Source organism: Carassius gibelio, chromosome A1 (genome assembly GCF_023724105.1).
Source record: "Carassius gibelio isolate Cgi1373 ecotype wild population from Czech Republic chromosome A1, carGib1.2-hapl.c, whole genome shotgun sequence".
In the NCBI taxonomy this organism is placed as follows: domain Eukaryota; kingdom Metazoa; phylum Chordata; class Actinopteri; order Cypriniformes; family Cyprinidae; genus Carassius; species Carassius gibelio.
In genome coordinates this window covers 25,337,717-25,409,805 of record NC_068371.1, presented here as the reverse complement: position 1 = coordinate 25,409,805, position 72,089 = coordinate 25,337,717, and positions in this window count along the sequence as shown.

Below are 72,089 nucleotides of genomic sequence, written 5' to 3'. Positions count from 1 at the left end.
TCTTATGATACACTGCTTGTTGTATTCCTCAACTGTAAGTCGCTTTGGATAAAAGCATCTGCCAAATGAATAAATGTAAATGTTTTGGGCATGTCCACGGAGACAATGCTTATGCAATGTTTACATTAAACTGACTTGGTGGAGCTGACAAACAGACTCTTTTGCTAAGCGATAGTGAATAGCTCTTTACTCTTCTATTTTGATTGTTTGATAAACATCATAACGAATAAAACAAAAACAAAAAAATTGGAATAGTAATTTGAAATCATGTAAATGCTGTGTAGCTTCAATTAATCTCTGTGACAAGCGGGTGTCAGAAATTAAAAGTTGCACAGCTCTTGTCCCTGTTTGTCTTCACTGGAAACATTTTGAACAATGAAGACATTATTAAAGGTAATGGTAACAAATATAGCAAATCAAATAGTATGAAACATTTTTTTTAATAAAAATGCAGATAGATATATCAGCACATCGACAACAAATGGCATATCAAAGCACTGTCCGCTGTATTTCTGCTTTTACCCTAACCCCTAACCCTAACCCTACCATCAAATAAAGCTGCATTTTCCTGTTTTTTATTTTATTTTATTTTTTTGTACTGAACATTCATGTTGGTTTGAACAGGCCTTAAGATGTAGTGATGATGTTTCACTTGCCTGATTACAGCTCACCACCCAAAAAGCTGTTTTTAATATGTTTTAATACATGAATAAATATATGAATGCCATATGTCCATATATCATGTTTCCAAGACTCTACTCAAACCGGCTGGACATTCAAAGGCCTATGAATGCTACTTAACAACAAAATCTAATATCTGCCAAATAAAATGCTTCAGTTTTATATATTTATCTATTTCCATCCCATCCCATAGATGATTAATACAATTTAGAATACATTGATGTTTTTAATAAATAAATAAATAAATAAATAAATAAATAAATAAATGTACCAGTGCTTACATACAAACACCAATATTTGCCTACATATTACATTAAAATATTTAAATTAATGTATGCTGCCTTGTGGGGATGTCTGTGGGCAATTTTAGATTGCTGGAGTACCCAAGTATGTGAACAGTATGAAGTGGAAGCCAAGCAGGAAGCGTTTTCCTATCACTCTAATACCACTCCTTCATAAGCATGACAATAAAACTAATAAACTAATAAAAAACTAATAAAACTAACTAATATATATATATGAGTAGAAAACCTTTATAGTGGAGCATTTCTAGGCAAATATCCTGCTATGGGGCATTTTGGGCACGAGTAAGGAGCGGTAAATGGAAATCCCAAACTGGAACGGATTGATTACAGATTACTTCAAGTGGGTAGGGGAAACTGTTGTCGCTCCACACCATACTACACTCAGAACTCCCTTAGGACAGTATGAACCTACCTTATCATACCTAGTCTGCTCGTCTATAAACGTACAACTTTTGCTAATGATACTACAGACAATTATTTAAGATATTTAAGACTTTTTATGCCCTTATACTTTGAAAGTTTATACAAGTTATATCTGAATACTTTCACATTGGAACTCTGAAGAAAACAATATCATATATCAGCGAGGAGGATACTTGTACTCAAAAAAGTGCATCGTGCATTCCCAATTAAGTAAGAAGCAAAAACTGCAAAGCTGAGAAGCTACATTCTCCAATTTTACCTGCTAAAATAAAATAAAAAATAATAATAAAAAAAAACTTGTGAGTGGAAAAAGACAAGAATCAAATGCTCCATGAGGAAAAGAAACCACACTGAGAGTAAAGAGAGATGGCACCAAACACGATAATCACAGATTGCCAAAGAGATACAGAGAGCCCTGTCTCCAGCCTGACTGAATTACACATGAACGTAATTAACAACATCAAAAGACAAACCACAATTCAAGCTGTACAGTTCTCATGTCCTCATGCACAGCGGCATTTTAAATACACCCAGTTTAAGACAACAGACACACAATCAGATTTGTCAACTCAAGTAAATGGACAAGTGTATAATTACCACACACCCAGAGCTCTCACTCACTGAAAAAGCATGTTTTGGTTGCACATCTTTTCATGTCATTATCTCTCGACCTCTAATTTGTCAGTTTATTCACAACAGAGACAAACGCAATCATTTAATTACATTTACAAGAGACAGCGATAGCATTAAGAAGCCTGACTCACAGAAGAGCTTGACAAGTGTGATTGTATTCTGAATCAAGAGGATTACAGAAAACCCCAAAGATTAATTAGTCTGTGCTGAGAGCCACACAAACAAGCCTTCCAAAAATGGCACAATAAAACATTCAGAGACATGTGGCCAGATTTTTTTGTCTATTTTTTTTTGTCTATATATATATATATATATATATATATATATATATATATATATATATTTTTTTTTTTTTTCTTCTTCTCAAGAAGTCTTTGACCTATTCAGCATAGGGAAAGTTCTAGCAAAGTCTTATGCAAGCTCAGGCAATATCACCAGCCGGAGTTATGTTGCGTTCTATTCGTTAGAGATCAGGAATTGATGTTTTATCTATAACCTGATCTGTCCTCTGTGCACGTGTATCTCACTGTTCAAGATCCCCTTCAGTTCTAAAATGGGAAAGGGGAGGTTAGAAGTAAAGAACTACAGAAACTGTAATACTGCCTCTGCCTTCAGGTCTAGCCAGCAAAGACTCCCTGCTGAGAGGGCTGACTGGAATACAGGTGCTGTATTGTGTAAAAGCATTGATTTCCTAGCAATGTAATGAACATTAATAATCTGAGAATTTGATTAGCCTAAAGATAATATGTCATTCTTTCTAAAAAAACTAAGCTGTATTGATCCAAATTTATAATTAGAAATAAAATTAATTATAAAAAGGGAAATACCACAAGATGTGCAAACAAAAAATATCATTTTGGAATACACACACACACACACACACATACACACACATAACACACAATTTAAAAGATGCCGCTTTTTAATAAGACAACAGATATGATACATAAGAGAAGTAAAATTCCAAAAATACATTTTGGTCCAAAAATAACAAAAACTACAACTTTATTCAGCATTGTATTCTCTTCCGAGTCTGTCAATCCCAGTTCACGACTCCCCGGTGACGCTGCTGAAGTAAGTCACTGCAGTAGTGATGGAAAGTTTGATTCTTTTCCATGAACCAGTTCTTTCGGACAGTTCGATACAATAAACTGGTTGAAAAAAACGATTCACCGGTTGTGCTCGACGTAATGACGTAATTGGAGATGATTGCCCTTCATCCAAGCCTTCGGTTTACCCGTGCTCATAACATTAGCACAGAATCAGTTCAGAATCAATCACCAAAAGAACCAGTTTGATTCAGGCTCGCTGTGTGTCAGTCTGCTTCATGCTAAATCACGCATTCGCAGTATCGTCAGCTCTCAAATCAGACGCCTCCAAGAGAAACGGTTCTTGGTTCAGTGTACTGTGATCCGAAATTCGATGCAACCGGTTCTTGACTTGAGAACGAGTCAATCTTTTGTTCATTATCTGGCTCTGCTCAGTGTTTATTTTCAGTTCTCTCTTCATAGCAGTTCAGTCAGTGTACTGTTTGAGTAAGGGCTGTAGTATTCGAGTCTGGTCTTGGACATTTTTCTGTCGTCTCTGACTTGTCTCGGACTCGTTGCATTTGCACTCGGACTTGTCTTGGACTTGGCCATTGGTCTCGCCAAGTGTTCTAGTTGATCTCGACCGAGTTCAGCAAAAAAATAAAACAATTTCCAAAGCACTCTGTAGCCTGTGTTTGCGCTCCAGTGGCGTCTGCTGTTGCTAGGCAACCATGACCTGCTCTCCATGAAGACACAGAAGTTTCAGCAAAAAATAAATGGATTTCCAGCACTAAAAATCCCTTGCAGTAGCTCTGCTAATACATTCATTTCAAAAATGGCTATCCTTGTACAGCTTTTATCATCTGTTTCTCCATCTTGGCTTAGCTTTCAGTATTGTTCCAGGAAAGGATGTGCATGAACAGTGGTGCACTTGCTGCGACCTGAAAAGTTTAGATATTTCTTATTTAATTTTCTACCTGTAAGATTGTGTTTTATTTTTATGTTGTACAGTATAGGGGTTGCACGACTACTAATTTCTACTAGTCTATTATTTTCTAAAAAAAATGCTTGAGTTACTCGTGGTTCATGCTATTGTAAATGAAAACATTAAATGTTTTTTCTTTTCTTTTCTTTTCTTTTTTTTTTCAATAAACGCTTATTAATGTATGGCTATATGCAACAATTACATATGTAAATTTTAAACAGTGGTCATAGAGAGTAACAGCTCCACGCAATATTGTAATTCTAAAATTCACGTCGTACTTGCAAACACTTTGTATGCATTATGGTTAATGCATGCTGGATTAGTCGATTGTTTCCATCAGCGCTCGACTAGTCTATGCAAGCACTAGAACAGTATGACAAAACTTTCGCTGTATTTATGTGTGCATGCCCAGTGGAGCCAGACGCATTTGTCATATCCCGAGTTTTGCATGTGTGTGTGCACTGTGCCAAGGCATCAGTCATTTTAATTTTTGACCACAGACATAATGTCAGCAAAAGCAGCATTATTAAGTAAATAAAATGAAAATAAAGTACATAAAAAATAATTTGACCTTACAGCTCCAAACTCTGTTCTAGAGGGCCAGTGTCCTTTATAGTTTAGCTCCCAGGGTCGGACTGGGGGTAAAACCAGTACTCATTACCAGGGCCGCAAAGGAAGAGAGGTCCCTTGAAAAGTATGAATCTGAAAAATATATAATTTCAGGACTGCCTATGCATACAGCCCGGGATCTTGTGTAACGCTCCTGTTAGCGTCAACCCTAACTATACACACTTGAACCAGCTAATCAAGCTCTTACGTGTTAAGGCCAGTTGGAGCTAAACTTTTCAGGTCATTGGCCCTCCAGGATCTAGTTTGGAGACCCCTGTCTTTAGTTTGAGTAAATGAATTACTCCGGGATATTGGTTTATTTTGTCTCGGAGGGAGTGTCAGCGACGTGAGTAATTTGTGGATTAATGCTCATTGGAGACGCAAACAGTTTCAAAAGATTCAGTTCGGTTTGGTAAACCGGTTCAACCCGCCAAATTAAATCAAATGCCAAATTAAAAACATGTTTCAGGATAAATAACGAGCCAGCCAATATTGTGACGATTATTTTTAATTAATCGAGAAAAGTGGATATCATTATTGAGATTAAAATACGATTAATCGTGCAGCCAAATACTGATTTGATAGGAAACATTATAATTGCTACTATTATTGGCATCATTGTACAGATTGAGAATTCATTGCACCGATTTTAAATTCAGTTGAGGTACCTGACAGAAAATAACACAACATGTATCTTTTATACGCATTATAGGCTATATATGATATGTTGTTTTTAGTAGGGGTGTGCCGGTTTCAGAATTGGTGATGATGGTTATGACGTGAGTCAAATGTGACGGTTCATAACATAACCGTCGGTGGGTGGGGATAGTGGATCTGCCGTAGAGTCAATTGGTTGTTCTTAGAGATAGCGGGTTAACTCCGTGTCAGCGTGCGCTCTGATCGGTAAAGGGGCAGAGATTTCAGACATATGTTTATTAAGGAGATCTGTCACAAAACTCATGATCCGCGCCAACATTTTTTGAGCAAATTTCAAAGCCGCACCCGCCCTCCATCCGCTGATTGTTTTGCGGTCTATGGCAATGCAATGCTTTGCTGATGCGAGCCACAAAAAAGCCATTGTCTGTTCTAGAAAGGATGCAGCAAAGATATTTAATGCTAATGTATGAGGCATAGGCCTACGCTGAGTTTCATTTATGATGAGATGCGCTCTAGTTCACAGTGCAGTGCAAGTGAACACGGAGCGCTGGTGCTTCCATTTCACGGTTATCATTGTCTGCTATATTTGCTTTTTATTTAATAAAATACATGCAATTGGTTGATGAAACATTTATTAAAATTAAAATAAAATTTGTACAAAACGAAATTCGTTTCTAAGAAAGGTTTTCTACAAAGCAAAATTTTATGAAGTGGTAAATATCATGTCTGACGATTTACAAAACTTCATTAAGTGGTAAAAACCATGTCTACTGATATATTGCGCATCTTATGATCCTATCTAAAAAATGAAAATAATTTTTGATAAAAAATGTTTGTAAAAAATATTTTAATGACACGGTTTTGGCGGTTATAGAGTTCTAATGACGGTGTTCAACTATAACGGCCAGTCTCACGGTTATATGCTAACCGTCACACCCCTAGTTTTTAGATTGGATAATCACTTGGATGGGTTTGATCAATCAGATAGACAGGCAGACTACTAGGTTATTTAGTTATACCAATTATCCAAGCAACTAAATACCAGCCATTTCTGATATGCATTTGATTAATATTGCTAAATATTATTAAATATCAACAAAATTAAAGATCCATCTTTGATTGTGAAACGAATTCAAGGTGCAGTTCCCTGCAGCCAATTATAATTTATACAGTCAGTCCTCGAAGTCTGATTGGTTTATCATTTTTTGACAACGTTTAGTCCAGGTTCTCCTTGCCCTGCCAGCTCCACCCAAGCTCCTTGCCCTGCAGGCGCCGCCCAAGTTTCTTGCACTACCAGAGCTGCTCAAGCTTCTGTCCCTGCCAGCCCCATCCTTGATGTCAGCTCTGTCCTTGATGCAGGCACCACCCTTGCTGCCTGTCCTGTCAGCTCCGCCCTGGTCTTCAGCCAGGACTCCAAGACTCCCGGAGCCTCCCTGGTCCCTAGCCAGGACTCCAGAACTGGTTTATTTCTCCTGTCCCACCCTGGCCGTCTGTTTGGCTGGAGCCTTACTAGTTCATCCCTCCCTGGTCCTATCGTGTTCCAGCTCCTCATTCTGGGGTGTCACTTCTCCGCAGAGTCTAGAGTCAGAGTGGCACTCCCAGGCCGAAGGCTTCGAGCGGTTCTCAATATGCATACTGCCAAGTGTGCTTCATTGGGTCATTTACCGAGCAGACTCTGGTCAATCAAGTCTTCCTAGCAGATGACATGGGTCTGAGGGCCATAATTTTTATTAGGAGACTTCAGTTTTGAGAGTCCTGATTCTGTGGCTCAGGACCTCGGAGGACAGGCCCCTCTGGGGAAGAGCGGTGTACACTGCATTAAACGGTGCCCGTCTCTCCTCAGTGTCTTCAGGAGATCGATCTGGGTCCTGCACACTGTAGTGAGAGGCCACAGAATCCAGTTTGGTTCCCCTCTGCCTCAATTGAACAGGACTTTTTTCACCCTGGTGGGCCCTGAGCAGGCTCTGGAACAGAAGTAGACACCCTATGAGGATAGAGGCCATCGAGGTGGTCCCTCCTCACGTAGCGATGTCCAGGTCATACAACCAGTATTTCACCGTTCTGAGCAAGGATAAAGGGTTGTGTCCTATTTTAGATCTGCGTCTTTTGAACCACTCAGTCAGGGGACTGAAGTTCAGCATGCTCGCACCAAAATCAGACAGTCAAGTCTGAGGACTGGTAACACAATCAATCTAGAAAGATGCATATTCCAGCCTTCCCCATCATAGGAAGTTCCTGAAGTTGGCTTTTGGGGGCAAAAGTCTACTAATACCAATTCTTCCTTTTGGCCTTGCATTCTCATCCCACACTTTTTAGATATAAGCACATGGTGCGATGATTGGTTGATATTAGATCAATCAGATCGGATCGTGGTTCGGCGTCGAGATGTCATTCTCCGCACACAAAAGACCTGGGCTTAAGACTTAATGCCAAGAAAGGTGTGCTTTCTCCAGTACAGAGAACCACTTATCTGGGCATGGTGTGGGATTTAACCACAATGCAGGCACAGATGTCTCCTGTTCGGATCAAGTCAATCCTAAACGCAGTCAAGAGTAAGGGAAGGCCAGTCACTCACTGTCAAACAGTTCTATACTGCTCAGTCTGATGGCAGCTGCATCCAATGTGATACCTCTTAGCCTGCTGTACATGAGACCCTTACAGTGGTGGCTCAAGACCAAGGGGTTCTCCCTGAGGGAAAATGCTCAAGGTCACGTGGAGGTCCTACGTGCCTTAGACATGTGGAGGAGATATTGGTTCTTGTCTCAGGGCCTGGAGCTTGGAGCTCCTTGTCGCTGTATAATGCTACCAATGGATGCATCCCTCACTGGCTGGGGTGCAGTCATGAGTAGCCATCCTACTCTCGAGCTGTGGAGTGGCCACCATCTGACATAGCATATCAACTGCCTGAAGATGCTGGCCATGCTTTGAGCACAACTTTACTTTCTCCCAGACCTAAGATGTCACAATGTGTTGGTGCGCACCTACAACACAGCGGTGGTCTCTTTTATCAACCACCAAGGAGTCTGTGCTCACGCAGTTTGTACAAACTAGCTTACCAGATCTTTGGATCTGTTTGCAACTCAAATGACATCGCACTGTCCCATTTGGTTTTCTCTAACTCATCTGGCTCCACTGGGACTGGATGCCATGGTGCAGACTTGGACGGGGCTTCGTCTGTACACTTCCCCCTGATAGCTCTGCTCCCAGGAGTTCTGCTGAGAGTACGCCGGGAGGGGGTCCATCTTCTAGTAGTTGCCCTGTTCTGGGCGGGCCTAGTATGTTTTTTGGATCTGATTTCTCCTCTCAATGGTGCTCAATGGGAGATTACCATCAGGAGGGGTCTCCTCTCACAGGTCGGAGGACACGATATTCCATCCCCGCCTGGAGCTAGGGAAGTTATGGGAGTGGCCCCTGAGGTGGCATATCCCGTAGCTTCTGGTCTCTCAACCGAGATTGCTGAGATCATCCTCCAATCCAGAACTCCCTCCATGAGGAAACTGTAAACCTTGAGGTGGAAAACTTTCACCCCCTGGAGCGAAGTCTGCCAGCTCGACCCAAATATTTGCCCAGTTGGGACGGTTCTGGAGTTCCTGCAGGCCCTTCTCTCTGCAGGGTTTACCCACTCCACCCTGAGGGTCTATGTGGTGGCCATTACAGCCTACCGCACCCCTCTTGGTGGCCATTCAGTGGGCAGAAACCCTCTGGTTACATGTTTCCTCTGCGGTGCACTGACCAGAAGAAGCTTATGCTAAGTGGTTGATCAGGATTGCTATCCTAAAACCTTGAGTCCTCTGATCTCCCCTCACCATTGGGAGTCAAGGCTCTCTTGAATCGAAGTATGGCAGCCTCCAAGGCCTTCTTGGCAGGTGTGTCAATACAGGACATCTGCAACGCAGCTGGATGGTCCATGCCCCTAATATTCATCAGGTTTTATGGTTTGGATCTGCAAGCCACTCACAGCTCTTCTTTATCTTCCCTTAGCTGTGCTCCTTGTATACACACTAGGCAGGGACTTGCAAGTCTGGCGGAATGGGTATTCGCGTTCCCACAGCGTTTTCAGATGCAGCTCTAGTTCCTGAAGGGGAACATCCCAGGTTACGTATATAACCATGGTTCCCCAAAGGGAACGATATGCTGCGTTTCAAGGCCATACTAGCAGCATACCTGCCAGAGTTCACTTCATTCCTAGTAGATGCTCGTTCCACCTCACATGCTTTTATAGCTTCCTGGTCGGGACGTTACCCGCCTATGACGTCACGACCATTCATAAGAGTTGGTCATGCTGAAGGGCGTTCCTATACCGTTTTTGGACACAGCATCTCGTTCCCTTCGGGGAACCATGGTTACATTCATAACCTGGGACGGTCAACATTAATTAGTGTAGTAATTTAATGTGCATATATTTTGAAAGCATTAAATCGCTATAAAAAATTGATTAATTAAATTATTAACATTTTAAATCCATTTCTATCTGAGATGAGTGATTCACGATTCAAAAATCATATTTAAAGATCGATGCATATTTATATAGGTTATATAATTTCATATTTAAATATTTTAAAATATAGTTTAAATAGATTTTACACACTTCAAGCTAAATATTGTATTGCATATCGAATATTGCATTATTTAACAAGTTATCATCTTTTTCTTTAATATCGCAGAGCACTAGTGGGTACAGAAGAGAATCACACCCCTTTGAAATAGTCACATTGTGTTGATCTGCAGTCTGAAATTAAGATGGACACAGTTTGTGCTTTGTCCAGCTCCATTTACTCAGTGCAACTTATAACATTCAAGTGAAAGATAAAACACCAGAATACAAATCCCCTTGTGTCAGTATTTTGTTGAACAACCATTTGCTTTAATTACAGCCTTTAGTCTGTTGGGATATGTCTCTACTAACTTTGCATATTCAGACTTTGCAATATTTGCCTACCCTTCTTTGCAGAACTGCTAAAGTTCAGTTAAATTTGATGGTGAAAAACTTTTTTTTTTTTTTTTATGCTGAGCTAATCAAAATGACCACAACTGAAAACTGAAACTTGAAAGTCAGTTTTTTTGTTTGCATGCCACTGAGAAGATGATTAGCTACACCTAATTAAGTTTACAAGTCATTTTTAGGAGGGGTGTGATCCTTTTTCCAACTCAGTGATTCCGGTTTTTTTTTTTTTTTTTTTTTTTTTTTTGGCATTGGTTGGCATGTTGGCATTAAACATTTCACTTAGATGTTATTAGTTGAAAAGCCTTTTCTATACCCACTGTGTGTTATACTACTATTTAGGGGGTTTCACAATTTATTGGCCACTATTTTGGTGTCATCCAAAAAAAGGAAATTGTAAAATGTAAATGTAAAAATTTTAAAATGTGCATTTGCATCTTTTTGTGCATATATAAGTTATAATATTATGTTTATGTTGTATAAAGATCTGATTCTCATTTAACATAGTTAACCTGCAAACAAAGCGCTTCTGCTCCTCCGCTATACAGTGCACACAGCTCAATCAGAAATGCTGCTATTTGAAACAGTGGTATTAAGTAAAGTTGCTTCTTTTTCAATATATTATTAATAACCACCACCACCACCACTTTAATTTGTATCTTATTATTTTCATCAACAATATGGTTTAATTCAAATTCAAATCCAATTTTTTTTTCTTTGTTTGCATTATTTAAGCATTATTTTATTTCATTGTAAGGCTGATTTACGTTTGATTTATCTTGAAGAGTTTAATGACTTTCAATGGTGAGACTTTTTTGGGTTCTCAAAAATTATATATAAATTTGGATTTAGATTTATCAGCCAACATATCGGTTATCATCTTTCATGTATAAGTAATTATCGTTTATGAATACACAGATGCACAAAAGCACTTATGCACATCCCAGGGGAACACTAATGCGCTTTAAAGCAACATCACTTTTCGGAGGCACAGGCAAGCCTCAGTCTGCAAAGAGAAGTTCATAATAGTTAGAACAAAAAGAGATGAAATATAGTTTGTGCAACACCTAGTGTATTAAATCTGTCGAACAGTTAGTCAATTTTTCTCATACAAGTTTTAAATTCCAGTTAATAATTCTTTGGAATTCCAGTCCTATTCAGCAGGGCTCTAATCTAACATACACCCAGGTATTAAGATCCCCGCCATTCAGAATCAGCAATAAACTTCAGAATAATACAGTCCTTTTTTAATAAAAGCACACACCTTTATCTACAGACTATTCATTATAATGGGAAAATAGATGCATCATTGAAAGTGTTTTACCATGCCGACTGTCATAACCAAAAGTGACACGTTGTTTGAAAACGGCAAGCAAAAAATTACATTTGACAGCTGCAGTGGAGAGAAGAGTTTCCTGTACTTAAATCCGATGACTTTAATAAAATAAAAATAAAAAATACTTGAAATGCATGATTTTTTTTCTTTCTAAAGCTTGACAGCTTCAAATTGTAACAACGATGGGTAACAAACAAGTTGTGTGTGCTTTGTAAAGCTTTAATTGGCAGCATTCATGGCCACAATGTTGGCAGCCAAAGCTATGGGCTGCTCACTATCAAAAAATAATAATAATAATGTTCCATTAATTTAACTTTTTGCTGAACCACCACAGAACAATAACAGAGTTGCTTTCTTGTCAAATTATTGTCACTTTCCTACAACAAATGCACTGTCAGCTGTCCAGTTTAGCAGCATTTGTAGTTTTGCTACTGTTCAGCAGCTACAATTAAACCAGACATGAAACCGTGTAGCTATAATGTATTTATTTACAAGCATTAGGGTTAGGATTGTTCTGTTTTTCAACTTCAACATACATTTCCTGCAAATAATTCAACTCATTAGCCAATAACAAGAGAGCAAAAACCACAAAGAAGTGTTAAATTATCAAGTACAGGGAGTGCCCACAAAGTATTAATTTTATACAATCTTCCTGTTCACTTAAGTATAAAAATGGATAAATATAAATAAATGTAAAACCTAAAGGCATATATAGCAGAGGCCGACCGATTGATCGGTTTTGCCAATTAATCGGTACTGATAGTTGAATGCTAGAACTATCGGCAAAAATCCATGCCGATAGTCCATTTCTGGAGCTGCTGAGAAGGCTCCGCTGTCATTATACAATACGAGAGCGACCTCTAGAGGCAGAAATCACTGATACCTTGTGCTGTTTATTTTGACACGTGAAACTTTTTCAAATTCATTCAAATTAATTTACATATCCAAAATATAATTAACACTTAGCAAATATAACATACTAGCAGTCACTATACCAACAAACCAGAATTTAGCTTAAAATTAATATAAGTTAGTTAGTTAGTTAGTTAGTTAGTTAGTTAGTTAGTTAAAAATAATATAAGTTAGTAAAATAATATTTTATGGCCATCAGACCCCCTTCTTGAGTCAGGCATGTATTTTTATTTTTACTGTACAATTAAAAGCAGCTTTGCTAAGAAGATACTTCTTTTAATACATTAGAAAACAAGATCCTAATTTGAACAATGTGAATATAACTTAATAAATGTATTAATAGCGATGCTAATACCATTGTCTTATTTTTTATTTTATTTTACAGAACAACAGTAAAATAAAAATACTAATCTTTTATGAATGTTGAAAGAGTTCTTGCTTTTTTGGTGGCAGGAAGACCTCAATGCTTTGTTTTGTTGACAACAGCAGATTTATAAATGAGTCTCATTAGGAATACGTTGTATGTATCGTATTGTCGCATGTCGTAAAAATTTATAAAAATGTGACTGAGCAACTGACGAGCGCAGATTTTCCTTGCACTTTGGACTTTGAATCCTAACAAGCAGATAGCGCGACAAATTCATGCAACGCTGTCAGAATACAAGCAATGCATGTATTAGAAAACATAACGTTCTGCAGTTTATTTAGTAATCATTTAAGGCTATTTCACAATTTCAATCATCATACAGTAAACAGCAACAATCACTCCTTCCTCCTCTCATTCGATGCAATCCTAAACAGTCTCTCGCTGTCTGTGCTTGTAATGATTTTTGTGTCTTTCTCTCACAGTTTTAAATTCTTCCACACTGCTGAAATGTGTGCTGCATTAAAGAATGTGTGCCTCTCACTCTACGCTGGTTGCTATTTTATCGCGTCATATCATTTTTTGGTAAAATTTATTCTGTTTTTTGGTTATTCAGCTGAACAAAGGAAGAGTTTTTTTTTCTATTGTCGGCCGAATAATTTTGGTTGCAGAACATTCGTTACATCTCTAGTATCCATTTTATAATCTGATGATTAATCCGCATCAGCCAGTGTGGTCCAACCTTATTATTGGTAAACAAAAACATTTTTAAAAGTATGTTTAGCAGCACACTCAAACACACACACACACATAAATAATGTAGAAATAATGTGTACAGAAAAAATAAATAAAACAATTAATATGAATTAAAAATATTGTATAAACATTTAATTATTATATAGAAAGAAATACAGATATGTGACAACTGTTACTTTACTACATTTGAATCCAGAGTGCAATGCTCTATCTAAAGGGAAATCAAACTAGTGTTAGAGGTCTATGTAAAGCATCTCTGTCTTCACTAGTAATGATTCTAATGTCCTCACAGACTAAGAACATCAACCAGGTACCTCAATTCAGACGCACACAAGCATTGATCAAGCTGTCTGTCAGTGACCCACATGAATGCCATGACCTCTGATCAATTCGCTGATGATGAGATAAAGGCACAGGTTACAGAAAAAGCCCAGACTCTGCTCTAGGCCTCATGACAAATCAATCTAGTTTCCCAAAGGCTGTTGTATTACACTGCATGAGCAGCAGTGTCTTGTGTGTTTTCCCCCTGACACGGATTGCAACGAGCACTTACTGCCTTTTGTGTTCACTGAACTGACCTGACATCTGTACGGTTGACAATATCCAAAGGGAATAAGGCATTGCTTTTGCAAACAGCTTAAGGTCTTGAATACTACTGATAAGCATCACACATTTGTGAAGGCAAATAAAGACTGTAAATGAGATTAGATTTGTTCTCTTCAATAGATGCTGACGTGATACAGTACGGCTATGAATGCTTTGCCGGTGAACCCTTTTACTGGTTCTGTCACTTCAGTTACACTTCTAAATTGCCTAGACAAGACACAATGTCACAAAACAGAGCATTGTACCATCTGTAAATCTCTGTATTAGTGTAGCACACAGACAACTAGGATGTTGTTTCCATGACAAGGGCAACCAATTAAACAGCAGTTTGAATAAACCACATGTGCATCGTCAATGTGTTTGCACTGTGTGTTTCTCACATAGTTAAAAATGGGTGTTGTGCAAAATGTCTTTTACATATGCTTTTCTGAAAACTGTCACACATAAATACAGTGAAACTATTGGCTAAACTCTTTTTACACAATTTTACACAAAACATAATTCGGGGTAAGTGACCACCACTTTAGGCTCAGCCAAATCTAAGTTTTACATGTTTTCTTATCCGAACAGTATTCCAGTAAAGTGAGTATTGAATCAAAGATTCATCTTTCATTTTAAAACTGATTAAATATTTTGTCATGTTTTTGTAATCTGTCTACATTAGTTTACCGTAAAAAAAAATAATGCAAATCTGAAAAGACCAAATAAATGTATGCGAAACATAAAACAGGTATTTTAGAGCCGATGTCACTACACAGAGCCATTGTTAACTGAGAAGATGCGCAAATAAACGCTGAAAATGAACGTGGATTTGCGCATCTTCTCAGTTAACAATGGCTCTGTGTAGTAACAATGGCTCTGTGTAGTAACAGCGGCTCTATGTGAAATCACGCACCTGAGGGAATTTACCGCTGATTAGAAAATTGGCTTTACTGACAAGTTGCACATAACGATCAGTCGATCTCGATCAGTGCAACCCTACCATACAGTAGCTAAAAACATACCCAGTTTAAAGATAAATTTAACTAGACTAAACTAAACTTTGTTATCATATGAAATAAAACTTTTGTGACTGGTGTCTTAGGCTTATCTGTTTGTAAAATATTGTACAAAGGAAATGAACTTCCTCTTGCATAAGCAGATTATCAGACTTTTGATGCTGCAACTAATCGACTGTAAATGAGCCTTTCCTCTTTTTCCCCAGAAATAAAAAAAAAAATGATACACCAACATTTTGTCTGCCTGAACATTTTTGAAACATCATTGTCAGGTTTCAGCTGAAACAGAAAATAAGATCCATGATACATTTTACAATATCAGAAACCAGCGTGCACTTTAACTGATTAAGGCTTAATCATATTTTAATCTTAACACTCTATGATAATTATATTTTGCCAGAAAGAAAGAACTCACATTCATAGTTATATACCTGCTCTCATGTGTGGCGAGATGTACAGGGAGAAATCCAGACAGACGTGCACAACTACTGTATGGGAAGCATATTGCATTAAATACAAATGCAATTACAAGTTCATACTTTTCCTAACTGCATACATTTCAGGAGGCTAAATTCATATAAAAATAGTTCTCAAACAGATTGCACACACCCAATTGTCTGATCTATGAAAAATACAGACAGTGAGAGACTAACATCTCATGTAAAACATTGTTAGACACAGATGTGCTAGGATCTAATTATCTAAATCCTAGATAATTGTTGTTTTTATCACAGATATATTGTGCGGTGTACTAGTGGAGGTGATGATCTAAGTTGTGTATATACATGCAATTTGTCTAGTATTTAAATGGAAATGATTTAATGATTTAGTAACTGAACATCGGTTAATAAATGATGACAGCAATATATTTAGTGATTTGAAAAGTGGATGGAGGGGATGAATTGCTTTGCTCTGAGGAAGGCTTTGAGCTGAAATGTTTAATAAAAATAGTTTTAAATTATGTAACATTTTTTTTTTTTTTATAAAAAGGCAAAAATTACATTAATAAAAATGCATACTACAACTACATACTGCAACTACACTATTATTTGGAGGCTATATGTTCTTGTAAAGTGACACCAATTGTCTTAAATGTGATTCAATCTTCAACAGAATTAATACATAAATAGAGGCCTTTTCACCATCAGTAAACCGAAATTATTGTTATTCAATTTCTTTCATGGTTTACACAAATAATAAATATTTAAAGGGAAAATATAGACTTTACCTCAAGCATCTAAAGATGCATAGTGTGGTTTACAGTATCAATTTCTGGCTCAAACTGTCATCCATAAGCACAGCATTAGTGAATTCATAAGCTATCGAAACCATAAATAACAAACCATTTTTTTGGGGTCAAAGAATGAGGCAGTCTGCTATCTTTAATAATACATGAAAATCATGTAGATCAATATTTTGGACTGCACCCACATGCTTCACTCACACACAAAAACGTTTTATGCTTTTATTAGGTTTGTATCAAAAGATAACAGGAGGATGCCAAGCAAATGATAACAAAGGAAGTAAGGTGCACATATTTTATCTTGGTGTTAGACTGGAATAATTCATGCCTTTTTGAAGTCAGCCATAAATACAGAAGGTTTAATACTCTCCATCTTACAAGTTGGGCATTTTGGGAGTTGAACTCTGTTTGAGCACACCAATCGAAAACAAACCTCGGACAAGCAGTTACGGGGCAAAGGGGGTAGCGGCCTTGAGGCTTTCATTGAAGCTGTGTGGTTTTGAGCAACAGAATCTGTCACAAATTGCAGATAGAGGACGCAAAGAACACCATCGCATTGACATCAATGATGACACTTTTATGAAGCATCATAAAACAAGCGGGTGAACAGGGTTTCAGAGGAGTGTTTCTTCACCACAGCTTCCAAGCCCAGTCTTCTCTTTAACACTCAACTGACATAGCTGACAGCAATGAAGACTTGTGTGCCCACAACAGGAGTAATAAACTAGCAAACAGGCTCTTAAAATTGGAGACAAGGGACATAAGTTGGATCCAAATTCATGGAGAAAGAAGCAATACTGGCCAGCTTCGGGTCAATACTTGGAAACACAGAAATACAGCATTCATGACTCAGAAACTGACAACAAAACTACAGTCACAAAGCCCTATCAATGTTTTCTAAAGCTAATATTTGTATCATAACTGAAGTCAAAACAAAGGTTTTCATGCCTTATATGGGGAGCATTCATCAATTAAGCGATTGTGGTAATGAGGCAGACATGGCAATGTGGAACAACAGAATTGTCAGATCAACAATGTTAATAAAAAGCTAACTTAAGATACTATAAAGAGACCAATTTTTATCACTGTAAAGGCCTGTCACGACATAATAAAAAGCATATTGTGTCACAGTTGCAACATGACCATGATACCGAATATCAAGTCAGGCAAGGGCAAGTGCAGGATATGACGCTTCAGGATGAGAATGTCTGCTTTTAGCAGAGACTTCTGAGAGGTCAGAGAAAAAGGAGTCGAGGTAATTATGCATATTTCTGCAACTTCTCTCCTGACTAAAGAGGAGCCCTGACAGATATCTTAAAAAGCACAGTCTTGGGTTTCTTCCGAGACAAAACAAACCACCCTGACTCAACAGAAGAGCATGCTAAAGTTTGTTACTGCATTAACCTCAGATAGATAATCACAAGTCTCAGGAAAGAGTATCTAAAATCAATCGTCAAAGTCATGATGCTGTGTTTGGCAAACTCTTTTCTTTTAAACCTACAGCAGTCCATGAGAGGATCCGGCTCTAATGTTGATCAATGAAACTAACACACAAGTTTGTTAAGAAGACAAAACGTCTCGAGAGGAAGATGGTAAGGCCTCTTCATGACCAAAGTTAATTTTAAATCACACTGTAAACTGACTTTAAACCAATTGACAATTTTTTTAAATATTATTTACACATACCAATTATAGTACTGTTGGCAATATGGTAGGAACAGTAGACAAATTTTAACCGGTAGAGATACCTCTTAAGACTGGTATATCTGCAACATGAAATCTGACACTGAGCTGCAAACTATAATGCAATCCAATGTATTCCACTTCCAGTATAGACTGCTTTGTTAATTATAATGGAAATGGGTTAGATCTGACACATCACAGCATGTCGCTCATGTCAGGTTTAAGCACACCATAACTGTAAATTCTTTACAGTTACCGTCAGGCATATCAATAAGGCATTTGCTGTGAAGTCACTGTGCATGTATCAGCTATTTTACAATGGCATTCAGGGAACTCATCGATTTTTGAAAATATATACTTCTGTATATGGAAGACAGCATCAACACTGCATAAAGCCCTTTATTACTCCCATGTGTGTGATTCTGCAAGCTATCAGCGCCCCACACTCAGGTCTGAAGTTCAGTCTGGAATGGAATTCCTGTCACTGGCTCAAAGTGGACACTAATGATGCTCTGATGTGCCGGGTCCAGCGGTGGGCCCTCCTCCTCCTACTCCTCCTCATGTCAAAGAGCAGCCCTCTTTACCGCAGAGATTTGACCTAACCGGGTTTCAGCAGCGGATCACTTTCACATCTATCACCAGGCCCGTGTGACCGCTCCGCAGACCTCATCGTATAATGCCTCCTTAATGAGCCTCAAAATGCTTTATGTTTTGATGCATTGCCATTCAGCTGAAAAGTAATCCAGAAATGGACGAAGGGATCATTATTAAGCATTAGCATTTTACCAACATTACTTGCCGAGCCGTAGAGGAAAAAAAAGGACCTAATGACCACTTTAGTTTAGGAGCTAACACAGTTAGAAGCCAAATTGGGAGGGGTCATGTAAACTGATATTGAGGAATAGATGACTGCTCTCTGAGTTGTGGAAATTTACTGCCAATGAAATTACAAGCAGATTTAAAAACAATTTATCAAAGACGTTAATGCCGCTCATTTAGTACAATAATCTTCTTGGCTGGTTATGACACATGTAGTGTGTCAAGCCTGAATGCATTTGGAACATGATGAAGCACAGAAAGCTGTTTTCTTTAAAATGTTAAGGTATTTTTAATATCAGAGGTGCACACAAATAATACGAAAAAGGCTTTGAAGTTCAAATCAAACAGTACATTCATGTTTAGTAGTAAATCTTTATTTGTCCCTTCACAGCATCAACCTCACCAACAGACAAACATTTATTAAGACATTGTGACAAAACTGCTAGAATTAATGAACGACCACAACAACAAAAAACAAACAAAAACCTGGCCATTTACTGTGAAAATAATGTTTAAATTCATAGTACACCTTTATTTTTGTTTTAAATAATTGTTTACAATCAAGACTGCAATTGAAATAGAAGATCTTGAAGCTTTAACAGTCCTCCACTTGGGCACTCTATATCGTCTGCCCGAGGGGAGTAGTTCAAATTCTGTTTACAAAATGTGAGATGTATCATCTAAGAAAGTCAAAGACATCCTAAGGACATTTTTCTCACACAAAGCAGATAACCCTAACTGTACAGAGCCTGTAATCTTTGACCCCAGATTAACAATTATCTGCATTTGGGATCTACTTTTAATATTTCTTTTAATATTCCTTTTTTTAACGTTTAGACTATCTCAAAGTTGGCAAGAAAACTTGTTCTGCATGCCAAGTTCTAGCTAAATAAATTAACTCTGGCATTTCTTGTAATCAATGCCACTACTGTTTTTTTTATATATATATATAATTTCTTTAACAGTTTTTATACTTTATTCATACTATTTTACATTTTAGTGTTTCTATGTCAAAGGTGACCATAATTTATCATAAATAATGCTTTAACCATGCAATTATTAACTGATTCAAAACAAAGAACAGGCCATAGAGTCTGTTCAAGAATAGCACTTCATATTGTAGTATTGCGCATTATGAAGAGTATCAATTCCCAAAGGCCCATTTAGTAAACTGCGCTCTAATTTCTCAAGGAGCATACTGTGTTCTTCACAACAACATGAATGCAATTTGATTGATTATGTGATTATTTCCCTGGTTTATAACAAATCAAGAACAATTACTGTGAAAGAAAAATAGAAGAAAACATGACAGATATTTGGGGGTTTGGAAACAAAGCACAGCAAGCCATAAACCTTAGACACACTTGCCACGATCGACATGAAGAGGTAATGAATAGAACACAAGTTGAAAAAAGTGATTGTTTAAAATGTATAGAAGAAATATTTTGAATATTTTAATCTAACCTTCTTTGCACAAAACACAATGACAGTCGAAAACAAATGCAGAAAAGAAACTCACAAGTTATCACTATAACTCAATGTAAACAAGAAATTGTATTTTTTTTAAATAAAAAATTGTACTTTGTCAAAAACAATCTCAAAAAATGTCAACAGCTCTGTGATGATGATTTTGCGTAGCAATGCGCTGCTTCTTTTCAGCATACGAAAAAACAAAAACAAACAAAAAGATCAATGTATTCAAGAGTCTATTTATGGAGCGCATAATTGAGGGCTCAGTTAGATGGCCACTTCATTTATACTGCTCCAATTTCAGCTGTTTGTAGGTCACTATTAGCTAGGCAAGTCCAGCTGTAATTACTCATGTCTGAATTAGAAAAATGACATGCCGTCAAGAGGAACCACAGATATAACAATGGGACAGCCATTGTCTGCCTAAAGTACTGTATATTTTCAGGTTCTCATTTCAGCTATTTCAGCTCCATCGTTCCAAATTTCCTTATGTTTCAATGCCATTAATTTTTACATTTTTCATTTCATCAATGCGTTCTACAAAGGTCAAGATCTGCAAGTAATGTGTTTAATATGTAGAACAGGAAAAAGAGAAAGGAAAAGTTAACTTATTTAGCAAGCTAGCAGCTCTTAAAACATTAGGCTCAATGGCTTATTTGAATGAGACAGCCTCTTACTTAAATGGCAGTCAGAGGGCAATGAGAATTCAACTTGATAATGAATGACACTTTCACAAGAGAGCTGCAGGGCATCATTCTAGCCAACTGGAATTAACACCCCAATGCAAATGCTTGATCATGACTAATGGGGTTTTTCATAATATTTATGATAACGATCACTGCCACTATTAGACCTTCTTTCATCTTCAGTATAACATCTGTTATAGCTGGGGTTGACTCTTATCTGATGTTAGTCTTTACCTGCAAATTTCTATTTAGAAACAGTCAAATCTTAATCTGCCTAACATAACACAATGACAACTCTGAAGTAGTGGGGCCTCTGGTTGAAGTAATATTTTGACCGTCTTTGCTAAACAGTGTGAGAAACGGACTTCAGCTCTTAACCGTGGCAAGATGTGTCCTGCCTTGTCATAAGAACACTTTGCTGATGTGCGGCTGGGGAGAGAAGTGAGAGATGCTGTAATTACAAGTGGCTGTGGGCTGGAGAAAGAGATGGAGGGAAAAGGAAAGCAAATCGGAAAGATGAGAGGACACAATTATAGGGGTCAGAGTGCCAATGGCTGCTTGCTCCTCAGTTCCGTGATTTTGACGCAGTGCCATCTCCACCTTGCCGATGCTTGTGTAAACTCACACCAGGAATGCTTAATGTACTGCTAAAAACTAAAAGCCATGCTTTGCATGTAAGCTAATGCCTTTTCAATGATAAAGCAACAGATAGCATTTCATTAAAATCTGGTCTCTAGAAGCACATGAGACCTTTGTGTCTCTAGGTTAATAAAGGAAAGGTATTTAAATATTTATGGCAGATCAATTTCAAGGTATGTGGGCAATTTGTAAAAAAAAAAAACTTTGTATTTCAAGTATAAATTAGAGCTGGGGGCTTTTTGTATATCCTATGAATAAACACCTATCAGTAAGACTAAACATTTAATTCAATTAAAATATATAAAAAAGCTTTATGCAAATTCTGTCTGTTTCATCATAAAGCTAGGTTCTGTAGGTAAGAGCCAACCTCAAATGTTACTGACAAAGACAATAAATTGCCTTAAAAAAAAAAGATTATCACTCAAAAATGGGCAAACAGATCATAAATGCAGTACACCAAGTACAGTCGGTTCCATCAATGCTATATATATATTTTTTCTTTCAGAATTTAAGACAGTGAAGCTTTCAAACTCAGCATACATTCAAGCGCATGTCCAATCAAATATAAAAGTTCAAGGATTAAATAAAGGGAGTTCTGTTTAAAATTTGTGTCTGCTATTTCACAAATATACTGATGTAAGAGCTCAAACACGTTATACTGTATATAAATCAAGCTGCTATAGATAGATATCTAACTGAAGTCCCAAACTTAATTACAATTATGTAGTTTTTTCTTTCTTTATTTCTTTCTTTCTTTCTTTCTTTCTTTCTTTTTGCCATTTTAGCCACATTTTAACCATCACACTTTTCAAAGGAGGTTAATATACTTCTAGACTTTATGTATATACAACACCCCTATATTGTTTCTGAATTCCGAATTTCAAATACTGTTGACCTCAATACTGTTAAGAGTGGTGAAGCCTGACTGCACAATTTCCTGTCTGACATGTCAAATTAAAACCTATTATATTTCAAATCACTTCATTCCAAAGAATAATATGCAAAACCTCTGCAAGTCTCGAAATTGTTCATTGTTTAAAAGCATGCTTGGCATCCCCTCATCTTAATAAGAAATCTCTCTATTCTCCAGTTCTGATTATTGAAGGCACACAAGTGTCAGCCAATCAAAGCCTCCAGAAGAAGTCTCTCTGAACCCATATGCCTGAAAACGAGCAAGGAATACAGTTCCAATCCATACACATCGTTCCTGTGCTGCTTCCCATTAAAAGGTGCCAAAAACATTTTGAATGTCACATGGCACACAGCTGGGATAGGCTGAGGTTTTATAGAAAGGGAGATGGTGACAGACAGCTGGTTTTCACCTCTCTCAAAAACCATTGTGTCTAGGGGGGAGGAAGCATCCCCCTGCACTGCTGCCACAGGTCAGGAGACAAATATACAAGGCCCAGAGAGCCAGCGCTGACTTCATATCCACCTATATTGTCAAATGGGGAGGCTTTCAGCAAATTATCACCCAGAGAAAGGGCAATTTTCACCCCTACTAACTCCGTAGTCCCCACAGAATGGGCAACAGACTGCTGTTGGGGAAATGTAATGCGGTTGTGAGAGCATGATGAAACTTTCAAAGAGATGCAACACGCTTTGAATGTCATTTAAATTACAACCTAAAGGATGCTTCTACAACATATATGATGCTTTAATAATATTTGTTTGTAGTATCAATGCACTGACATTAAACAATTTGGGCTGAAGCTGAATTCAAAAATTTTGGCCAGAAAACAGAAATAGGAAATAACATTTTAAATTAGCTTTTGCTTAGAAAATAACAATTTAATTTTATAATATGTGTCTAAGTTGTTAAAGCACATTATTAATTTAACAGGCATCACTTAAATAACGATTCTAAACAATCAATATAGCAAAACGGAGGATTTGCTTTTTACTAAACGTTATTATGTTTGACAAAAGAATACTACAAACCTCTATTCATTATACAGCCTCAAACAGATCTGTCATATAAGCTCATCTGTACTTGCTTCTGTGAATGGAACCTTTAACGCACAGCTAAGACACAGACAAAAAAGAATTTCCTTCTTACCTTTCTAACACCACTGCATTTGGGATTGATTTATCTGTCGGGCATTTGAGTAACTTAAAATGATCAAATCGCACAATGCTATTAGTACAATGCATTAGTGTAAAGATAAGAACGCAACGCTACCATGCACAGATATGTTTTTCGACACCAACAAAGATCATTTCAAATCAGTACTGCAGTCTTTCTGAGCATTCTAGTCAATTCCAGTTCACTCTGCCATTCATTTCTCACTTCCCAGTTCCATCACAGACGCCGTTCTTCGGCTATCTGGCTTTTATTCTTTCTGATTTCCTTAATTTTAAGTGAAGGGGACGAGGGGGGAATCATCAGTTTAGACATTAATCAATGTCATCTGTTCTTCGTTCTAAAAAGCTACCAATAAATAAATAAATAAAAGGTAAAAAGCAATCAAAGGAAGTCTCCTGTAGCTGTTAAAAATAAAGGCATGGTCAGAAAATCCACCATTAGAAATTCTGGAAAGAGTAGGGGATGAGCAATACATTGCAGTATTGATTTTAGTTTGCAGGCATGCCAGTCACACAAACAGAAATCAGTTTCTCTTCTGGATTTGTACAACCTGCTAGTAATTACAAAGGAAGTTGAGCAAATACAAATCAACAGAAACCTTTAGAATGCTCAGAGAGAGAGACAGAGAGAGAGAGAGAGAGAGAGAGACAAAGCAATAAATGAATGATAAGAACACTTGTAACAGCTCCATTGTTTCTACTCATCGCTTAGAGGTCAGACGGCAAAACAGAGATGTCTTACCTTTTTATCGTGAAAATCCTGTCAAAGAGACCTTATTAAAATCCCAGTTTACTGCTTATGAACAGATCAAATCAAAGAAAATCACATCAAAATAAAGTACTTTAAAAATCTATTTTGGCTTTGTTCATATTGTAAGATCAGTATTGTGTTTTGAACCAAATCATAACGAGTTAATTGATACAATATTTAAAGACTGCTTACAAGCCATATTTTTTTTCCCCCAAACTGAAACTTCTTGCCGATATTTGTTAGCATTTGCATTATTAATGTTAGTATTGCCATTATTGAGAAACTGTACCAGCTATCGTGTCATTCACAGCATATAAAAGATGAAACTGTTTCCATCTCCGGTAAAACTGCACCTGTCACAAAAAAATTGTAGATACAAAAAAATAAAAAATAAACAATAGTCAAATTTAATTTTCTTTAGCAGATGGTTTGAAACCATTTAATTTCAAGTTAATGACAACCTGACCTTTGTTGATGTAAGTAATATGAATGGCTCAAATTAAACCATGTATTCTGTTGCAGTAAATTTTCTGACCAAGCCAGTTTTCAAAGTTTTGATTTCATACTCCCTATTCTTTATCATTTTATCGAGGTTAGCCACCTACGCTCTGCCATTTCGGACAAGTTTAACACCTTTAAAATTACAATTCTTTTTCTTTTTTGGCTATGCAGATTCCAAGAAATGTAATCCTGAATTTCCAATAACAATTCATTTAAATAAATGGAATGTGTATTAATTTTCATATTTGTCTATTGGCAAGTCTGACCTTGCACATAGTAAAGAACCTTGCAACTATTTTTTTGATTCTTAAAAAGAAAAAAGACAGCTTCAGCCACCTATGAACCACATCCACCATATCTCAGACCCCTCACCTCAGGCACAGAAATGAAACCGCAATGTTTTCTTTTTTTGTCAGTGCTGCAAAATGTCACGCTCTGCTTGGCTCTTCTCCTTGACTTAAATATGTAAACGCATAGGACATAGAAAACATACAAGAATTAAAATTAATAATTAGTCTATAGGTTGATGATGTGTGTGCTATATAGAACATTACAAAAAACATTCACATCGATGCAAACCTTCACAAAAGAAGCCATTCAAACTGGACTTCTGAACTACCATTGACTTAAATGTTAAAGTTATGTTGAACAGTGACTTTAAGGAGTCTTTAATGATTGACTTTAATAATAAAATATTTTAAATGTATTTTTAATTATGGAATAATCAGACCTTGTTCTGATTAGTTTAGGTCTGCTTTAGCTACATTTCTTTAGTTAAGCAATAAATGTGTACATTTATTTTGTTCAGCATTGGTTATGATTATACTAAATATAGCCATACGTACAAAAATTGTGTTACATTTAGAGAACATACCTTAAAAGTCTGAACCAAATCCTAGACTACAGAAACGGATTTCTCATTTTACGATCTCATTTTAATGTAAAAAAAATAATAATAATAACTCTCAACACACACACACACACACACATATACAGGATAGAACAAGAAAGGGCTGTAGAAAACGTGAGGTCACCAAAGTCAAACGCATCTGGAAGATTTGCTTTCTCAAAACCTTCCTTCCAGGTACAGATCAGACAGAAACCTGCCATTTTCATCCAGACAGCTTGAATGTGGAAAACTGACGCTTTGTGTTATCCTCATCCTAAAATGTCTATTGAATCATTATATCAGAAAGAAAAGCAGTTTAATGTCAAGTATAAAAATAAAAAATAAAAACACTCTGGCACCATCCTGAGGTATTGAGTTATATTTTGAATGAAAAGACTCAACAAGAATTAAGTCGAACAACGCAATAACCTCCTTCTGTGCCTTAATTAAAGAAGTGTAATTAAGAAATTACACCCCTAAATCAGCACACTGTTGGAGCGAATACGTGATACACCGTTGCTGCCTTATACTGTAGGTATCTCAAGCTGCAATTAAACATTTCAGAAGTCCTCCTGCGGGCTGGCACACCTCAATCTTCAGCAACACTCAAGAGATTTGTGCAACTTTCTGGAGCTTCAGAGGAAGGGATCAGACCACTATCTCTTGTGAACTTATATGGCTACTGCAAGGGTCATGAAAGGGTCTCTGCTCACACACGCTCAGAATACAAACGCTACTATAGAACAGATTCTGTAGAAACACACAGAATGCTGCATGGCTTCAAATGTTTGACGGGTACAACTCAAAATAGTGTGACCTGACTCCAAATATGCTTGGTGTCTTCATAAGATACAGCAGGTCTTGACCACAATGTTTGAAGAGCAATAAACTATTTTTCCCAACATGCTATAATGTGGTTTGAGCAATCACGCAGACGAGCTGTACTAAAAAAGTAAAGCACAACTGTTTCTAAACAAAACAATGTAATATTAAAACTGAATTTCCACTGGTAATTATTTGTAAGCTGTAATATATCCCAGAACTCATAGTGAGTGACTGATGTTATTAAATACTTGAGTTTCTTTCTAAATGAGGAAAGGTGCAATAAAGAAAACAAATGATGCATATTGATAATCAATTTCAATGAGTGTGGTGCGGCCATGATCCATCAACTACCCCAGCGCTCAGAAAATGCCCTCATGAGCACAACAGCTGCTCGCTGCTATGTTGAATCATCAGATTTATGTATGCGGCCAGCCCGGGCTAAAGTTACTTTCCTGTTTCCAAAATAAAAAAGTCATTTAATGTTGATAAATATATTCAATAAAAAACTAATTACCGGTTGGGTGCATTCTCTGGTGTCTCTTCACCCCCATTTAGCCTTAATTACAACATCTCTTTTGGTTTCTCTGCCCCTCTCTACCACCTGATCCTCTCACCCTATCTTTCTCTCTCACTTTCTCTCCCCAGCTGTCTCATCACCCTATTGATCCCTTAATTGTGTTGTTTGGCACCTGTTCCTGGGCCCATTTCCAGGTATCTCAACCAGTGCAAAGACTATCATCTGCAATAAAACTCCTCTGTAAGGACTTTCAGACGCATCTGAATGCAGGAACCGTGCTCATGATTACCCATTACTAAGAAATAACACATTTACAAGTGTGAAGTGTAGCAATTTCAATAAGGCGTTTCTTGGATCAACTCAATTTAAACACGGTCTCTGAGTAGTGCTATTACGTTAAGGTGCATATGTGGGGAACATTTCAATTCGTGTCTTCCAGGAATGGTTTGGAACAAGATGGAGTCATCCTGCATTTTATTATGAATGCAAAACTATGGTTTGTGACAGACACACAGAATTTTTGATCTTTTTAGCATTGTCTAAAATCTAACTCAATTTACTGAAAATCTCCAACATCACTTAGAATGTATGATTTCAAAATGCCACAACAAAGTGCAGCTGAAATATTATGTGAATATTCACATGAACATTTTCACCGCTACAATCAAACCTATATAAAATATATAGATGGTACAGGATAAATGTTTCTTTATTGTTAAGCACACTGTAAACTTCTATAGGCACTAATTTCTAATAGCATAACATACTAATAATTTTGCCAATTAAGACAATGAAGAATTGAAAGCTACTGTACAGATACAGTATAGTTCATAAAAACATTATCAATATATAGCTCAACATATAAAACTATTTAGAAAGGCCGTAATCAGTTTAACTAATATTCTGAAATTTGTACTAAATCGCATATTAGTTCTCGAAATTGTGTGTTAAAAAGGTTTTTTTTTTTTTTTTTTTTTTTTAGGTAAAACCAGTGTATAGATTGCATACATTATTAAACATTTTGTGTCGCAACTAATTATTTGCGAGTAAGAAATGTGTAGCGTTACTGTTACGGCACAAAACAAAGAAATTAAGATATACAACTATTTAGATAATTAAGCTATTATTGATATATGAATATATGACTGACATATTAATATCCATAATTTAAGTAATTTTTATTGTATTGTCAGTTAATCACTGCCAAAGTAGAAATACAGTAAGAATTTATAATCTGCATTTGTTATCAGACAGTTAAACTATATATATATATATATATATATATATATATATATATATATATATATATATATATATATATAGTTTAAAAACAATTAGTAGATTGTGTGTCAACCAAAACAAGTAATTGTATCTATAAGTCCAGTCTTAAATGCAATATAAAACATCTTAACAATGACCAAGCAAATCTCTAAACTTCCCTCCACAGTTTCCCAGCTTGTGTATTTCAGAAGGATAATGCTAGTCTAAATTGTATGCTAGGTGGTCAATTATAAAAACATTTTCCATTAATTTTGCATTGGATTGGAAATGTTTTGTAGGAATATGCAAAGGTTTTTTTTTGTTGTTTGTTTGTTTGTTATTTCTTTCAAAGGAGGTAATCAGTAGACATAGTTACAGTTACTGTTGTGAGGGGCATCAACAGGTATCAGACAGGATGATTGATACTGCTAAGCAATACGTATGGGACTGATGAATTTGATCTAATTATATAGTCTAATAATGTATCCATATATAAATGTATGTTCTCCACGTAAACACAAATTCCACACTGGTGTTCATAAACAGCCGCTGAAAACATGAATTACAAACAATCCCACTACCCCTGTGTAGTTTGTCACTTTATATAAATGTCTTTACGTAAACAAATGGAAAAAAACGAAAGAAAAAGAAGAAGAAAAACAAACAGGCATAACCTACAAAGACATCATACTGAAGAGGTGTGAGGTAACTTTTACCTTTCTGAGGACGGCAGGCGCTTCCTTGCAGCGGCGGGAAATCGGTCCCACGCAGGTCTGCGCTTTTCACCACACAGCGATTGATACACGCTTGACAGAGAGAGAAAAAAAGAAACTCGGTGCTTTCTATCTCTCTCGCTCGCTCTGTCTTTCTACTTCTTCGTCTCAGAGAGTGTCAGTCAAACAGGTTTGCGTGAGTTTACCGTCGATGAATGTGACCGAATGTGAGTGTGCGCGCGCGGCGTCTCAAGCGCACGTGAAGTTGGTAAAATGTTGTCTCGCAGCGTGCTGAAGAGCAGCCTCCGTGAGGAGAAGATGCAAAGTGTGTATGTAGACTGACCGCTGACTGAGGTCCTACAAGGATGAGCGAGTGCACTGCGTGGAAGAGCGTATCGTGTCTGTGGAGGGAAACAGCGACTCTCTTGTGCGCATCTTTGTTTTAACCCCTGAACATCACACACGGATCTCGTGACAGGTTAACCCTGGATTATCAGATGTCCATGCAACTTTAACTCTCTGAGAGCCCAATAACTCTGTCTTTTTTCATTTAATTTCAACTTTAAAATTGAGACTTAACTTTTACATTTAGCCTAAGTGTGCATGTACATACCTGATTTTATTGACTTTGATTGCTTGCTTCGAGTATCCTTCCCAGCAGGCACGGAAGATGAAATTAGGATACCATGATGTCAGAGCAGCCCTCCGAAGTTTTTTGTTCCTGTCTTGGATATTTTAAACATCACTGGCCCATTGTAAAGGACCTGAAAACGTACATTTGGAGGCCTATTGTTCAGATGCAGATGCAAAATTGTAAAAATATTAGTTTTTTTATATATATATATTTCTTTAATCACATTGTTGGAATTAAGTGCAAACCATTGTTAAAAACAAAATTTATTTTATTTTTCCTCCTGGCAAAATTGCAGCTGTTATACACTTGAGAGAGTTACTGTAATATACAGTGTTTACACATATTTAGTAAAATAATATATATATATATATATATATATATATATATATATATATATATATATATATATATATATATAGTTGCAATATTACCTCAGTGGGTGTAACTGTTCGTTACACAATATGCTTTCGTAATGTAGGTCTTTTGGAAAAGCTTTGTAAAATTAAGAACATTTTAATTTGTTAGTTGTTATTATTATTCATTTCTAATAACAATTTTGTTTGCTTATTTTATTAAACTGGAGACAAGAATCTGAATATATTGGTATCGTAATATGAAATGCACTTTTCTATTGTAGTGCATTTAGTTGCTAATTGCTAAAACAAATAAACGCATACTAAAAAAAATAAATAATAATATCTACAGAATATGCTATAGAGAAAGTTGGTTAAAACTTCTGGTAAATATAAAGGTATCTCTTTTTTGTCTGTTTCTCTAGTACAGCTTTAAACCTGGCCTATAAGCTGAGTCCAACTAAAAGGTAAGCCATTGCTTTTCTAGTCTACTGAAGTAATCATAAAAATCTCACACTCCCATGCATTTTCTGTATTTTAATTTTCTGGCTGTGGAAAAGGACAAAACTGCGGTTGAGTATTTTAATCAGCTTTCATTCATTTTCCTGCTCATCTGAGGGGTAAACTGCAGGGCAGTTAGATTATACTTTGCAAGCATTACGATTGGATATGAGCAAACAATAAACCGAAGGAGACTAACCCACACCAACTCTCCCAGTAATATCCTTTTAACTGTCCCGTATGAAACATAGTCATTACCGTGACAGTACATGTTTAAAAGCATCCCGATGTTCAAGTCATGCTGCGCTTATTAAAAATCAAATTGTTTATTACACCAGGGTGAGTTTTATTTTCCCTTCTGCATAGCATTTTGGGGATATATGGGCACCATCCTCATAAACTTACAGTAACAAGGAAAACAGAAGAAGAAATAATAACTGGAAAGATTGCTTGCATGCCTGTGAAAACACCAACAAGAGACTGGCAAGTCAACACATTTCAAACAGAGAAAATAAAGTACAGCTTAAGCTTTATTGAAATTCCCAATTCTTTCTGTGCTCAAATCAAGGTTATTCATCGCGGAGAAATGAACTTTATGTCTGGCTGGGCTTTAGCCAAAGCATATGTGAGAACTGTACTCCCGCAGACTTAAGAACTTATATGTCTTCAGCCCTTCCTCATTTCTCATGTTCAGGAGTCGGCATTGTCCACTGGCCCTTCATTAGTTCTGCTTGGCAAACCATCTCTCTTCTTAAATTCTCGGCTGGCCACATGACTGGTGTACAGTGAGGAAACTCAATTTTTTTTTTACCATTAAGACGGCATTGTCTTCAGCCAACTAAGTTTGACCTGAGTATATTTGTGGCTATAAAAATTCCACAAAGGAGATTATAAAAAAAAAAAAAAAAAATAGACAAAAAAACTAGTTTAGAAAAAATGTGTATACATACATATATATATATACTTTTTGGTTTTGCCATCCAGGAAATTGCTTGAGTGTGAATTAAGAAGTAAAATATGAACAATTCTATATCACAGAACTACTGCTTTCTAAATAAATAAAGGTAAATAACTTTTTCAAAGCATTTCAAATTTGACTGTTATGCATAATAATTTGCCATTAGATAGTAAGACTATTACAGTTTTCAATATGTATCGTATTTATCTGAATTCACATGTGAACTGTCTCTAAAATTTGCTGAAAGCTTGCTCTCCTTCACGGATTGTATAATTCAACGGCTGTTGACAACTTGGGCTGAGGGTAAACACTTCAGCAGATTTAAATCATTCAAATGAAACCCACTGGACTGCAAATAAATGTCAGATTAAACATTTATATTCAACATGCTGGATGGTTTTTTGATGGCATTAGGTTTTTTTTTTTTTTTTTTTTGCACTGGTGAAATTGAAGAAATGTAGAAAACTAAAAAGTTCTGACTAAAAGTCTTCCAAATAAATGCCATTACCAAATCTATGATCTCATCTCTGTGCCTATCACAAATAATGATATAACTGCTAAATTGTTGGAAGAACTACACTCAAATATTCAAAACATGTAATTTCATATCACATCATCAAAATGTTATATTAGTATTATACATCATCTCATTCAACTAATATCAGATCTCAACGTGTTTATCTCAGACCTGAAGTGTTCAGCAGTCTCTGCCCCAGTGCCTTGTGGGTAAATATGTTACAGCAACAGTATAAGAGGAATACTATAGGAATGGAAAGACAAGTAAGTCTCAACCATAGGCAGTACTCAAACCAACGTTTGCTCTCCCCCGCAGCTGAAAACAGTATCAAATATCCTGGATTTCTCTCTTACCTGTTGAGTCCAACACCACAGCACACACTCTATATCGTTGGATCATGTTGATCCCCCACACAACTTACACATAGTACAACTATCATCTTCTACTCAAATGAGTTCCATCCAAATCACTGGTGACAAAGTTAAGGAAAATATCAATGTGGTAGACATGAGCAACATAAGATAAATCAACACTTTTTTTTTTTCTCCATTAACTAAGAACTGGCTCAAAACAAGAACCATTGGGAAGTAAAAAAATGCATATTTGGTATAAGGATGTACAATTAAATATTCAATTATAAGTTACAAAATCTGAAACTCTTGAAAGTTGTGGGTTCACACTGAAAGTTCCAAAAGAAAAAGTGCACTTAAAATACCAGGATGATGCACTAAATAAGCGGAAAAACATTTCCCATGATGCAACGCAAGTGATGGAAGACCAATAGTACATCTTAGTCAAATCAAATCAAGATTGCCTGGTCTGGACCAGAGTTCGATTGCTCCCTCTTTCACTGCCCCCGCTGGTTTGTGTTCAAATAGTGTTGTTGGTTCTGCAACCGAGTTCAGAAAACAGTGTTCAAATTTTCCAATCGAACCGAACTCCGATGCAAGATGAACCCGAAGTGCTATAGTGTGAAAGCCATTGATTTGAAACAATATCACTCATTGGAACATCCAGAAACGTATAAATAGATTTTGTTATGGTAAAAGCGTATATATATATATATATATATATATATATATATATATATATATATATATATATATATATATATAGAGAGAGAGAGAGAGAGAGAGAGAGAGAGAGAATGCAGATGTGTAGTGAATCTACATCTAGACCCAACAAGCCTGGAATCCTAGAATGTTTATTTGAATAAGGTATGCAAAAAAACAAAAGTTCGAATCATACACATTCGCATTATGTGAAAGTCTTTCCTACATTCTTGAGGATTTAACACTCCCTAGGACATTTCTTGGAACTTTGTTAAAAGTGTTCTTTAAATGAGTTTTGGTATACAGAAGAACCCAGAGAGCGGTTGAGAAAATGTCTGAAGGCTCTGTTGTGGGTTAACTGTGGGATGAAAACACCTGCCATGACACTGCTGGTGTTTTTGTGGGAGGGGGTTTAAGAGCACTGCCTGCTTTCGGATCCTCTGTGGTTGACACAGTGCTGTTAGCTGGTGTCTTAAACCAATAATGCATAGAAAGCCTGTGGTAGCACTCAATAATAAACAACACACGTACATGTAAAGCTTACCACCCCACTTTGACAATCCTTTTGTTATCACCCAGCAAACCTGCATGAAACTTTTAACACTTCAGCATATTCAGTGATGACCAAGCCTAGCCATGTGTCAGCTTGCCTACAAACAGTCATCATATATTTGAAATATCATTAATTTAGCGAGCAGTTTCTGTACAGAGCATTTGGTCATTTTTTAAGAGCTCCCTTTTATGAGCGATGAATGTGAAATGCTGACCTTCTTCCAGGCTCTCCTGTTCCCCAGGTGTATGAGGGTTTTGAGACATTAACGAACCTGTCTAATTCATTATTTTGCCTATACTCAGACTCTGCACTGAGAGAGAGTAGAGAAAAGTCAGGGCAGGCTATGCAAGTGACACAGAGCAGAAGCCTGGAGATATGATATTTAATGCCAAAATACCTAATACAGTTTAACCAATAAACAACAGAAATATTTAGGCAGGGACATGTGGACTTTCACTTTTACTAATTCAGGATGTGAACTGAGTGCAAGAAATTAATTCTAATCAACACTTTTCCGGTCTGCAAAAGTCATTGAATTAATTTGAATTCTTCAGAACTACTTTGATTTAAATTTAAATCATGTCATCTGTATTGCACATCCACTTGTGTGGGCTCCAAAGATAATAATATATTACATATATTAATATAACATTTCGTTTCAAAATTTTCCAACATTTCAAAGTAATTTTTTTCCAGGTTTAAACTAGATTTTAAATCCAAAACATATAATCCAATGTTGTCCCAGGGAGAAAGAACTTGCCCCACCGTGCTAATATCATAGAATCATTCCAGTTGTGTCCCTGCAGAGGCTATTTACATTATAAGCATACAGTCAACGCTGTGGAACTGATATGTGATTACTATGCTAAGTGAAGCTCTCACTGGCAGTTCCCATCCTGTTGTGCCGACTGTTTTATTAGCATGGCCGTGTCCTGTGAGCATTTCTGCAAGCACATCACATCCCCAACTAAACCTAATTGTACGCAGGCACAATGTCAAGCAATGATAGTTGATTTAACAGCCGATTGAATTATCGCCCTTCAGCTGTGAACTGCTTCACCTGGCAATGTTATTTTCCCCAACAAATTAGCTAAACAATGACAAGTTCATTGACTTTTCTTGGCAAGTGTAGCGCATATTAGTGAGAAACTAGATGCTAATGCTGTATTTGAATAATGAGAGTAGATATTTGTAACAGCTTTCCAAAAAATGTGACATTTAAGAAAGGTTTATGATAATGCAGTTGTCATTGCATCATATGTGAATGCAGAGGAAGAGAAGGAATGTGAAAGAAAAGGCACAAAACAAAACAAACAAAAATAAATAAACATAATACCGGAATGATATTCCATTGACTGCAATGTGCTCCAAACTTTTTTACAAATGTATGGACAAAGCTGGCTAATTAGAAACAAATTAAAAATACATTTCCATATAATATCGGTAAATAATATTTAAAAAATATAATTCTATATGATTTACTGACCTATTGTATAATCCGGCCTTGCATCTACACACTGCAGTGGGAGACTGCAAATCCTCAATAATGTGCCTTCATAGTTCAAACACCATCACAATTAATTAAATATTGATCTGTTTGCTGCGATGGCACACTTTGTGATGGTTTTCATATCCCACATACAAAACGTAGCTGCAAGCTTTAATTGTTTTCTAAAGAACTCAGGAAGTGTTCCAAAGTAATGTAAAACACCAGCATCCCTGACATCGTGCTCAGAAGGGAGATTTAAACACATGCCACACTGAATCTGTCTTTTCTCCTGCCTGGTTTTCTTCTTTGATGGCAAAGAAAGCCATTCAACAATATATGTTTGAATGCAATTATATTTCAAGGATACTTTGACTTTTGGAATGTAGCTGTTTATCTGCATCCTTACAATCATGCACTGCTTGAATTACAAATAACTCAGTGCTGTTCCAGTCACTCATAAAATGGGTATTAGAGGTGATGCACTCTAGAGTTCTTTGACAGTGATTAATGGATTGAATTAAAAAATGTCATGGCACCGTTTTGTCAGATCAGGTGAGATTCCTGCTGAGCTCTGTCACAATTCAGATGAAAGAAGACAAACTCTCTGAGCCTTTATGTGGAAAAAAGTGGATTGCTAGGTATGTAAAGCAATACTGTTCAGGAACCCATGAGAGTATCGTGTGATAAATTAAGAAAAAAACTACCACGACTAAATGAAAAGCACTACAATGACTAGGGAATCTGTGGGGAAGTGGGTAGCAGGTGGAAATAATAATAATAATAATAATAATAATAATAATAATAGTCAAAACAAATAATAATAGACCCTAAGTGAAGGGTTTAAAATTACTATTAAAAAATACTGTTTTTTTTTTTCTGTTCATCATCATCACTGCTCATCACAGCACCATCCATTGTTCATTTCTGAAGTTAAATGAGATAGAAATTAGATAATAAAATATATTTTACAACTACTAATACTGATAATAATAACAGATAGATACACAGTATTAATATTTTAGGAGACAATACCAACATTAATTGATATCACTGCATTTTACATTTTCCCCAAGACAATAAACTAGCATAAATTGATATTTGAATCAATGGAAAAATATATCTAAATTTGCATAGTTGGTGATATCAGAAAATCCAATTTTAAAACTGCATTTAAAACAAAGCATTAAAAAAGAATCATAATGCAAATGATAATTTATATTTTATCCTTTTTTTAATTAAAAAAAAAACGTTTTATGTATATATAAAAGAAAAGAAAAAAACCCTTTGTTGTTCTAATTCACAAAACAGTACATTTTCAACAACCTCCTCTCAAGATGATTTAATCATCTAACTCGATCACAATATCCTGTTTATATCCAGACTCACATGAAGCTATTCTAAATTAGATGAGAGTCAACTTTATTGTCATTGTGTGGACTACAAATACAAAGCCAATGAAATGCAGTTAGCATCTAACCAGAACTGCAAATAGCAATTTATTATTTAAATAAAATGACAGTGCAAGTGCAAACATTATGGGTATAAGGCAAGAGAACAGTGCATTTAATAGGGTAAATATATGTAAATATAAATAGACAAGGTGCAGTGATAATGTGTTGTGAAAGGTGGATTTTCATTACAAATAATAATAACAGTGGTAATAAAACGTTATGACTTCAACAATTTACATTTAATTCTATTTGCGTTGGTTTATTACAGGGCTCTTAAGCAATTTTCTTTGAGAGGCCAGATTATCCTGATGAAAACGTATTACAATCAAATTACAACCATGTACAGTAGTTTATCGATTTCTATAATTACATGATTGCATTTATTAAGTTTTTTCACTTTTATATATATAAAAATAAAAATAAAACTCCTGATTTTGTGTGACTATTTACAGTGAATAGTTTGGGGTATTCAATTCAAGGTTTCAAGCTCTGGCCAATTTTCCTTCAAAAAGATCTGAGCTAACAAATAGGTTTTGATCAACTTAAAATGTAATGGCCTTTTTCATTTAAAACATATAAAAGATCTGCAAAAGCCATTAAGCAGACAGAATAAAATCAAACATTTCTGCCCTTTGTTTCTTTAAAGGTTTAAGTCCTTTCTCTTTCTGTATTGAAGAAGACACAGTTTCGTTGTGCCTATGTTCTGACATGTACTGCTGTGCCCCATGTCTTCTTTAAGTCTTATTTACATAAATCCAATTGATCACATAAGACTTAATTGAATATGCATGGATAAACTGCTAGTTTGTGTTTTGGAAATGAGTGAATATGGACCATGGTTTGCTAATTGTACGCTTCTGAACACAAAACGTTATGTGAAGAAAGCACTCAGGCAGTGCAGTGATTTCAATCTAATCAATTGGATGGCTGTGTAAAAATAATTTGACGGCTGGTTTTCTTATTCAGTAGTTCATTGTTTGATGATCACATGTTATAGCTTAGTTCTATGTTTAACTTGTGAGGCCTATGTGTAAAGTGCAACTTCCTTTCTTGGTAATTGCCACCTAGTCCTTTCATGCACTTATATAAAAGGAGCCTGAAAAAGTCACTGAAACGTTTCAAAAGAAGAAAATAAAGAGACAATGTGGCTGGCTACCTGTAGACCTGTTTTAAATTAAAAAAAGAGAGAGAGAGAAATGCACAGAGACTGGCATCCTTGTGGTTGGTGTGTCTGGCTGATATGCAATTGGAGAGGTGTGGGGATTGATTGGCGGAGGCCTGTGGTTATGATAAGACGACATGAATCATAAGAAGCTGTCAGAGCTCTCCTGTTTCTCTGTGAGAGTGTTCTGAAAGAGAGAGAGAGAGAGAGAGAGAGAGAGAAAGAGTGAGCAGAGGCAGTGATGGCAGGTCTCTGGGCCATGGCTGTGTTACATGACAGGAGAGATCACTCTGACACAAGTGAACAAAAGCCCAGGCTGAACATACATACGCATCCCGCTCAAGGGAACAGGACAGACGCTCAAAGCCTTTTCGTTCTCTCTACACTATCTCTCTGTGCATGGTGATCGTGTTACTCAGGTTGCCATTTTATGATAACATCGACTGTACTTGACAGACTGCACAAGCTTTCCACAGATCCTTCTGGAATAGACAATTCCTATGGAACAACTAGGAGTGGATGAAAAGGAGTAAGACAAGACTGTATCTGAGATACTATGAATTCGAGAAGAATGAACTGGGACTTCAATGATTGACGCCAACACAACACACATCTTATTTTACATATACACCTATACTCACACTGTAATACCCATGTCTTTACAAATTAATGCATTTGCTATCAGCACAGCAAAAAGAAGTCCTGCTTTCGCGAAGAAGGTGCTCAGAGAGGTGGTCAAGTGTATTTAAAGGTCCCTTCTGGCTCTGAATCCAAGCAGCCATAGAGCACAAAAACTAGTGAGCGTTTCCTTCTGTGCAGCTGCTTTCTAACAATCCTAGCAACCACGTAGCATAATAAATGAATTACACAAGAAGAAAATATTGCTCTGAACAAGAGACTCAACTTGCAACTGATTTCAGAAGAATTTGATCTCCATCATCTTCTTTTTTATAAGCATTTTGAAGTATTGCAGTAGAAACTATTGATGGAAACACAGAATCTCTCAATTCACAAAAAAAGATGTTAAGCTTACTTATTGTGGTTTTCACTTTTGCGAAAAAAGGGTTCATGCACATAATGGGAGATGGAAACGCATATTGTGAATAAATTCCTCCACACTCATCAAAAAAGTAACGTGACTGCACTATGGGATGGCATTACCTGACTAACCAGTGGACTGATCTCATTGCCCAGCATCTGAAATGTTGTTATGGTCATTCTTAAATGCCCGAGCAAAGTCTGTCATCAAAATATTTCTGTATAATTGCTTTCCAGAATTTACACAATTGCGTTTCCAAGCAGGCATCCACCTCTGAAAGCAATGACGGCATTTATTATGTTTTGTCTGCTCGCTCTGAGGCGCAAGTGTAACGGGTACCGTGGCAACGGCACCGTGGTCAACAGATTGACTCCTGTAAAACAGGAGAGAAATGAGGAGACAGTGTATCAGGTTCAAGCTCTCTGCAGTAATTTATTTTAATAATTTTTTTCAGCAAACACATCGCTATTGTTAAGAGTCATTTTATGTTCCACATTTGACATATTCAGTGCCTTTTTTTAACAGTACAATTAATTTTCAGTGTCCATGTCAATCCAAAATCCATCATGAAATAAACCTCTAAGTACACTAATGCATGTTCACTTACTTTTTGTGCTTGTATTTTACACTATCAAAATGAAATGTAAAGACAATGGTAATATTCACCAGATATTTTTAAGATACTTAGAAATTTCCATTCACAGTATTTTATCAGAATGTCAATACAGTAAAAAATCATGCTCAGAACTAATTAAGTACTTCAAATATAACTTTAAACTTCATTTTAAACTGTAACCATTTTTTCTACACTAATTGAGCAAAAAACATTTCCAACCAATGGTGGGGAACTAACATACAGTGAGCTAAACATAACTGTGAACATTGCAATCTCAAAAAAATATCTTCAAGTGCATCTGTGCATGGGAAAGTGTGTGTGTTGAGCTAACTTGCTCTCAAAACGTAATGTGCACATTATCAGCTGGCATTACTCTGTCGGACTTTGCCTTCTCATCGCAAACTTGTTTCAGACAAAATCAGAAACAGACCCTAACGAAAATTATTTCACTAAATCGGACCACTCATATCTCACGTACATTTCAGCAGGGCTAAATTCTAGCTATGAGTTGTTTTTGTACATTTACCTACCTGTAAAAGAGGAGAGAAATGAGGAGACAGTGTATCAGGTTCGAGCTCTCTGCAGTATGGTAATGAGGAACTCACAACTCACACAGCTACAGTAAACCCGTCACCTGACCCTGCCCCTGCTGGCCCAGAGCAAACACTACACAATTAACTTTGAAGTAGGAAAACCACATGAAAATAAAAATCCTTGAGATACTTGTTTTTTTTTTTTTAATAAAAAAATAATAACTTGTTCAAATAAAAGACAATAATTGTGTATATTCTTAAAACACAAATACGACACTTTTGTGGTTGTCACACACTCCCGGCAAAAAGAAATGGGGCCCACCATTTTCTGCTTATTTTTTTTTTTTTTTTTACCAGAACCCTCTTTTCTCTTTCAACAGGCAAAAGGAAAGGGGGAAATGTATGGTGGTGTTACGGTGTAAGGTATGTATGTAAATAGTGGGTAAATTTTAGAATAGGAGTTAAGTGGATATGTTGGTGTTGAATAGGGGATAAGCGAGTGCAAGGGTTGGGTGGTATGAGGTACAATGTACGCAGGTGATTGTAAGTGTGTGTTTGCCATATTAACTGTGGCTTGTGTTGTCGGTGAAGGCTGACCGCATATGCCTCAATGTCTAAAGGGAGACGTGACAGCGTGTCAGCCTCTATGTTAAACTTTCCTGGTCAGTATTTTATCTCGAATCTGAAATCAGAGAGTTCCCCAATCCACCAATGGCCTACAGCATTTAGCTTTGTTGTGGTCACAACTTAGGTCAGTGGATTGTTGTCAGTATATATTGTGAAGTGAGGTGCATAAAATAAGTAATCTCTAAACTTTTCACACACAGCCTACTTCAGGGCAAGGATGATGGCTTAGAGATATGCAGATGGTAGTTTCGCTCAGCTGCAGTTAAAGTCTTGCCATAGTGGTGTTGATAAAGAATTGCACCCAGCCCCTGGTCTGAAGCATCCGTATGTAATATGAAAGGTGAGTTGAAGTTAGGGTATGCTAACACAGGAGGGCTAACAAGGAGAGACACAAGTCAGTCAAGGGCTTTCTGATGTTCGGTGGCCCACTCTACAGGTGTTCTGGTAGTTGTGGACCTTTGTATTTACCACGCACTACAGCTGCATGTCCTAGCTTGACTTGTAGTAGCTCATAGATGGGCTATGCTATCCATGAAAAGTCCTGAATGTAGGAACGATAATAGCCCAGGAACCCGGTGAGCTTTCTCACATCTCCAACTGTCTGTTGTGTCCTACTGGCTAACGACCGCAATGCATCCAGGTGTTTGGGATCTATCCTATCCGAAATAGCTCTCATTTTTCAGGTCTCAGTTTCACCCCATGTCTCTGAAGAGCTTGGAGTACTTTGCGGACACCTTCCACATGCTCGTCAAAGGTTTTTGCATAGCAAAGTACATCGTCAAGATACGGGAGACACTAATCATCTCTCAAGGAACCCAACATCTCCTCCATACTCTGCTGGAAGGCCACAGGGGCGTTAGAGAGGCCAAATTCATACAGCCCCCAGGGGGTAATGAAAGTAGTGAGGTGCTGGGAGTCTTTGATGATAAAACCCTGATGATAGGCCTTTCCTTGGTCAAGGATACTGAACCAGGAATAGCCACCGAGAGTATCAGTCAGGTCTTGTATCCTAAGTAAGGGATGTCGATCAGGAATGGTCTTCTGATTAAAGAGACCATAATCTATACAGAGGTGGAGTGTACCATCTTTTTTTTGGACGCAGACCACTGGTGCAGCATAAGAGGACTTTGATTTCACAATCCAGCCTTTCATGAGCAGATCTTGAACATACTATTTCACCTCTTTGAACAGTGGTTTGGGGACCGAGGAGTAAGCTCTCTGCACTGGAATCTTGTCTTTGAGGGTGATTGACATCTGTGAACTAGGAATACATCCAATATCATGACTGTCTCATGCAAAAAGAGCTGATTCTTCCCACAGCATTTTCTTGACTTTCTCTTGTTCCTCATCACTAAGGTGGTTAAGGTCTACAGGAGGCTGCCACAAGGCTGAAGCAGTTTGAGCAGCTGGTTTTGTTGCGGTGCTAACTACTACTCCTCTGGGCCTAGAACTCTCTAGTGGATTGGTCTCAATCACCCTAGCCACAGTCTGGATGCTGCCAAGGGCTGTCTTCCTTGGTATAGTGACAGAATGTTTAGTGCTATTTTTCACTTGTATAATGACATAAGGTCTCATTGCAGTCTTTATTTCTAGTAGGCCCTCGTCAATCTCAAGCTCTGTGAGCTGGGCACTGTTTCCATCAGGTTCAAAACAAGAGAAGAGTGTCTGGCTGATCTACAGCGGATGGAATCTGATACTTAACCCAAGCTACTTGTCCAGCTGGAACTGCAGTGTCATAATTTCCAGTTCTTAACAGTGTCTGATACATGGAGGGTTTGTCAGTCTGAATGAACCAGCAGCTCAACTTTATCAGCAGGGACAGATATTGCATCAGAAAGGAGTTTGGTGAGGGCTGGAACAAGTTCTGCTGGATGATTCTGAATCACTTCCTCTAGCACATTAAATCCAAGTAGCGGCTGTGCAAGCCGGATGTTACAGATGAGGAAAGGCACCAAAATAGGCTGGCTAAGAGCACCATTTCCACTGAAGCTGACTGCAATGAGGACCCAGCCATCAAAAGGGAGGATTTCTCCATTCACAGCGTGTACTTCCAGCTGTTCTCTCTCATCAAATATTTCACTGAGTTGCCTAATGAGTGAGTCTGGTAGATACATCTCTTTCCAGCTTTTATCGATCATGCTCACCTGGGCTCCAGTGTCTAGTAAGGCTTTGACTGTTAATCCATTAAGGTCACATCGCGCAAGGGCTTTGGCTCCTATAAACTTGGCTAGACGCCTACTTGTTTGGTTGGGTAGGGAAAGGGGAATTTGGGTATTGACTTGTTCATTATTTTCTTTTGGTCTCTGATTAACTAGACTTGTCTTTGCACGAGCTCCATAAGTTACACTCAGCACTGTGGGACTGAACGTGAAGCCCGGTCACTGCTTGTCCTGTGACAGGGGCCGGTTCCAGTTTTCCAGACGCTTGAGCTTCTTTAAACAGCCTACAGCTTTGTGGCCATCTTCACCACGGTAAAAACAGTGAGTGCAACTTGGGCTACTCTGTTCGAGGCAATTAGCACAGCTATATGATCTGGTTTTCTTTTGATCCCCCTTAACTTGGCAATGATGGCAAGATTCTTGGTAATGAATGACGCAATGACGTGTACTTGCTAGCCTGTTCCATTTACGTGTTCTCCGAATTCTAAAGAGGAGCCTTGCCTAGCCTCTGAAGGTAGTGACTTGGAAGGACCAGTCCTGCCATGAGAAACTCCTAGTGTATCAGGTTCGAGCTCTCTGCAGTAATGAGGAACTCACAACTCACACAGCTACAGTAAGCTCCGGTCACCCGACCATGCCCCTGCTGGCCCGAAGCAAACACTACACAATTAACTTTGAAGTAGGAAAACCACATAAAAATAAAAACCCTTGAGATACAGTTTTTTTTAAAGAAAAAAATACAATAACTTGTTCAAATAAAAGACAATAATTGTGAATATTCTTAAAACACAAATATGACACTTTTGTTGTTGTCACACAAGCAATTTATTTTATATGAAAATGATTATATTCAGTTGCTTCTATTTTTTTTTAATAGTGATATTTAGTGCCAGTTTAACAGGAAGTGGCGATTTTGTTCCCTATGACTCAGCATTGTTGTAAACGGTGCTTATTTGCAAATGTTTTATGCGATATTCCAATTTTAACAAACTGGAGTAGAAACATAGTTATTACATGAATAAAACGTTTATATAAAACTGACTTATGTGCAGTTTAAATACTTATACTGTATTTAGTGGTGATTAAATTTGATTAATCAATTAATCCAACCTTATTTTCTGTTACATTTTTTGCATACTCAGTTTCGATGCTTCAGTAAAAAATCATTTCAAACAAATAGAAAACAAATAAAACATCTTGGCATCACACTACAGTTTGCTCAACAGCAGTAAACCTGTGTGTGAACATACAGGTTGGAAAGAGTAGGGTGCAGAAACTGGAGAGAGAAACAAAAGAGAAAACAAAGTTCATCTCCCACCGTGAGGCACATATGGAGCCTCACAGCCAGTGGCAGACTGGGTATCTGTCTCCAACTAAAATGAGACCCATCAAAAGCATGTTCTACTTGTAAACACAGAGGGTCAAACTCATTGAGCTCCATTGGAAGAATAAACTTAAATATGTTTCCTCACCAAACCCCCAAAGTGCTGTAGTGCTGGAACTCCAAACATCTCATCCAAACATAGCTAAAAACCAAGGTGTTGAAACACATTCTTCATTTATTAACTTAAGCAAAGTTGAAAGGAACCCCCTTCCTGCGCTTTGGCAGAGAGCAATAATTCCACACATCATTTGCGCAGATTGATGATAAATATATTCAGGCTTGATAAATGACTATCAGACGCCGCTACCTATCGTTGACCCAGATCAGAGGTTATAACTCACATCCTGGGCTATATATCAACGGCAAATTGAAAGGTCACTGGTTTATTGGAATCTGTCACAGGGTTGAGATTGATAAGAATAATACTTGCTTAATTCTGTCAGTACTTTGCAAATATTTCAAATATATAAATCTCTTGGGCCTCTAGAGACTTGGGGAATTTGTTGGGGTTGCCTACATATGGACAGAACTTTGTCAGAATAAAGTGATGTAACAAAAACTGGTAGTAATATATTAATGATAATACTATTCTATATTATATATACATCTGAACTAGGGCATCTCTCTGTGCAGGACAAATGGAGGAGTTTGACGTGTTATTAGACGTCAGATTGACTAGTCAACACGTCAAACTCCTTCATTTTTCCTGCACAGAGAGATGCCCTAGTTCAGATGTATATATAATATAGAATAGTATTATCATTAATATATTACTACCAGTTTCTGCGTAATATAGTTTCTTGATAATATCAGATACAGTTGAATTTCTGATTTCACTGTGTCATAGGATTTTTCACATCAGAAAAGCATCAGAATCAATAATGTGATCTGAATACATAACGGAGTGTGAGTTTAATTCCATATGTGTACTGCTAACATCACTACAATGTTTATAGATTTGATCAGAACCTTAACAACCTTGTCACCATGAAACAGTATTCCCCCTGCTCACGGACATCATTTAACAACTCTGCACTTGTACACAAAAGCTAAGTAAAAAGACAAAAAAGGTCTCTCTAAGCCACCAACATGAAGCACACACATGGTTTCAGAGGAACAGATTAAATGCCATTATGTTACAATAAACTGACATTATGCATTATACTGTGATATAATAGACCAATGATTTGTTCTAAGCTATGACAAGAAACTTTATTATAAATAAATCATGTCAATCCAAAATCATTGCCCATATAAATGTTTCATGACAAAAAATTTTATTTCACTTTTTATTTAATTTGTTTCACTTGTAAACTGACAAAATATTATTTATGTAGTTATGTATGTCTAAATACATTCGTTTGAATTATTTTTTTTATAAATATTTTTTCCTGTTTCCTGTAAAAAAAATTATAATAAAAAAATCATAGTGAAACTTGTATATTATATTCATTCATTATACATACACTGATATATTTCAAATGTTTGTTTATTTTAAGTTTGATGATTATAACTGACAACTAAGCAAAATCCCAAATTGGATTTTCTGAAATACTGAATTTAGGATTTTCCTTAGTTGTCAGTTATAATCATCAAAATTAAAGAAATAACAATTTGAAATGTATCAGTCTGTGTGTCATGAATTAATATAATATACAAGTTTCACTTTTTGAAATGGAATTAGTGAAATAAATCAACTCTTTGATGATATTACAATTATACAATATGACCATATATATATATATATATATATACTTTTTTTTTTTTTTTAAAGGGGGATTACTGCACAGACAGCACTTCAGATGTAGGCTGCATCCTCCATAATTTTAGTTATATTAATTAAATCAAGATTCATAGAGTACTTTACTGCAGATCAAAAGAGAGTCTTTAAATTCTATGATCCTAGAGGAAGTACAAGATACCACAAGAGCAGAAAATAAGTAAGAAAATAAATAAATAAATAGTAGCAGAAAAGTAAATAGTAGAAAGAAATATACAGGTAAAAAAAGTATTTAAAATTCTATCTGCAATAAAAGGATACTTTACAAATAAAACAAGAGCTTTAGTACAACGTACCTTTTTAAAATTCATCCTAGGTTGAAAACAGCTAAAACAAACTAAAACTCTTGCTTTATGTTCAGTCACTGAACATAAAGCACCCACCCACACCCACCTACCCACCAAAAAAAAAAAAAAAAAAAACCTGAATGCTGAAACGTTACATTTACATTTTCTAAAGCTCCTGAATTCATAACCTTTATTTATTTATTTATTTATTTACTTTACTTTTTTTTAACAAATCCTTCAGTTTAAAATTCCTTTGCAACTTGGTTCACAATAATGCACCTTTTCAGCATTCAGAAAAATGCATAGGTCAGCATCTAAGACATATGTGTCTGTTGTCCCCAGAGAATTTCAGACTAATTTTTCACCTGAGTGCCGATTAAAAGACTGCTTAGGAGTAATCAAACAAACAAGCATATCGCTACTAGCATAAGCGTAACAAAGAATGTGCATAACAAACACTCTGCACAAAACAACAAAAGTAACTTTTATAGGGAATAATAAATATGTGCCACAAAGAATAATAAATATGTGCTGGGTCAAGCAAGATGCAAGATGAAAATGAGTTTGCATTCTAACTAGGTCTTTGCTTCATTATAACCCAACATATGGCTACTGTTGGTCCTCATCAGGGAGCTGTTTTTGTGACCTAACATGCTATAGCCCTGCCTCAAAAGAGAAAACCCCTGCTGAACAAAAGACCTAAATTGGCATAGGTGCTAGATTATACAGATGATAGGTAGTAAACAGATGATAGGTCTTGCACCTGCGAACACACTCAAAAGGTGACAATTACTGCGATGTGTCAGGCGACAGCAGGTGAGACTTTTTAAAAAATCAGGGAGGCAGACAGAAAGACATAGTAAGCCGCATGATTAAACAGCAATGACAAAAGTAGAATGACTGAGATACTTTGAGAGGGGAGAAAATTAACATATTGAACATTGACTTTTGTAAATGTAAGTTGGTTGAGTGAGGATGGTGACATAGTCCTGTGGTTAAGTCTTACTTGTAAGCTCTTTTGACAGATTTATTTCTCAGCCTAAACAGAGTGGGAAATTCCTCAGTGATTTATTGAAGGTAGACAATTTGTGATGTTCAAGAAAAAAATAAAACATACCTTCAAATATTTTCAAATATCAAATCTTTACATAATAAAAATAATTTAGTGTTTTACAAAATAAATATTGAATAATAATCATTAAAAAATAAAAAAATAAATAAACTAAAATACAAATACAAGACCTGAATTAATTGTCCAGACACTCCAAACTCAAAATGTGAGTGAAAGGAGCTATACCTCTATTCCCTCTATTTGCTGGGATTTTTAGAGGGGTTCCAGTACTTCAGCTCTGATGAGGAAGCTGAATGATGGCTTTGAATTAAGGTATATATCAGCATTAGTATAATGCTTGAGGTGAAACATAAGCTTGCCTGCGGCATTGACAATGGAATCTGGCTTAAAAAATGCAGTGTATCACTAATATAGGGTTGCTCACCTGCTCCAGAAAGACTGAGCAGGAATATAGACTGTGTGAATGCTCGACCTCATTTTCATCTGCATAAAAGTACATGTATATGGGAGCATAATATGTTACATTAATCATGATTAATTATGAGCAGACTGAGAATATTTCCCATCAAGTGACCTACTCTGTTGCAAAACCATCCAAAGCTTTTCAAGAAGGCATCTGTTATACTACATAAGTGTTAAAATCCTATATAATGTGCCACGTTCGGTTATGATGGTCAAGATGATAAGACGTTCTCTAAGATGATTCTATGGTCCTATTATTATACTTGATCTGTGGATAAAGATAAGATTTTCCATAACATGATTATTTTATCTTGCAGTTCAGAATTCAAATATCTGTGGACTGTTGCGAAAAGTTAATGCTCTATCGTGATAAAAATATGCCATACACAAAACCCAACCCTTATCCTACCAGATAGTGTTAACAAATGCAAAACTGATATAAAACGCATTTCGTCCCCCTGGAATTATAAGGTTCTATCTGTGTTCTGAGCAGTGTTGAGATATTGAGCTTCAAAGTTTTTGCATTACATAGGACAATTTATATGGGGAACAAGTTTATTTCAAACATGAAAATAACAGGGACCCTAAATGTATTCCAAATATACAATGTCAAAATACTCTCAAATTTGTAAATGGGGACTTTTTGAATGGGTCAAATGCAGATAGAACCTTCCAATTCTTAAAAAAAAAAAAAAAACTTTTCGCTTAGAATTATAAGGTTCTATATGTCCAAACATTGAACATTAAATATAAAATTGATGTTGTAACAATGTTTTAACATGTTTTAGAAAGTAAAATTGTATCCTTTCTATGACATTTCATATTTATATTCATATTTATAGTATTTAGGACATTTCAAATTAAGCAAGGTAGGTCTTAATATTTTGTCCAGTGCAGATGTTAATTTTTGGTACAAATTTGGTGGGTAATTAAACACATTATTGCAGAAATTGTTACATGTTAATGTATATTGTTGTAATAAAGACAATTACATTGTTGACTATTTGACCTTTAAGGTTTAAGATTGTAAAAATTAAGACAATTTAAGACTTTAAAAACTGCAAGAAAACAGACATGCTTCAGCAAATTAATTCAAAGTTTAATAATTCATTGAAAAATGATTCACTGACTATACATAAATCACAAAAAAATGTCAGACTCATTTTTAAAACACAGAACTATAATACTCTGTGACTCATTTTTTAAAACAGAGACTTATACTCTCTATCTGAGATGGGTCTCTTGTTTCTTATTTTCTGAGTAGTCTCCAGCTCTTTAATTTGTAAACTGGTAGGTGCAGTCAATGGCTTGGTCACTGGCTCCATTGGTGCAGTGACTGGCTCCAGTGGTTTGTCTGGTAAGACCCTAGGCCCTGCTGCATCTGCCTTGTCACCTGCCTGGAGAAAAAAAAAATACATTTGAAAAAATACATATTAAAACATTATATATTTAAAATACACAATACACAAACTTGCCTGGAATTCAGCCTGCTGTCCTTGACAAGATCGTCAATAACATTGTCGATCTTGAGGTTTCTTAAAAACTTTGCGTTGCATGCCATAATCCTCACAGATATTGTGTGTCTGCGATCTTTCCTGTCAAGGAAAAAGCCGCCGACACGACATATAAAGTTGATCCTGATTGGTCCTCTTCTGTGTATTAGAAGTGCTGATTGGCTCATGCAGATAGAACCTTATAGAGCCAAATTAGAGTTTGACTTTGTAGATAGAACCTTTCGGGGTTTTTTTCAATAAAAAGTCCCAAAATGTAGACAACTGAAAAAAACCTTCACATAATGTAAATAAGTTGTTATGTGAATAACTCAATTTTGACAAAAATGTCAGATAGAACCTTATAATTCCAAGAGGACGATTTGTTGATGTAACCCTGCCATTTCAACTTCTTAATAGGCAGACTTGAATTGTTTTGTTGAACCGTGGTTTGACTCAAACTGGAGCACCAGTTCAAAATCACCTGATTACTAATCACTGACACCTGCATCCACTTACCACACCATTCAAATACTAAACACTCACCACAGTCAGTCGTCGGCTTGTCTCAAGGTTACAAGCTTCTCAAGTGGATCTCTTGCCTACCTGTCAGCCTGTTGATCCCGGAAGCCTCTGCTATTTATTGAAGGACTAGAAGTTTAATCTCAGATAAGACCGTTTTCTTTGCTTCCATTGTCAGCCTGTCGATCCTGGAAGCCTTTGCTATCTATTGAAGGACTAGAAGTTTCATCTCAGATAATACCGTTTTCTTTGCTTCCATTGATCACTTCAGTTTTGCTTCTCCTAAGTTGGAAGCTTCTCCTCGGTTGTCTTAATAAACTCACCTGCTTTTTTGAATGTGCCTGTTTGCCTCCTTGACCAGTTGTGACAGAAGACCAGCCCTGATAAAAGTATACTCAGCAATATTCACATGGATCCTTGGAGCACATACTCATCTGAACCACACCACCAGCCTGTTCCATGGCCTGGCCAGCGAACTTCTCAGGTGAGGCAGCCTCCTGCAGCAGGTTTTTGTTGCAATGTTCCCTCTATATCAACCCCACTTGTGACTGAATGGGTGAAGGTGGCGTTCATCTCATTGCTGTCTGGAAGAGCCTTGAAGTGGGCGGAAACCATGTGGAATTCGCAGAGCCCTCAGGTTCACTTGCTGGATAACTTTCTTCAACACTTCTGCAGCAAGTTGATTTATCATTCCACGAGTACACATTTTCGCACCCTTGCTATTGTGCTGTTCTGTGGCTCTGCTCTTGGCCTTCCGTCGAGGCCTGAACCCCATCCTACATCAACAGATGTCCATCTATGAGGATAACTTGGGGCTTGAAAGCTTCCTCCAAAAGGCAACTCTCTTATGAAATCTGTACACGCTGCTGCTGCCTCACCCATCCTCTCAGTTCCAGCACCAGAGCCCATGATCACAGATAATTACCACCTATCCTCCACGGAACGGTCCTGTCAACTCACCCAAGGCCTCTGTCTCCACTGTGGATCCAATGAGCACCAGCTCTGCATCTGCCCCATTCTTCCACCACACCCAGTGGCGAGTACTATCCAAATCACTTCATATGTTTCTTGCCTGGCTCATATAGATGCACTCCTAATGTATCAAAACCAATCCTTTCCAGTCAAAATCCTTGAAAAAATTGCTGAAATTTCATCTCCTCCCGCAGCCTTGATGGATTCAAAATTCCCTGCTGCAAAAATGACACCACCTACTAGATCACCGCTGTCCAAGGAAAGCCACTGGGCTGGAGTGGCACCGCACGCCGGAGTGTGGTGTATGTATTGGGTGCTTTCACGGTGAACGGACCTCGCTACTGGTGCTGGAGGAGGCCATCGTGGACATCGTCCTGGAACGCCCTAGGCTCTCCAAACGTCAACCCACTGGAAAACCAGAAATTCTCAAGTGGAGTGCAGAATGAAGGCAGGAATGTTTAAAGATTTTGCCCATCCCAATCTTAGTCTGAATCAACCTCTCCATCTGCTCCACCTCCGTGGAAAGCCCAGACTCACCACATGTCACTCCTATTCCTCCTGAGTATCTGGGATTCCAGGATGTGTTCAGCAAGGTCACAGCCACTCATCTTCCACCTCACCGGCCATGGGACTGAGCTATTGACATGCTGCCTGGTCCCAAACTACCCAAAGGACAAATCTACCCTCTGTTGATCCCGGAGAGAGCCGTTATGGAATAGTTTGTTCAAGAAGCCTTACAACATGGGTTCATCCGTCCATCCACCTCACCTGCAACATCAAGCTTCTTCTTTGTGGCCAAGAAAGATCAGGGTCTGAGGCCCTGCAATGATTACCATGCACTCAATGACCCTTCCTCTGGTTCCGGCCGACTTGGAGGAACTATGCAGTGCACTCCACTCGTCTTCAGCAAGTTTGATCTTAGGAGTGCCTATAATCACATCTTCATCCACAGTGTTGATGAATGGAAGACTGCTTTTTTGACACCCACAGGGCACTACGAGTACCAGTTGCTGCCCTACGGGCTCTCCAACTCACCCTCAATCTTCCAGAACTTCATGCATGAGATCTTCAGATAACTGCTCAACCATTCATCCTCATCTACATCAATGCTATACTTTTATACTCAGTCAGTCTTGAAGAACACAGTGATACCCAGATACTCCAACTTCTCCACCACCATCACCTGTATTTAAACCCCTGAGGTCTAAGGGTATTTTTTGGGCCTGGAGAAGTTTTGTCATGCCCTGACATTTGTGCTTTTTTCAGTTGCTTATAAACATATAAATGGCTAAAGTCTAATATCACTGTTATTACCAATCACTAATTGTGCTATAATAATATGTGAGTAGCATGTATGTACATGACTGTGTTTTTGAGAAAACAATGTTCATGCGTGGTTAATGAAAAACTAAGGGTGCTTTCACACTTGCCTCATTAAGTTTGGTTGAATCGTACCAGAGTTCGTTTCCCCCTTTGGTGCTGTTCGATTGGGCAGGTGAGAAAGCAGCAAACGCACTCGGATGCGTACCAAACAAGCGCACCGAGACCTGCTTGAAGAGGTGGTCTCTGTACGCTTTCAAACGAACTCTGGAGCGGTTCATTTGTGGTGAGAATGTGATCTGACCTCGAACAGACCCAACTGCAAAAAGTACTGATCATTTTTGGACTAAACCAGCTGCCGTAGTCAGCTGCGTTGTGCATTATGGGATGAGGAAGTGTTTGTTGACAGTTTGCACTTTAGTATGGCAGCTCGTGGACAAATTTGGAGTTGTGAGGAGGTGTGGAGCCTCATAGAAATTTGGTCAGATAACCATGAGCATGTCAGAGTTAAGAAGAATTAATGCACGCCTATGCTTGAAGTTAAGAGCAATTCCCGCTCGCCGTTTGCAGTACATTAGAACGTTGTTTTCAAGCCGCATCCGCGCTTCATTATAGAAATGTATTTTTTTTTTGCATATTGTGGCGTATACAAACAATGTACTAGATTATGGCCAGGGACAAAACCAGCCCGCGCAGTCGTGTAGTTGTGTTGTCTCCGTGTTGTTTGCTGGCTTTTCATCTTATGTTGGAATTTTCCCACACTTAAATTCTGACCAATCGAAAAGCAGTTTAGGAAATACAGAGCATTGGTTCTCAGGACTTTTGAGAACTGGAGCTTGTAGCCTATACTTTTTATTTCTAAATTATTTGAAAATAATCTTGTTTACCCACTCAAAGAAAACATTAAACTGATTTAAATTTTCTAAGACAATTTTTTGTGTAGAAAGGGTCTATGCGAGAGGGCGTGAATTATCAGCATTATATTGTGATTTACACCTGAGAAGACAAAGGCCCGCATAATGAGCTGCATAATAAGCCATTCAGTCAGGTTTGTGACTGAGAGGGAAAAGTTAGAAAAAAGAATGTAAGGGCAAAATAAATGTATATAATTTTATGTTTGTAGTTTATTTAGAATATATTTAATTATCCCACAAAATTATTTAATATTCAATTGCGAGTGCAGATTTATTAGGAACAATCAAAGCTGACTTACAAAGCTGATTTTTTTTTTTTTGCATTATTACTCCAGTCACACAATCCTTCAAAAATCCTTTTAACAATCTGATTTTATACAAAAAAAAAAAAAAATGAATAAAAACTTTATTGTTATTATTATTATTAATATTTTGAAAAGAGCTGAGAATATTTTTTCATGGGTTTTTATTTTTTTTGATAAATTGAAAGAACATCATTGTTTGTTACATTTTCATTTATTTGTTACATTTATATAATTTACATCAAGCTTTTAAATGGTATGGTGTATACTGTTATTGAAACTTCATAATGTTTCAATTGGTTATACATTTAGTCAGGAATTATAGTTTGGAAAAAGTCTAACTAGTAAAATGTTTACACATTATGTGAAACCTACTACAAATATATAAATCAATAAATAAAAGAGGCTTACTCATGTTTATGATCTCTGCTGAAAAAAGTGCTTCATTCTTTTTTTCTGAGGAAATCCAAAACTCAAATCCTGAGGTAATCCACATCACATCTTCTTGGGGTGAATTATGTCTAATTCCTCTCAGCGCAAAGCAAACAGTAAAATAAAAAAAAAATAAAAAATGAAGAAAAGCCTCACTGCTTTGTTTTCTGTATGGGCATTTATACGTTGTGCGCTTTAGTGGAATATTATAATCTCAATAGCACGTTCAGCGCGTGGGCATGGTCACATTAGAGATAATGAAGGGAGACGTGGAAAATGGACATTGCGTTGTTTTCATATGGATTACTTTATCACAGAATATTTTTTTCAGCAGTACTTGTTTAGTTTATCCCCTTACCAGTCACCCCCATTTTTTGGCATGGAGACAGAAATGACATACCCCAAATAAAAAGGTTTCTGCTCATGATTCTTTCTGACTAGACACATAATCAACATTTGTTCACAAAGCTGACACTTCAAAGTTTACTGTTCAGGGATCAGAATCACTCAGACTTTTATGATAATAGAGATATATAAGCTCAAACATAAAAATAAAAATATTAAAAACATAATTTTTAAATGTATTTAAAAAAAAATTGATGTAAGATATGAGTTTAGAAATACAGTGTAGCTAAAGCCACAAGTCTTTCAAAACTTCCTTAGAAATTTCATAATCTAATCTGTAAAACTGTGAATTTTATGAAATCTTTTCTAATGCCATGTCATGTGTGACAGTCACCACCATAAGCTACTACTAAATATTGTAGAAACATTATTTTCTGTAAAGTTGCTTTGTAACGATTTGTATTGTAAAAAGCGCTATACAAATAAACTTGAAAAAAACAACAACATTTTTTTACATGAATTATTGTGACAGAAATGCATTATGAAGAAGAAATGCACCTGCTATTAGTAGCATTAGAGCTAACGTTAGCATCAAGCTACATCAGACAATTTATTAAATTATTAGTACACTTTTACTCAAAACTCACTTTGAACCCCGATCGAGTGTTTGTAATAACTTCCTTCTGCGATCACGGGTGGAATTTGGTCATTTACTATTCTAAAAATATGCTATGTATAGCCTTTTTCATTACTGCGCAAGTTAGCATTTCCGATGTACATTTTTTATAATTTTTATAAAAATGCCCCAGATCTCAAGAAAATCTCATACCAAGCTTTTCTATTGTAATAGCAGGTTTATTATTCTGATATTTCGTGTGTACAGAGGTCTATCAGTGTTGTTGTGATTAGATATTAAACCAGGAAGTGTTCACGAACCATGTGACACGATCTGACACTGTCCGGTTTTTGGAAGGTTAGATTGACAAGCCGAAGGTCCAATCAGAGTCTGTCTGGGTCACAGCTCGAGTACACGGAAGCAAACACACAGAGACAGCACTGGGAGAGGCTATTAATAGTAGTATTAATCAGTGGATCAGTGAAAAGAAATGATGATTCTGTCTGAAGAAATATGAAGTAAACATCAGTAAATATATCCATATATTTCTGCAGATATGCATCTTTGGTCTATAAATCCTCATTGACGCTGTTCAGTGAGTCTATGTGAACACAAATAAACCACTACTGATGTGACTGAATATGAATGAGTGGTGAATTTCTATTCAAAATGTGGCATAATACGGATTTATTATTTTGAACTCCTGACATAAATTAATAAATAACTGTCACTGCAACAATGTTTTATCAAAACATTGGGAATATATCATAGCTAGAGTGTTTAAACTTTCAATTGATGCACAGTTTTGTCCAGATCAATTAAGAGAGTGATGTTTAACGTGCTATGAAAGTGAAACAATAATAAACTGCGGCAGTCGGCAATGCTTGCAAGCAAAGGGGTTAAAAGCAGTGTAACGGAAACAGGTCAATTTAGCTCAAAGTGAATCATTTAAGATTTTAAAGGGAATTTGAACAGAATCACTGTTTCATGGCTGGTCAATTAGACGCCCTGCGATTCAGTGAACGAGCCGTTTAACATAAAATCTGCGCTGGATACTAATATCCAAACTATAGTGAAACACTATCAATTAGCACAGTAACAAGATCGGTAGTTTAAGACATTTACTTGTAAGCACAAAACACAAGATACTTCTCTTTTCAATATGAATAAGGCTTTATTAGATAAATCTAAGACATATAAACTAATCTAACAAATAAACGCACGCACACACACATTCACACAAGTTGCAGGAAGATCGAAAGTTAGGGAAAGATGAGTTTAAGAGAATGGAAATATGGAATCCCAAGTTTACAGCAATACTTTAAATTGCATAGACATGAACAACCATCAATCACGTAATTAGCGCTCGCATTGAGTTCCTCAATGAGGTTAAAATTATATTAGATACACCAGTAAAGGTCACAGTCTGGAGGTAAAGTTCCTCGCGTCTCCAGTGAAGAAGGAGCCTCGGTGAAAGGGCTATCCCGTTAGGTCGTTGATTGGCTGGAAGTTCAGTCCCTGAAGTGACGTCTTGGGAAGCCCGTGGTTGTTGGGCGTTGGCTGAAAGTGTGGGCTGGTTGAAGTTGAACGGGCACCCGAGGTCAGGCGTCAGAGACTCGACGTTACAAAACTTAACTCAGAACACGAAACTCTCAAACGGAAAAGAAAATATATAAAGTTTGACGAGACTAGGTTGTGTTTCTTCTCATCGTGGCTAAGTAGCAGCAGGCTTGCAGGCCGAAGCACGCTGGAACCGCACTCAAAGAACAGTGATGATTAAACAGCATGGCTAGAAGCTAAAAGCTAAAGCTAGGTAGCAAAGCTACAAGCTAAAAGCTAAGAGCAGGCATGACTAATATCAGAGACTAAAAAGCAGACTTCATGGTGTCCAAAGTATTTAACTGGCCTGTTGGCCACACCTCAAATGTTGTCTTGACCAATCAGATATTGTCTTGGCTCGGGGGTATCATAAATCATTTGTTTATCTTACCAAGCATGTGGTCCGAATTTTCCTGCTCTTGGAGGGTTTAATTTTGGACATGATTCCTTTAACACGAATATGATACATGTGACAAATAAATTATTGTCAGGACAATATCAAGCAAGCAGATTCAATCACACACATATCAAACACAATTATGAATCGTTAAGCTATGCCATAGTTATAAAAAAAAACATACACTATAAGGGATTATAACATGATAGTCAAATGTGTGGGTTACACATAAATGAATATGGAATGAAGCAATGGACTGATTCATTTATAAGTTTTTTTGAGTTCATTCTGGTCCATATATATGTACAAAAGCAGTTTCTTTGCCATTCTCATGACAAAGACTTTTCTGTGAAGACAGAGGTTTAAAGCCCCTCCCCCCCTTAGTAATTTCAGTCTGGTTCTGCTAGGTGGGGGGAAAGTCAATGCAAGTGTTTAACTCATGGGTTTCCATGTGATGTCCAGCGTTGCATTTCAATTATGAACAACAAATTTGACAATCTCTTCTGCAAATTAAAATTGTCAGTAATTGTTCTAGTGGTGTTAATGTTGAAAACTGTTGTGTGCACAAGTTGGTTGGTCATCTTGCTTGGTTCTTGTGGCACTAGAACTGATTTATGACTTCCTGAGGAATTCGGCTCGTGTTCCAAACAGCTTTGATAGACTTTTAATTTGTCTGGTTCGACTCATTTCTGTTACAGTAGATATGTCAAGCTTTCTATAGATATATCTCTCATGTCTCTATGTTGAGTATTCACTGAGTAACAGTTCATTTTAATGATGCGTTTCTAAACAAAGATCACCACAGACCAAGGCTGCAGACAGCACACCTTGTTTGTTATCTTTATTTTATAAATGTTTTGTTGTTATTATGTCTTTATACAAATAAAAGTAGACCCTTTACAGATTCGATTGATGTATTGCTCTTATCTGTATGATCAAAACTGAAAGTGTAATTTATGTTCTTTTGGGGCTTATCAGGAGAAAATGTCTCACAACGTGTACACGCGGGGATCACTCCAGAGGGTTAAAAAATTCCACACATCCACCATCCACTCAAATCTGCCTTCTGTACTGCCCTGGCTCTTTTACACCTGGACCCCAATCTCTGCTTCATGGTTGAGGTGGATGCGGCAACCCTGGGAATGGGCACCATTCTGTCCCAATGGAAGGGTGAATCCCCCCAGTACTTTTATCCAAGTGCATACTTCACATGTAAGCTATTACCACAAAAGACCACAAAAACTTGCAGGACCTCAGAGAAAGCCAAGCATCTTAACCCTAGGCAGGCCTGTTGGGCTCTATTGTTTACCCGCTTCCACTTTGTGGTCACTTACTGTCCAGGGAGTAAGAACTTCATCAGATGGTATCTCCAGGCCTACGGTCATGGACATCAGGAAAGCTGGAACCAGTATCTCCTCTAGGCAGAGTACACCCAGAATTCCCTGTGCCAGGAAACCACCAGACTCATTCTGTTTCAATGTGTCCTTGTATACCAGCCGTCACTGTTTCCCTGGACCGAGGCATGTTTGGAAGTCCCAGTGGAAGATTACTGGTTCCGTGAGAGCGAGAGGGTATGGGACTCAGCTCATGCTCGCCGCTCTGCCAACTCTGTCTATAAACCCAGAGACTAGGGATGGGCGTTTTCCGCAAATATCACATTCGAATGTTTGAGCTCACAAAAAATTAATATTCGAATATTCATTTATTTAAATTAAGTTTAATGAGACAGACGTTATTTTCAGCACCATTTATTGTTTCTGTCATTTTGAACAAGCTTACACACGATAAGCTTGAACATAACACATTGTGTTTTGTAGCTTAACAATGGGTGTAAACAAACAAAAGTACAGATTAAAAGCCAAAAAAAAAAAAAAAAAAAAGGGAACAAAGAAAAACGTAAAGCAGCCTGCAGCAATTAGGCTATTGTAGAACGTAGCCTACACTTAACTTTGAAACTTTTAAACTGTCAGCAAATCTTTTTTTTATTTTTTTTCGTTTTACATGTTCTTGTTTAGAAACACAGGCATGTAAACATGATCGGGGGAAAGTCGGCTCCTTAGTCTGTTGTGTAGACTACAAAAACGGTGTGCTAAGTGAATAAGTTGTGTGAAGCGCTTCGTGTTTTCGTTTCACTACTGAATGGGATCCTCATCTGGTGGAATACATTGCTCCAGCAAGAACTGTTCCCACTCGTCTCGGCTGGACTCTCTGTAATCATCGCTGAAGATCTGGCTCAGCCTTTTCCGACGAGTGGGCATTGCATCCTCTTCATCATTGGTGGTGGCGGCTGCATCCGCTGCACTCGAATCAAGGAAAATGTTCTGATAATGTTCAAAAAAGTTTTTTTTTTTCTTACTTCTCTCATGTTTTCATCAAGAAACCGGAGATGTTTGTGCCGAGGGTCTAGGGCAGATGCGAGAAGAGGAGTTTTCACTGCATTCTCCAAGTTAGCGGTGTTTATTCGCTGCTGGAGAGATGCCGCAGCAATGTTCTTAAATTCGGTCACTTTTTGTGATTCTCCACGGCATATTTGAAGTACTGTAGAAGACCGCAGTTCTTATGGGCCATTCACATATAGCGTCTTTTGCGCACTCAAGTTCGTTATTTCCAATGTAGGAGCACGTTATGCGTGCTCATAATGGAAGCGACGCGGTCACGATGCGCACGCGGTGCGACACGTTCGTTTTTTCCAGGTGCGTCCGCACTGCATCGAGTTAAAAACATCTCAAATCTTCAGAATGCTGCAAGCACACCGCAGGTCATGTGACAAGAACTAAACATTCAGCTTCATCCTTTCCTGTAACAACGTTGAAAGCTCAGCCAAGATGAAGGAACAGCTGATTATAGCTGTATATGGATTGCCATTTTGAAATAAATTTAATAGCAGAGCTACTGCAAGCAATTTTTTGTGCTGTAAATCCATTTATCCTTTTCTGAAATGTCCGAGTCTTCATGGAGAGAGCGCGTCATTGTTGCTTAGCAACGGCAGACGCCTCAGGAGCGCTTCTGCCCGAGCACTTTGTAAAGGAGAAAGCGGCGCGCCCAGCGTTTTAGACGCGTTTTTAGGCGCGATCCGTGAACGGCCCCTTATTCTTTAATTTATTATTTTTTGCTTGCATACATCTTCAAAAATTGCCGTGGAGAATCACAGAAAGTGACCAAATTAGGTTTTATTGTGAATCTTATTATTAATTTTTTTTTTTTGCGAAATTCGAATATCATTTTTATTTATCGAATAATTAGAGCAGAACAAATATTCGAATGTTCGACTATCCGTGCACACCCCTACCGGAGACCATGTCCGGATCTCACCCACCTTCCACATTTCCTTGCTAAAACCATTCACTAATCCTCTTCTCCCTCCCTCCACAGAGCACGAGGTACCCCCTCCTCCACCCTAGGTCGTCTCCAATGAAAGCGGCGAGGCAGCCGGCTTCAGTATCTCATAGCCTGGGAAGGGTACGGTCCTGAGGAGAGATCATGGACAGACAGTAATGACATATTGGACCCATCCCTCCTCAAGAACTTCCACCAGGTCAACTCTGACCATCCCACTCCTAGGGGGCGTGGTCGTCCTCTGCATCGGTCTCGGGTGTCAGGAGATGCCTGTGGGGGAGGGGGTAATGTCACGGAATCACCTACCTCACCAGCCAAACCAGCCTCCTACACGTGTTCACAATCACCTGATTACTAATCAAAGACACATGCATTCACTTCCCACACTATTCAAATACAGACTCACTACAGTCACTTGGTCGGCTGGACTTACAAGCTTCTCAAGGTTACAAGCTTTTCAAGTGGATCTCTTGCCTACCTATCATTCCTGGAAGCCTCTGCTATCTATTGAAGGACTAGAATTTTCAGTTCAGATAAGTTGCTTAACTAAACTAACCTGCTTGTTTGAATCTGCCTGTTTGCCTCCTTGACCAGTTGTGACAATACGTACTTATTGGTATGCATTTCGTGTCTCACTAAAAAGTGCCCCCAGGTACGTTAATGCCATGAGACCAGGTAGGAATTATTTTTCATGCGCACAGTAACTGAAATTTTAAACCTGTTAAAAAAAGGCTCAAACTATCGCACAGATATACACTACGAATCAATATTTCTTCCTTTTGTGCTTTGAAATTTTCTATGTGGAGCACTGCGCTGTTACTCAGTCTGCTCACGGGATGCACATAGTTGCTTTGTGCCTCCCTGTATTGGAGTCTACCATGATATAATTTGTGCAATTAAATATTATTAATAGTTTTTCTTGTTGTGTTATATGTTGCTGACTCATTTCTGTGCTATGCATTTAAAAGAAAAGTCTTTTAATTTTATAGTATATTAAAGTGCCCATATTATGTATTTTTGAAAATTATCTTTCAAGCAGTGTGTTACACAGCTCTAAGTGAATGAAAACTTCCTGGGAAATTTTAAATCTAAAAGTGCACCATGTATAAAGTTTCTTTCAAAAGATAGAGTCGACACAGAGTCATGAAAACAAGTCATTTTTAAAACGTATCTTTAGCTGTTTCAAGGTGACGTCAAACTGAAACATTAGCATATTTATGTCCGCTCACTTGCCGTGCGTGCAGACCCGGGAAAACTTGAACCTCTCCTCCCTCAAACACAGTAGTGGATTTCTTTTGGAGAAGACACTGTCCTCTGCACCGTGAGGGGAAATCCGTTAGGGTATGTCAAACTCATTTTCTCTTCCAACTTCAAAATCCTCCGAAATCACTGCGGAAGCACTGACCCAGTGTTTAGTGCAAGGATGGTCAAACACTTTTTCAAAAAATAAATAAATTAAACAATGATGTAGGACAATTTTGAAGTTGGAGGATAAAAGTGTTGGGAGTTTTTTAGACATATTCTGAAACGTACAAATAGTAGGCATGTGCATAGCAGGGCTAGACAAGACCAGCAAAAAGTGTATAATTTTTATTTATTTATTTAATAAGAAAATTCTAGATCGTTTCGTTGTGTAAGTTGCGACTGATAAATTCTTTGGGACTGAAGAAAGGGATGCATGGACATATTTGGATGACATAGGGGTGAGTCAATTATCAGGATATTTTTATATCACTATCAGTATCTGCTAATAATCAGAATTTCTGGTATCGGATCGGGAATGTAAGAGTAGTATCAAGGCCTATTCAAAATAAATGCAATTAAAACAAGCAGGTGCAGTAAACCCAGTCAGTTGCAATGTCTAAAGCCATCTAAATAAGTGGGAAAAAAAGAGCAACATGCCTGAAAATTATACAGGATTTTATATACAGTGATTGTACAAGCGGACATTTACACTGTTTGTATGAGAAAAATTAGTGTTTTGCTTTTTTTTTTTTTTTTTTTTTTGCCGTTTATATGCCTCGCTGCACAACAGTTTTGCTTTGCTCTTAGGCATGTCAAGAACATAGTTTGATTCTGGCAATTTGATTTATTAATGGCTTGTTATCGATATCACCGTAGGCGGTATCTGTTTCTGAGTGCATTTGTCTGTGTGTCGCCTCGAAGAATATGCATGTCAGTTTGCGGTCTAGCTGGCAAACGTGTGTGTGTGTGTGTGTGTGTGTGTGTGTGTGTGTGTGTGTGTGTGTGTTTATCTACTGGTGCTTGTCTTGTCTGCCTGACCAGTACTTGTGTACACTAGGTGTAAGAAAGACAGGGTGAAATAGAGAGGGCAGGCAGAGATGCCTCTGGCCTTCCCTTAGGGTCATATGTTATGCTGTTTGACCACATCATGGTTGCTCTCCTGGTGGATGTCAGAGGAAGAGAGGTAGGGGGTAGAGGCTGGAGGGTTGACTGTGTTCGCTGGTGCTGCTCAGCTGAGCCCAGCTAAGACCGAGTTTCCATAGTGCTTTCTCCACTGAAAGTCATGCACCATGTGAATAATTTACAACCAGCATATCGGCTCCTTCCGCAGATCAATTCTTGTGGCAATAAAATAAAGTGAGGGGAAAAAAAATTATGTCGAAGCACTTGTAAGATCAGCTGGTAAAATCCAGGGTTTTAAACGCATTCAGCACTATGATATTAATCTATGTTAAATTAATAACAGCTGGTTTACTGCTGTTTTACACACACACACACACACACAAATAATAAACTTGGTTTTAAGTCAAGCAACTGTTCAAACGTTGATGTAAAAGCTTTTAAAAATGTAGTTAATTTAAATTATTAAAATATTTATTGTTTATTTTATTTTAATAAAATATTTATCTTTTATATTGCATATATTTTATTTATCAATTGAATACTATGATACTGGATTTTTTTTTCCCTTTGTCATGTTTAATACTACTATATTGATAGAATTGTTGCACTAATAATATTAAATACATGTTTAAAACTATAATACAACTTTGAATAAATTGCACTGCATTAATGTTATATAATTCTTAATTAGTAATGTTTAATAATATAATAATACATTAAACAAATGTAATATTATTAAAAAAAAATCCATTAACGTAGCAATTACAGTATAAAAAAAGAAAAACAAAAATGTTAATGAAATTGTATTACTGCAAGTTGTAGCAATTCAATTAATGTATTTCAAAGCATCAAAGTATCAAAAACTCATTCAAAAAATAAAATATGTAATATACAGCAATTCAATTAATTTAGTTGTACAGCATTAAAAACAGAATAAAAAATAAAATGAATGTATCAATGCAACAATTTGAAGTCCTTTTTTATTTAATAATACTATGTATTGATGATTATTGACATTACGATCAATTATGTTGCCTTATTTTACTGAACAAGTCCACCCATTTATTAAGGGAATACACTGTCACGTAATTAGACACATAGCAGCAGAATTTTCTAAAAATATCACAACCTACTGACAAGTCCAAGTACACATCAGAACTTATTTGACTGGACATTTCCTGCTCTTGCCTAGGGATTAATGATTAAAATTACATGTCCCAGTGCTGAATTATGCTGGTCACTTAGAGCCAGTTGGGGGAAGACTTTCCCACGGCCTTTGTTGATTTCCTATTAGTGACACAATGGCTCTGAACTGGCTCTGATATGTCACTCTTGCCAGTTCCACTACTCCTGGCTGTCACACCTGCGCAAGAGTTGTCTGCACTCACCCAAACGCCAGTCATCAATCTGCACACACTTATCCACTTCTTAGCAGTCAAGTGCTGTCAAGACATGCACTTTCTCTGTCTTCTATACACTCATATACTATGTGTACCTGAACTGCTGGCTAGAGAGAGAGAGAGAGAGAGAGAGAGATGCAAGTGCGTGGTTTTTTTTTTATGAACTCCAAAGTCCCTCTCAGCAGTGGATGTCAGGCCCGTGCAGCCCGGAGGAGTCAGAAGACCTCCAGCTCCTGTCAGAGCAGTCCTGTGTGTGCGCGCCACTGGGGCGGCGTGTCATCTTTCCGCTGCTTTCACTCTTCTCCCCTTTTCTCCCCCAAAACTGGGCCTGTCACTCTCACCCCCAAATCATTAGCCTTGCCTCTGATGCCACCCACTGACAGCTACTCCTCTTTCCTGCTCTCGTTCTATCAACCTTGAGGTTGCGGCTAAGAGTCTTTCCCTGGGCCACTGCACCTTTACTCCCCTCCGGAGTGAATTGTCTGTCACAGAACTAAAATGAGTTCTTTATTCAAATAGCATAACTATGGAAATTATCTATCTGAAACTTTGGGAAAAAAAAAAAATAATAATAATTGTTAAAATTAATTTAAGCTATATACATTTTTGAATTTTTACTTTATTTATTTAATTAACATGAAGCTTCAAGGCAATTATATTTAAACCTTTTTGGTATAATTTTGTGTTTGAAATACAATAATGTAAGATTAATTTACTTTAGATGAAGAATTTTTTTTTCGTATATATATATATATATATATATATATATATATATATATATATATATATATATATATATATATATATATAAATGAATTGCATAACATGAAAGAAATACCCATCAAATAAATTGAATTAAACTACTTCACTTTCACTGAAAACGTGAAATATGACAGATGGGGTAGGCTATGGTGAGTACTGTGACAGGAGGAAGAAAAACAGATTTTGATTTGTGGCACTTTTTCTTTGTTCTCTCGGAGTCTTTTGCTCTTTTCCTCGTCCTTTCTCTCCCGCTGCAGGGGTCCCAATCAGGACAAGCCTCCCTCTACTAACAGCCTGTCTGTCCCAGATTGACCACTCACTGAGAGTTCGGCTTCTCTGTTACCAACACGCATGTGAAATCAGAGGTAAAAAAAAACACACAATAACATTTTTTTTTATTTAATCCTGAATTTGATAATTATTATAGAATGTAATAAGCTAATTTTAAGACCTATTTAAAATCTACTGATTTTTTTCCTGCAAAATTAAACAAAAACGTCCTTCAAAATAAAAATTTGTAAAAAATCACTATAAACTCTACATACCCCCAAAATCAATAACATTACTTCAGCTAAATAGGAAAATTTACTTTCAGATGTCTGTTGAATTTTGATGGTTTCATGCACTTTGCAGCCAATAATTCACCTCACAAATTGAGTTTAGTGCAAATCATGTTTATCCTCGCTGCAAGGGAACCTGCATTTAATTTAGCCTGTGTTACATTTTCTTTCTAGTTTTGTTAAAGGTTTATGATGACAAGGGCATGTCACACAACCTGTCTCTGTTTGCATCTGCCAATCGTCCAATGTGAAACATGAATTTGTGCCAAAATATCAAAGTGTTTGATAGGACACATTTGATGTCACTATCAAAAGAAAAGTTTTTTTTTTTTTTTTTATAAGCCTGTTAACTTTTCTCTCCTAACTATGTTCGATTATGCAGTTAATATAGTTAATTATTATGTACCACCAATGGAGAACCAATGGTCTAAACAAATATAATTCATAGAATCACCAGAAAATGCATAAAAATAAATTTAGTTTGATGAGCACAGCAATGATCGATGCTTCATGAGTAAAAGATTTCAAAATAGATCAAATAAATAGGGAAAAAAACATAATAAAGGGGAGGTATCACCCACAGACCATGCCGAAGGCACAGCGTTCAGTAACGGAGACTGACTGCAAATCAATATCTTTCACTTGTCCTGGATATAGCACAGCTGAAGACATTTGAAAGTTGTAATACTGTTTTATGACCTGTTCTGAGTCTTCACACTCCAATATTCTTCATTGCATTGCTTTCTTTAATCTTATGTCTTTCTATCGATTGCTGCTCGTCTCCAACTCAACCGGTTTAAAATTTACAGCATAGTGGTCCTGAATTATTCAAAGCATTCAAAACATTTTTTGCGCACCTTAGTCAAATCAATATAAATAGTTTTGGATTGTCCTTCCCACATGGCTAATCTTTATCCTTGCCTAAAGTGAGAACAATTTTGATCCGGACATGAGCGGGAACAATTCAAACTCAGGATTGTAAACTGAAAACAGGAGGGATAAATAGAGGAAAACAAACACAAAGAAAAAAAAAAGACTTTGAATGAACTCCTGTGCTGTTTATATAAGAAAACAGACCACAGAGGACAAGGCATTGACATAAAACTGCAGGCCAGTCAGCAGCGAATCAACATCAAATCAATGTTTCCACAGCCGGTGCAGGTCTTCTTTATGGCGCGTTATATATGCTAATCCGATCGTGTTCACAATGGCGAGACAGCGTGCAGACAGAAGGGACAAAAGCACAGAGAGCAATTCCCGAACCAAACAGGATCCTTTTAAGCCAAGCTAACAGAACATCAACAACAACAACAACAAAAAAGTGCTTTTGTTTGGAAACTGGTGTAAAACATTTAAAATTGGTACCAATAGTGCTAAAATGATAGACTCGAATGGGCCGCCGCTGAATCGAATTGATTTGTGGAGAAAACAACACTTAACTTGCAATAAATATTTATGAGATCCAAAGTTATCCTAAACCTGATGGCCAGACGGTGGTCGGAAAACCCCATTCCGTCCATCATCTCCGTATTCATTATTAATCACTCTCTCCCAATCGCGTGTATATGCCATCTTTGTTTAACTGTGCTGTCATCATGTTGCAGATGAGGTAAATAAACTGACACTGAAGTGTCATCTCGCCACGATCGAGACGGGAAAAGGGTGTTTTCCGATGAGGAACTACATTGATATCGAGAAAGCCCCGCTAGCCTTGCTCTATGGCTAATTATAACTCCCCACACCTGAATATAAAATCGCACTGAATACATTTTAGGGTTCACTGAGAAGCTGGAACAATATTTGCATTGCTTTATGCAGGTGCTTTCTTTGAACTGTCAAACTCATTTCTTCCCCACGTTATTGACTTGTAGAGTAAGCACAGCCATGTTGGTATTCTGGGAACTCATCTGAATGTCCGCTCTGTCTTATACTATATTCTGCTAATAAATTTACTCCATTTTCTTTTTTTCTCCCAAAAAGCATGTCGATTTTGGCTGTCATGTATGTCAGGGTCACATGCAATTAGAATGATGTGCAATACAATGGCATGAAATAAACTAAACTTAAAAAAATTGCATTCTTAAAAGTGAGTCCCATTATAATGCAACACATTAGTACTGTATAACAGTTCATTACAGCTTGGGGAGCATACACATACATAGAATAGAATACAAACATTATGTTTTTTTATTGCTTTGCATTGCTGACAGAAGGTTTCAGGGAGGAAAAAACATTTTATAATAATGTTTGCCTAAGGCATTCTGGGAATGCTGTGGAAATGTAAAGTTTAATTTATAATGGATAATGATCACAGTCCTAAAATGAAAAATTTCAGCAGATGTAATGATTCCAGAGACAAATGACTGTCCTGCTATTGAATTTAACATTTTGATTATTGCCTCAATGAATTTTGGAGTGGAGGGGGAAAAAAAAATAACCAAAAGAAAACAATGATAATTGTTATAAATGAATGAATGACCGATTCATCCGTTCTCAGTTATTGCAAATGAGCAGATATTAGCCTTGCCAGGAAATGGAATAATTTACAACGCAATACATGATGTGCAGAACACCATTCATTCCTTAATCCTGTCTCTTTTGTCTGTGTCTAGGTGTGTGAGTGTGTTTATATTGACATATTTTGAGTTAGTGTGTCATTTCAGAGAACAATCCGTGTTCATGAATAATTTACTGATGATTCCATTTTCATGGAGCTTCAAACTAGAGAAAGAATCATGCAGCATAATTGTCTATTATTTTTAATAAAGGTTTTGTCTGTATACTTTAATCACCAGGTACTGTTTAGAGCTCCCTCTAGTGATGTTTTACCCATCTCCCTTTACATTAGCACAAAAGCAGAGATTTTTTTTTTTCAAGTTGTTTAAATGCTTCATGCGTGGGTCTGTAAGTAGGACACCAAGAAATAACATTAAAATGTGTGTGTGTGTGTGTGTGAATGAGCTACATACAGCTTTAATTTGAATTGAGGATTTCTATAAGCAAAAAAGAAACAATTCCCCTAAGACTTGCTGTCATTCAACCTAAAGTTCAGTTTTCTCAGAGGGAACTCATCACATTCTCTGTGAAAATGTTACTCAAAATGAATAAATAAAAAATAAAAAATAAAAAAACTTTGCATAATTAGGCTTAGAACTCCATATAATTGCACCAAAACATGAAAAAAAAAAAAAAAAAAACAGGATTTAAGGGTCTTAATGAAACTGTGGCATCAGACTTTTTTAATCACATAACAATTAGCAAAGTAAAATACAAAACAAAACTATATTTTCCCACAGGAGACTTCAGTTTCTACACTGTTTACAAACTTATTCTCACTCAGTTCGTTACATACATCCACTTTTGAACTTCACCCACAAATGCACTCAATATTTAGAGAAGACCCACACGCCTCTGGTATGTACCAAAATAACATGATGGAAGAGTCTAATCGTGGCAATTAATAATTTCACATCAAGAGTAGGATTTAAACACAGTCTGACCAACACAGGCCCGTTGGCACTTTTTTTTATGAATTCAAATCTCAGTGTGGATCCCTAAGGCAACTTTTAATATGAATGAGGATGTTGAAATATACAGATTAGAGAGACAAATCTCTCTGGCACACATTAAACATCATCTAGCTCATTCCAGTTTTAAAATGCACTGACATCCACATAGCTTTCTGCATCTGTAAAGGGCTTATCGGAACATTGAGATACCTGTGGCAGACGGACATTTAACATTCTATAATTTAGGAACATACATCTTCATTAATCTAATTTATTATATAATCTTTGAATTTCATTCTGAATTGCATCTCAATATACACAAAATTACATCACTGTTTGACATACCTTATAATACAGAATACCTTTTGTCCCTAAAAAAAAATAAATAAATAAAAAATAAACGTATAATCCTTAATGAGCCTAGAGGCATTTTCTAAATAAAACATAAATCTGAGCATTGTATTTCTGTTCACAGCACTTTAACACATGGTTTGCTGTAGGCTAATACTGTAAAAACATATTATTTAAAATATCTGTGCTTGGTCAAAGACTATTGAAACACTGAATAATGCAAAAGGATGTCGTCTGTAATGCAATATTTAAGGAACATGGGTTGGAATTACATATATAAGGAACACACAGTAGGAATTACATGTATTTAAAATACATGAGGGAGCAAACGCTAGATCGGATTTCGACTGAGAATCCAAACGTAACCAAACCCCCTGCATATTTTTTTCATTTAAATAATAATACTACTAATAATAATAATAATAATAATAATAAGAAGAAGAAGAAGAAGAAGAAGAAGAAGAAGAAGAAGAAGAATCAGTGCATGTAAAGAGTATTTGAAGTCGCAGAAAGATTTGAGGGCATGGAAATAATGACCACATTTATTTTTATGTGAATAAACTCTTTAACATTTATTATGTCAACTAATAAGCTATTTTTTAAGTAGATAAATTTATTTTTGCTGAAATGCAATCACAATTTTTTTTTTGTCTCCAAGGAGATTGACTGGAAAAAGGCTGTATATATATATATATATATATATATATATATATATATATATATATATATATATATATATATATATATATATATATACACACAGCGTATATGTATGTGTATATATATATATATATATATATATATATATATATATATATATATATATATATATATATATATATATCTACACCAGAGGTGTCAAGTAACGAAGTACAAATACTTCGTTACTGTACTTAAGTAGAAATTTGGGGTATCTATACTTTACTTGAGTAATTATTTTTCAGCCGACTTTTTACTTTTACTCCTTACATTTTCAGGCAAGTATCTGTACTTTCTACTCCTTACATTTTAAAAATAGCTTCGTTACTGCTATTTCATTTCGGCTTGTTTTCATTCAAAAAAAAAAAAAAAAAAAAAAAAACAAATCCAGATAAATCGCGCCATCCGGATGGAGTGAATTTGATTGTGGTTGGATGAGAAGTATAAACTAGTGATGGCCGATTCGTGAACGAATCGTTCAATTTAACCGGTTCTTCTTAGTGAACCGGTTGAACCAGTTCACCAAATCGAACTGAATCGTTTGAAACGGTTCACGTCTCCAATAAGCATAAATCCACAAATTACTTAAGCTGTTAACTTTTTTAACGTGACTGACACTCCCTCTGAGTCAGAATAAACCAATATCCCGGGGTAATCCATTTACTCAAACAGTACACTGAATGAAATGCTGTGAAGACCGAACTGAAGATGAACACCGAGCCGAGCCAGATAATGATCGAACACGCCCACTGCTGGAGCAGTTCTCGTTCTCGAGTTAAGAACCGGTTGCTTCGGTGTTCGGATCACCAGTACACTCAACCGAGAATCGTTTCTGTCGGACGCGTCCGATTTGAGAACCGATGAGCTGATTCTCGTTCTCGAGTCAAGAACCGGTTGCTTCGGTTTTCGGATCACCAGTACACTCAACCGAGAATCGTTTCTGTCGGACGCATCCGAATTGAGAACCGATGAACTGATGATACTGCGCATGCGTGTAATTTTGTAAGTATTTTGTTAAACATCGGAAAGTGTGATAAAGTAACTATATATTATTTTGATTTTTTTTTTATTATTTTTTTTAGATTAATGTTTCCAATCTGTATATTGTATATAATGTATAGGCCAAATGGGTTTTCAGGGAAGTTGGACAATAATTAAGACTCTAAAGACTCTTATGTTTAATAGGAATAAGGGATGATTTATGAGATATCTGTACTGTATTTATAGTTAATGATGACATTCACAAATTGAGTTTGTAGTAAACAGAACATGAACACGAGTAGAGCAGCTGATGACACTGAACTGCAGCACGTGCCGGTTAGAGCGATTCTCGTTCTCGAGTCAAGAACCGGTTGCATCGGTTTTCGGATCATCAGTACACTCAACCGAGAATCGTTTCTGTCGGACGCGTCCGAATTGAGAACCGATGAACTGATGATACTGCGCATGCGCGATTCAGCGTGAAGCCAACTGACTCACAGCATGTCTGAACCGAAGGGATTCTTTTGGTGATTGATTCTGATTCTGTACTAGTAGTTATGAGCGGGTATTTTGAGGGCTTGGATGAAGGGCAATCTGGCGAAACGTAAGTTAATTTAATAACAAATACATCGCAATGGATTATGTTTAGTAAGTGGATCATGGTTTCTGCGCTGATGACACCTAATTTATTTACTTTATATCTTCAAGACCTAAATCCTCATATGCACATTATTGCTGTTACTGTATTTAGGTGTTGTTGCAAAACTCAAATGTAAACTTTTCATGATTATGAGGTTTTAACTGACTAAAGTTATGATTACTGACTTTATATATTTGAATGTTTGATAGACGTGACGCCATTACGTCATCGCCAATGACGTCATTACGTCGAGCGTGAAAGAACCGATGAACCGTTTTTTTCAACCGGTTTATTGAATCGAACCGTCCGAAAGAACCGGTTCGCGGAAAAGAATCGAACTTCCCATCACTAGTATAAACATATAACGTTACCATTCCGACACCCTATTGGTTTGTACGCGATCCATCGCACCTGCACATGACACATCACACTCCAGCAAGGACATAGCCAGTTTTGGGTTCGTTTATCAAAAATAATATATTTCTTAAAAGTATGGTTGGGTATGGAACCGGTATCCGATCGCCTCAGAGTCAATCCCCTTAAATTTCACATGAAACCAGCGTCAGACCGGTCTCCTCCCGTCTTTCAGTGTGCTCTTCAATCCGCAGAGGCGCAGACCGCGAACGGAGC